Source organism: Peromyscus californicus, unplaced genomic scaffold, assembly GCF_007827085.1.
Source record: "Peromyscus californicus insignis strain IS unplaced genomic scaffold, ASM782708v3 Scaffold_19__1_contigs__length_69161282, whole genome shotgun sequence".
Classification (NCBI taxonomy): domain Eukaryota; kingdom Metazoa; phylum Chordata; class Mammalia; order Rodentia; family Cricetidae; genus Peromyscus; species Peromyscus californicus.
In genome coordinates this window covers 63,136,975-63,209,063 of record NW_026294491.1, presented here as the reverse complement: position 1 = coordinate 63,209,063, position 72,089 = coordinate 63,136,975, and the positions used below count along the sequence as shown (strand labels likewise).

The 72,089-nt window shown below is 45.7% G+C and overlaps 1 protein-coding gene and 1 pseudogene across 1 annotated transcript; both read left to right on the top strand.

Annotated features, from left to right (window-relative positions):
* The first annotated feature begins 28,635 nt into the window (after positions 1–28,635).
* Positions 28,636–44,437, top strand: LOC128113951 (triggering receptor expressed on myeloid cells 1-like). Its single transcript, XM_052743800.1, has 5 exons — positions 28,636–28,693; positions 28,921–29,018; positions 29,109–29,247; positions 43,448–43,631; positions 44,335–44,437. Exons 1-5 carry the CDS (start codon positions 28,636–28,638, stop codon positions 44,435–44,437), a joined length of 582 nt encoding a protein of 193 aa, XP_052599760.1.
* A 10,019-nt stretch (positions 44,438–54,456) lies between these two features.
* Positions 54,457–60,515, top strand: LOC128113950 (natural cytotoxicity triggering receptor 2-like; annotated as a pseudogene).
* Positions 60,516–72,089: the final 11,574 nt, after the last annotated feature.

The following is a 72,089-nucleotide window of genomic DNA, read 5'->3' as shown; positions in this document are numbered from 1 at the left end:
GGATTTTTCCATAACCTGGCAACAAGCCAAAGAAATAGTAAAGAAATGTCCTTCTTGTTCCTTCTACAATCAAACGCCATTACCAGCAGGATGTAACCCAAAGGGTACTCAGAGGAATGAAATCTGGCAGATGGACGTGTTTCACTTTGCAGAATTTGGAAAATTGAAATATGTACACCATACCATCGATACTTATTCAGGATTTCAATGGGCAACTGCTTTGAGTTCTGAAAAAGCTGATTCTGTAATCAATCATTTACTAGAAGTTATGGCCATCATGCATATACCAGCAGGTATACCTGCACAAATCAAAACTGACAATGCTCCATCATATGTCTCTGTTAAAATGAAACAGTTTTTTGCTTATTACAATATAAAGCATATTATAGGTATACCACATAATCCTACAGGTCAAGCAGCTATAGAAAGATCAAACAGAACTGTAAAGGATATGCTAAATAAACAGAAAGGGGTAACAAAAACCCCCAGAAATAGACTGCACAATGCTCTGTTAACTTTGAATTTTCTCAATGCCAATGAGAAAGGAAAAACAGCTGCAGATATCCCAAACCCATAAAGACAAATATATGTGTTTACCTATATGTGGCTGTTAGTCAATGATAACCAAGCTACCGTGCATAGGACCACAGAGGGTAGGTACAGAGTAAAGGACTAGAGGAAGCACATAGATGTCCTTAAGAAAGAGAATGGAATAGATAGGTAGAGGTGGAAGGAGACGCTGTAACGAGACCAAGTGGCAAGTGGGGGGAGAGGGCTGTGGAAGGAAAATGGGGAGAGAGCTAAAATTAAGGGGCATTTGAGGGGTCATATGGAAACCTAATATAGTAGAAATTTCCTAAAATACATACATATGTGAAGACAATCTAAATGAAATTGCCAAATAATGGGGGAGACTGAGTCCTCACTGGACATCTCATCACCCAACAAAGCTTCCAGTACCAGTACTGGGTTACATCTAATTGCTTTGTTGGCCAAAGAGGCCCAATGAGAATACACAAACAACCCAGGCTGTAGCCAAGACTATAGGTTGCTCTTGACAAACTTCCAGCAGAGCCCCCTTGCTGAAGACAACATCTACACAACTCATTGAACACGGAGCTGTTGAGCTGGTGCCTACACAGAGCCGTTACCACTGTGTTTCAGCATCTTTGGTACAGGAAGGTACTCTGCATGCTATCAAAAAAAATGTAAACATCAAACCAGCCATAAACCCTTTATCTACAAGATAGGGCAATGGTGGCAAAAAGGTTGTGGGAGTAACCAATTGATAACTGGTTTGACTTAAGGCCCACTCCATGAGTTGGAACCCATACCAGACACTGCTTAGGTGACCCAGAACCTGAAACTAGATAGGCCAGGGACCGAGGGCAAAACAAAATAATACTGGTCTAAAAAAAGAGAAAAAAAATGTAGTGATAAAATGACTCATAAGGATATTCTGCTATAGTCATAGATCAGTGCCTTATTCAGCCATCATCAGAGAAGCTTTCTCCTGCTGCAAATGGGAACAAATAGAGAGACCCACAGGCAGACACTATACAAAGAATGAGACCTTGGAACACAACGCTCTAAATGGGATGCCCATCAAACCCTCATCTCAGAGCTCAGGGTACCCTACAGAAGAGGAGGAAGAAAGAGTGTAAGAGCCAGAGGGGATGGAGGACACCAAGAAAACAAAGCTGTCTAAATCAACATGAGCAAAGATCACATGAACTTACAGAGACTAAAGCAGCATGCACAGGTCTGCACAGGTCTGCACAGATCCTCTGCATATATGTTATAGCTTCTAGCTTAGTATTTATACAGGACTCCTAAGTGTGTGGACAAGTGGGTCTCTAATTCCTGTGCCTTCTCTTGGGCTCTTTTCCTTCTATTGGGTTGTCTTGTCCAACTTCCATGTCATAGTTTTTGTTTTATCTTATCCTATTTTATTTTGTTGTATTATTTTAAAAACAAATGATTTAATGAATTAACTAATTAATTAATCAATGAAAACCTAGCCATTAGGGTAACAAAAGTTAGCAACTAAACTGTCATTTATACCTGCTGGGAGAGGGTCCAACATATAATGGACTCCACAGTTTTTTGTGTGAGCTTTTATTTAGTTACAGTTTTTTGTTTGTTTGGTGGGTTGGTTGATGGATTGGTTGGTTGTCTTTTTGTTTTGTTTTTGTTGTTATTTATTTTTTGCTGGAGTTTTATTTTGTTTTCTTGGTTTTGGAGGATTTTGTTGTTGTACTTGGTTTCTGTTTGCTTTTTAAGAAAGAACATAAAGTTGGGTGGATATGGAGGGAGACAGGATCTGGAAGGATTTGGAGGAGGGGAAGAACATAATCAAAATATATTTAAATTTTAAAATTGTTTTAATAAGAAATAAAAATAATTGTCCTTAGATCTGATTTTCAAAAAGTACTGTTTGCTGTTATTCTTATTTAAATTAAATATGGGTACTATCTCTCCTTTGGATAATGTTGAGCTGACAGCTTTGGTGAAACTCAAGATAAGGAATTGATTTTTCCCTGGGCTGTTGAATTCAAAGTTCTCTCTCCAGGAACTTGACCCATTATGCAGAGTAACCTCAGGAACTTGACCCATAATGCAGAGTGACCTATATTGCTGTGAGCTGCAGCAGATCTAAGTACCTCACATCAAAGTTTGGTAGCCTGCTTCAAAGTTCCATATAGGCATGGAAGTATGGTGGTGAACTTCTGAGCCCACAGCAAAACATACACCAGGGTCACAGACTAAGGAGACAGAGACCGAGAGAAAGCAGAGCTGTCTAGACTCTTGGGTGTGGCTGTCCTGCGTGAATAAACAGAACAAAAAGGAAAGGGCCCCACCAAACCACGGTAACTTCCATTTCCCTCATTCGAGTAGAGTGGCTTGTATTTATACTTCCCTGGAGTTCTTCCCTTCCCTCTCTTTTTGATGCTCCCATGGACAAAGAAGTAGTATTCGGGAACTTCTCTCTTTTGACCTTAAATGATTATAACCAGGAAAAAAATGGGGCTGACCTTTGTGTTTGCTGCCCAATTGAGCAGACACTTCTGTAGCTAGAGTTTTCCTGCCTGCCCACAGTCAGGACAAATCTCTCTCACCTGCCAGTCCCACAGCTGCTCAGACCCAACCAAGTTAACAAAGAGACTTATATTGCTTACAAACTGTATGGCCGTGGCAGGCTTCTTGCTAACTGTTCTTACAGCCTAAATTAATCCATTTATATAAATCTATACCTTGCCATGTGGCTCGTGGCTTACTGGCATCTTCACATGCTGCTTGTCACCGTGGCGGCTGGCAGTGTCTCTGACTCAGCCTTCCACTTCCCAGCTTTATTCTCCTCCTTGTCCCGCCTATACTTCCTGCCTGACTACTGACCAATCAGTGTTTTATTTACCAACCAATCAGAGCAACACATTTGCCATACAGAACATCCCACAGCACTTCCCCTTTTCTTTTTTTTTCAAAAAGGAAGGTTTTAACCTTAACAAAGCAAAATTACATATAATTTGGGAATTTGGGCGTAGCTTCTCTTTCTACTTCCTGCTGGAGGGGGTGCTGTATCTTATGGGGACACAAAGAAAATTTTAGGATTATGGAATAGTCCATGAGGGTGTGTATCATCTGAGCCAGATGCCTTCAAACCATTCTGGATGTTGGATCATCTGGGCCTTGGTGTCATTGGAGACCTTTCAGGGGGTCTTGGCTGGTCAAACCTGATGTATCTTAATCTGGAACAAATCCATAGCCTCTGGCTTTCTGTGGGAACAAAAGCAGAGTCTCCTTTCCAAAGCAACACATCCTTATATCCAAATTTTGAAGTCAAGGTATCTTTAAAACATACATATTGATTTAACTCAACATCTTTTACGATCAAATGTTTTTCTGCAGTTAAAAATCCTAAAGACAACACAATCCAGATTCTCTGTGTAATATTCATCTTTACGTGGCTTATTTTTTATATTAATTTTACTGTCTCTTTAAAGACTTTATTTTTTAAAACTATGTATTTGTTTATATAACTGTATATATCACCTTTTTGTCTCTTTCAAGCCTACATATATTTTACACACATTGTAAACTATTATATCTGAATCTGTCTTATTGTGAAACTATTGCTTTAAACTGCAGCATTTGTAAGACTGAGCCAGTGCTATGGCTGCTGGCTCCACCCACCTCAGCTTCCCAACATGGCGGTGGTACCTTTACCACCAGCTCTGGGAGCTATCGTGGGTCTATGCTTTTATCCAAGCAGTGTGTAGCCCAGAAACCTCTTTTTTGTTTTGTACTAGCAAAGGCTAAATCCACCACGCAGCTTAATGTGCCACTTGAAGAGGCCTCATTCCCGCCATACTGCAGGTCAAGCGCAAACGCCAGGAACCCACCAGTAGCTCAAACTGACAAGCTGCCACTCATTTGAGAGAGACAATTAGGAAGCTGTTTTTAACTCCATTTTAGAATCTTTTCTCAGGTTTTAGGTGGAAACGCTTGCCAACACATTGGGCGCCATTTGTAGCTAGAGTTTTCCTGCCTGGCCCACAGGAAATTAATCAATTTCAATAAATCTATACCTTGCCACATGGCTCGTGGCTTACTGGCATCTTCACATGCTGCTTGTCATCGTGGCAGCTGGCAGTGTCTCTTTCTGCCTTCCTGTTCTTTCTTTTCTCCTCTCTGTTAGTCCCGCCTATACTTCCTGCCTAGCCACTGGCCAATCAGTGTTTTATTTATTGACCAATCAGAGCAACACATTTGCCATACAGAACATCCCACAGCACACTTCCCTTTCCAGGGAGTCTTCATCTTTGTGTGTGTGTGTGTGTGTGTGTGTGTGTGTGTGTGTGTGTGTGTGTGTATTTTGTTTCTGAGATAGCATTTCTCTGTTTAACAGCTCTGACTGTCTTGGAACTCGCTCTGTAGAACAGGCTAGATACAAAAATTTGTCTCTCGTGTACAGAAAGAAGAGAGAAGAGTCTGAGCAGAGATGTGGGGTTTCCACGTTTATAGGACAGGAAAAGGTAAGGATCCAGCAAGTGTCAGGGAAAAGCCACCAGATATTATAAATTCACCATCCACATGCCGGGTCCTTCTCCCCTGACCTGAGTGCATCTCCATCCTCCCTGGTGTGAACCAGGAAGAGTTTTCCCTCTCAGCTGTGAGGCTGGGTCTCATTTCTTTGCTCTGGTCCATGTCAACCCTAGAAGAAGGGAAAACTGACTCTGGGGTCTTCATTTGGAGGAATGCCATCACGAAATGGACTTACTTTTCTGTCATCATTTCTCTTATCATTGTGTGTGTGTGTGTGTGTGTGTGTGTGTGTGTGTGTGTGTGTGTGTGTGTAAGCCACTAAACAACCTCAGGTATCATTCAAAGGTGCCATCCATCACTCTTTTGTTTTCTTTGAGACAGGGTCTGCCACTAACCTGAAACTTGCCCGGTAGGTTAGACTCTCTAGCCAGTGACCCTAGGGATTCTCCTTTCTCTGCCTCACCTGCACTGGGGTTGTAAGCATGTACACCATGCTTGGGTTCTGGGGGTTGAACTCATGTTTGTATGGTAAGCATGTACTGACTGAGCTGCCCCTCCAGATCTTTGGTGTCTTTGGAAGACCATCAGTGGTTGTGCCCTGTTCTTGTATAGTATGGATGGCTGGTGACCACTCAGAATAATGCCTTCTAATATTTCTCTCAGAAACATGTGCTGGTTTATGATTTGTTTCTGAGGTTGGAGGGATGTTAATCTGAGTATTCCATTGTTGCAACAGGTCTCAACCCCACAGGTTCATAGCTATGTTAGCCACATATGGTTTTAATTTCCTCTCTATCCTTCTGGACCTATACATTCAAGCCATCTTGCACTCTGTTTCACTTGAGATAATGTCCCAATTCCTAACAGTTGAACATTTACCTCCTCAAGAGGCCAAGTTGGTTGCCAAAATTCTGGTGCAATTATGGTAATGTCCACTCCTGTGTCTACCAGACCAGACAACAAAACACCATTTATTTTTATTGTTAATTTTGGTCTTTGTTCATTAATAGAAGTTTGCCAAAAATTTTTCTTTATGTTTTCTCCTGAATTTTCTATTCTCTCTGTTTCATTATCCCGACCAGCATGATTTATTCCAATAGGCATTTGGTTATTTAATTGCTCTGAGTAGGGGTTTCCTCTACAACTGCAGGAAAGGTTTGAACTTGATTTGCTGGGGGTCCTGCCTGAGGCCCCTCTGGGAGTTTCTCAAAGACCGAGGCAAAGGATTACCTTGCCTGTCCCTGGTTGATCTACATTTGTTGGTCCAGTGTTTTCCCTTACCACACCTTCTGCATACTCCAAAAGGAAGGGGCATTCTGTTGCCATTGTTCCTTGAAGAAACATTGCTTCTAGGAGTGACCTGTTTACAGTCCCTTTTCAAATGTCCTTGCTTTCCACATCCAAAACATCTAACATTCCTCAAACCTTTTGAAATTGCTTCTCCTGCCCACATATCATCTTGGTCATGAGACTCAACATTAACCGTGTCTGTAATCCAAGCTTCCAAAGGTGCAGATCTTATGTTTAACGGCCTGATTATTCTTTTGCATGCTGCATTCGCATTCTCAAATGCCAAAGATTCAATTATTATCTGACTAGCTTCTGAATTCGGGACCATTCTCTTTACTGCTGAAGCCAGTCTTTGTAAGAAATCTGTGAAAGATTCTTTTGGGCCTTGTATAACTTTGTAAATGACTCAGATTTGTTTCCTGGTTCCTCAACTCTGTCCCATGCATTCAAGGCTGCCATTTGACATAGAATTAGGGTTTGGACATCATATAAACATTGTGTTTGTACTGAAGCGTATTGGCCTTCTCCAATAAGCTGATCCTGGAAGACTTGTATTCCTTTATCCCTCCATTGTTTTTCTATGTTTTTAGCCTCCTCCTTGTACCACATTTGCCACTGGAGCCTCTGTCCGGGTTCCAGAACAACATGTGCCAGCTCCCGCCAGTCCTGTGGTATAATTCTATTATAAGTTGTCCAGGTGTTTAACATTTGCTTTACATATGGGGAATGCATGCCATAAGATACTATTGCTTCCTTAAACCTTCATAAATCTAACATTTCAATTGGAGCCCAAATATTTTGTGTATTCACTTGATCAGGTACCTGCTGTATGATTGCTGGATATATTAAGGGTGATTGTGTGAAAGCAGACTTTCTTTCTGTAACCTTATGATCCAATCTTGAAACAACATTATTGTTAATTTCTTCTGTCTGAATTTGAATTTCTCTATAATTCATTTTAACAGATTTAACAGGTTTTTCTAAAACTTTTATCCTGGCACTTAAATTGACTATCTTTGGGGCTGGAGAGATGGCTCAGAGGTTAAGAGCACTGACTGCTCTTCCAGAGGTCCTGAGTTCAATTGCCAGCACCCACATGGTGGCTCACAACCATCTGTAATGAGATCTGGCACCCTTTTCTGTATACATAATAAAAAACATTTTAAAAAATGACTATCTTTTTAAATAGTAAAATGAGGATAAGAAAAGTAATAAAGTGCATAATTCGATCAATATTAATCTTCTCATATAGTTGTTCCATTGTCAGACTGCCTAAAACTTCAAACAAAGCCCAATTTTCTCCCAATGTACACATAAAACCCATTTTTTTAATGTGGAAAAAAATTCTCTTTTAAATAGTTTCCTTTAAAATATTTGATATCTTAATTGACTTAACAAGTCTGAGTAGAACAGTAGAAATCTGAGGGAATTTCAAAACAGCCAACTAGTGTCCAACGTGTGAATCCAGAGAGAGAGAGAGAGAGAGAGAGAGAGAGAAGTCACAAGTTCTGGCTAAAAGCTTAAATCCAGCCACATGTTCCCGCTTGAGCCGAGTCAAGCATGGGCTCCGGCTTTCTTAAGCTCCGACCACGTGCATTGGCTTTACAGGCAGAGGCCCTGTTAGGCAGAGCAGGCCTGAGTTGTTTGCAGCACCGACTTTAAGCAAGTAGCTCCAGCTGCATGTAACAGCTTGGGGCTACGGTCAGTCCGGCCTGAGACCAAGCCGACTTGGGCCCGAGCTAGGGAGCCAGGCCACTCAGGTGGGAAACCAGACCTGCCGCCAAGCCAAGCCAAGCGGTTTTTAATGGATTCTTGTCACGTTGGGTGCCAAATGTAGATGTAACCAACCGTCTTATTAAATAAGAAACACAGAGCCAATACAGAGATGAAAGCCAAGAGGTCAGAGCAATAGCTAAGAGCTAAAAACCTTACCCTTCACTGTCGCTGTACCTCTCCAAAAGAGAGCTACTTCCTGTGTCTGTCTTCTTTTATGGAGTTTCTGTTTTGCCTTCTCATTGGTTGTAAACCCAACTACATGACCTAGTCACTGCCTGTCTGTACAGGCCTCCAGGTCTTCTATGGTTGGTATTGAGATTAAAGGCATGTGTCTCCAATGCTGGCTGTATCCTTGAACACACAGAGATCTACCTAGCTCTGCCTCCCAAGTGCTGGGATTTAAGGCGTGCACCACCACCGCCCAGCTTTCACTATGGCTTCCTAATAACTCTGACCCCCGGGCAACTTTATTTATTAACATACAAATCACATTTCAGTACAAATAAAATATCACTATACAAAGGCATTGGTAGCAGGAGGTCTCAGAGCTGACCAAGGCCACATGTCTTCTGATGTGCCCTGACTGTGGCTGCTGGCCCTTCTGTCCCAGAAGCCTGCAGATCCCACATGTCACTTGGTTCCTGCCTGCCAGCCCCTCTCAGGCCAGTGAGAGCCTTCAGCTACAGCATCAGCCTTTTCCAAGATGGTTGCAAAGGCTGAATGTGGACTCCTCCACTCCAGTTCTGGCTCCCATGCTACAGTGATGAACTCATGGAGGAGACTGAGGGCACAGACTATGCCTTGGGGTGTCTGTAGCCCCATTAAGAGGGCCCCTCCTCCAGACAGTGGGGTTGGCCATGGAGCATTCAAGATCACTTCTGAGAAAAGGTCACATGGAGCTGCCCTGCTGAAAACAGCAGTAGATGGAGGGTTGGTCTGGAGAATTGATACCAGATTCTAGGATGGAAAGATGGGGAGACACATGGACATGCAGATATGGGGAGATACACACACACACACACACACACACACACACACACACACACACACACGGAGAGAGAGAGACATACAGGCAGAGGAACAGACAGACAGAGAGAAAAGGAGAGAGAAATCTGCCTCTGGGCAGCAAAGAACCTGCTATGAGCCACCTTCCTAGTTGAGCAACAGGACCACTTCTCCAGGCAGGGGTGGAGACAACAGAGCCCGGGGTCCAATGGCCTACTGACTCTGTCTCCTTCCTATACACAGCTCAGACTTGATCACTCCTATCTAGATCATTGGTCCAGAGTGGAACAGGGATGACTGTGGGCTAAGGGCTGTGAGCCATGGGCTATGGGCTGTGGACTGTGAGCTACAGGCTGTGGACTATGGGTTGTGGACTGTGGACTGTGGGCTGTGGGCTGTGGACTGTGGACTGTGGACTGTGGGCTACAGGTTATGGGCTATGGGCTGTGGACTGTGAGCTACAGGCTGTGGACTGTGGGCTGTGGACTGTGGACTGTGGACTGTGGACTGTGGGCTGTGGACTGTGGGCTGTAGGCTATGGGCTGTGGACTGTGGGCTGTGGACTGTGGGCTGTGGACTGTGGACTGTGGACTGTGGGCTGTGGACTGTGGGCTGTAGGCTATGGGCTGTGGACTGTGGGCTGTGGACTGTGGGCTGTGGACTGTGGACTGTGGGCTGTGGACTGTGGGCTGTGGGCTGTGGACTGTGGACTGTGGACTATGGACTGTGGGCTGTGGGCTGTGGACTGTGGGCTGTGGGCTGTGGACTGTGGGCTGTGGGCTGTGGGCTGTGGACTGTGGGCTGTGGACTGTGGGCTGTGGACTGTGGGCTGTGGACTATGGCCTGAACTGTCTCACTAGTAGGGATGCACACTAGCCCATGGAGGCTTGAAAGGTCCCTGAGCCAAACGCAGCATCTACACCCTCAGCCCTGAGTCAGGGGCCCTAATGGGACAGCAAACGTCACAGTCAGGAGGGTAACACAGCTGGGGCCTTGGTCACACTCCAGGATGGCTTTGAGGAGAAAGGAAGAGCCAAGGTGTAGCTTGGGGACAGAAGGGAGGAACTTCCAGTAGAGCGTGACAGCTCAGGCTGAGAAAGAAGGACAGACAGACAGATCCACACATACACACAGATCTCTGGCTAGCAAGCAATCAGTGCAGAGTCACCTCCCTAGTGGTTATCTGAGGCGATAAAGTCACACCACCTCCAGCGTCATTCCTGGCCCTGACAACTCTGCTTCATGGACGGCAGATGGACAGACAGTCAGGCATAAGAACCAGTGGTCCCTGTGTGACCCTGATCAAGCCACCAACCATATCAGGGCCTCAGTTTTCCCTCTCTTGTGAAAGGGGACAATGGTTCCTCCCTCTAAAGGGTGTTTGTGGGATGCAGTGAAATGACATAAAGACTCTGCAACTCTGTGAGCATCTCTTGATTACTTTCCTGAAATTCCTTCCTGTTCTGCTGTTCATTAGGAACTGAGGGGGGCTCAGTGTTTGTCCAGCTGCTGTGACAGAAACACTCTGATGAGGAGCTGCAAAGATGGCCCCATGGTTAACATGCTTTCTCCTCCTGTGAGAACCCAGGTTCAGTTTCCAGCACCAGAGCTGGGTAGCACATAGCTGCCTGTAACTCCACTTCTAGATATGTGATGCCCCTTTCTGGCCTCCTCAGGCAACTTGTGCACATGGTGCGTATAAACTATTACAGATACATACAAATACACTCAATCAAAAAAATCATTAAAAAAAAAAAAAACAGCCACTCTGACCAAAAGCAACCTGGGGAGGAAAGGGTTTATTTGGCTTATGCTTCCAGGTCACAGTCCATCTTTGAAAGAAGTCAGGACAGGAAATCAAGCAGGGCCTGAAGAAAAAGTCATGAAGGAACGCATTCTGCTGTCTTGTCCGCTCACAGGCTTGTCCTTCCTTAGCTTTCTTGTATAGAGCAGGACCTCTTGCTAAGGGAATGGTGTCTCCCACAGTGGACTGGACCCTCCTATATCAGCTAACAACCAAGACAATCCCCCAGAGACATGTCCACAGGCCAATCTGATCAGGGTAACCCCTCAATTGAGGCTCCCTTCTCAGGAGACTCTAGGCTGTGTCAAGTTGACAGTAAGTGTCAACTTTTCTGATCTCCCCTTGTCTCCTCCCCTTCTGGGCTCACACACGGATGTAGCTGTAGTGGGTAGCCATTCCAGCTTTGATCTGGAAGTTCCAACCCCCATTGAGACTTCGGCAACTGTCACGCCTACAAGGCGGGGCCAAGGGAGGCGCCTGGAGACCTGAGATCTGGATGGGCGGTGCACACACTCGGTTCTGGGACCTTGGATGGTGAAGGTGAGCCAAGCAGAGCTCCAGAGAACACCGCTGGACTGCGATACACCTTCCCCAGACCCCGCGACCTACCTATCCCTTAACTTGTAAGTTACGCCATTAAATAAATCTCCTTTTAACTACGTGGAGTGTGGCCTTAATAATTTCACCAATATCTGGCGCCCAACGTTTGTGCTACGAACTCTCGAAAAAGCTACTTGGCTAGGGCCTTGCGGGCCCCAGCTCAGACCCGAGCTATACGTTGCCGGTTGTGGTGGCGCACGCCGGTAGGATTTACTGAAGGAAGCAGAGGCAGTAGGATACTGCATTTGAGGCCGGCCTAGGAGTTTTGCTAAGGAAAAGCTTCAGCCTGGGACCCAGTGACAAACGGTAGTGGGACCATGGAGGCAGTGACTGCTGCTCCACGTTGCTGGCTACTTCTCATCTGTTGGTGACTGCGGTGATGCTGCTACCTGGAACAAAAGGTTTACCGCTGCTGGTTCAGAGAAGAATTGCCAGGACCATCGTGTTACAAGAAAGCATTGGCAAAGGTCAGTTTGGAAAAGTTTGGCAAGACAAATGGTGGGGAGAAATTGCTGTGAAGATTTTCTGTTCTAGGGAAAAATGTACATGGTTCTGAGAGACAGACATTTATCAGACTGTGATTGCTCCAAACCACAGAGGAGGCACAAAAAAAAAAAAAGTTAGCAGGGAACCATGACCACGCCTAACAGCAACTTTGAAATCTTCAAAAAGAAGACAGGACTCCAGAAGATGATTCCATATGGACTATGATAAAGCCATTAAGCTGGTTAACACCAAGGAAAGACCTACGTTGGACTACAAACTGGTCAGGACAATTTCGAGATGCCTAGCTGAGATGACCCAGTCTGACAGACTACTCGAGCAAGGACTTATGACAAGCCCTGAACTTTCTTTTTATGCAGAGACTGGACAAATAATACAGGACTTGACAATTAACCCAAAAACTTTCTCTTCAAGATTCCCTAAAGATATCTTCACCCCTAGAAAGCAAAAAGGGAAAAGAGAATATAGATATGAGGTAGATCACTGAATCTACTCTGAGAAAAAAGATAAAGAATAACAGGATAAATGGGTAGGTCACTGAATCTACACTAAAAAGAAAAGGAGGAAGATATAAAAATGACAAAAGGTAGATTACTGAATCTATTATGAAAAGAAAAAATATGTTTAAAAAGGAATTACTTGTTTTCAATAAGATAAATTTTGGTCTGAGTTTATCAGATGTTACTGGACTGGACATTGTTAATATTTATAATGGAGTTTTTATCTGAACCTGTCAAATGTTAATGGACTAGACATCATTAATGTAATTTTTGGCTGTATATATTGTATATACTTATTGGATAGTTTTTCTTGTATTAGTTATAAGCCTTTTTTAATTTTAGACAAAAAGAGAGGAAATGTGGTGGTATTGTGTTCCCCAAAATATTTTGTACCTTAATAAACTTATCTGGGGTCAGAGAACAGAAAAGCCACAAGATACTTAGGCTAGAAAATGTTAGCATACGCCTTTAATCCTAGCATTCCAGAGACAGAAATCCCTCTGGATCTCTGTGAGTTCAAGGCCACATTGGAAACAGCCAGGCATGGTGACTCACGCTTTTAATCCCAGAAAGCAGCCTTTAATCCCAGGGAGTGCTGGTAGAAAGCAGAAAGGTTTATAAGGCATGAGGACCAGAAACTAGAAGCATTGGCCTGGTTAAGCATTTGGCTGGTTAAGCTTTCAGGCTTTGGAGCAACACAGTTCAGCTGAGATTCATTCTGGATGAGGACTCAGAGGCTTCCAGTCTGAGGAAACAGGACCAGCTGAGGAATTGGCAAGGTGAGATAGCTGTGGCTTATTCTGGTAGTCTGACCTTCCAGCATTTACCCCAATGACTGGCCTCGGGTTTGATTTTATTAATAAGAACTTTTAAGATTCCTGCTACATGTAGCAGCTCTGTGATGGTGGCTATATTAGTACTTTTCAGTTGCTGTGATTAAACACTATTATGGGGAACTGACTGGTCCTAGGCTTTCCCTGGGGCTCTGAAGTATGGAAAAGGAATATAGTTCCTTGTCTAACATCAGGAATATGCTGGGTAAAGTTAGTAATAGCCTGGGTCCAGGGCCTTGAGGAAGCTGTGATTTCAGACCCTGTAAACCCAACTCTTTCCACCAAGGGGCTGTGGTTTTCAGCCCCAAGGTGTCTATGTGCTCTGTATATGACACACTTGAGGTCTGTGTCACTTTTGTGCAACATTACTTGATTAGCTTCCTGATGATGTCATCCCATCATATGGTAGCTTTCCTCTGACTCTCTCCCATTTACCCTCTAAAAACCATATACAAAATGCTGTACTTCTTAATGAATTTGCAGGGCATACGTTATCAGCTTATACAAGACCTCCTGGTCCTAGCTTTCCTATCATCTCTATTTTTCTCATTCCTGGTCCACTCTCTCAGGAACCTGCATTGAAGTCTGCTGGTCCAGGTCACACCATGACCAGGGCAACTTATGAAAGGAAGGGTTCATTTGGGGTTACTGTCCCAGAGGTTTAGAGTCCACCAACAGAGAAGCATGGCGGCATGCAGCAGGATGGAACAGGATGCTGCAAGCTCACAGTTTGGTTCACAAGCAGGAAGCAGAGAGGGGGAACTCAGAGGAAGGTAGGGTCTTAGGCTCTCAAACCCACCCCCTGTAACGTACTTCCTCCAGTAAGGCCACATATCCTAGAGTCCCTCCTAGACACTCTGCCTTGCCGCTGGCTGACACCAGTGTCTAAAGGCTTGGCGCCTCTTTGCCAACTTGGTCAAAGGCTTACCCTGCCTCTCAGACCTCCTCGCAGGGTGGCCTGGCCTTCCTCGGAGCCTGTAGTACTGCCCACTCCTCTGTCCCTCTCTTCCCCAGAGCCTTTCACGAGTCCTGTGCAGTCTGGGTCAGCCCTTGCCCCCTGGCATCCTAGCTGCCACACGACATTGTCATTACTCGGGGCTTCCCCTTTCCTATAGTTTTTAAAATCTCTTTATTTATTTGTTTATTTTGAGACAGGATCTCAGGTGGCCCTAGCTGAACCTGCTAGGTAGCCAAGGATAAACTTGGCCTCACATCCTCCTGCCTCCACCTCCTGATGCTAGGATCACAGTCACGCACCGTCACGCCTGGTTTCTCCTTGCTTATCAGTTTAATGAACAGCCTGTAGCTATTGATTTTTGTAGCTCATGTAATGACAGTTAAATTTATTTACTTTAAACTTTCACATATGTGGGAGTCAGAGACAACCTTTGGGGAACTGGTTCTCTCCTTCCACCGTGTGGTCACGGAGCTCAGGTTACCAGTCCTGGTAGCAAGTGTCCTTGCCTGCTGAGTCATCTTGCTGCCCTGTGACAGTTATTTCTGAAAAGTGTTTGGTGAGTACAGTCTTTCAAATGATGCTTAGCAGTGACTGATAGATTCACAACATGCCCCCACGGTTGGGCATGGTTGCACATGTCCGGCAGACCTAGACACTTCCGCCTAGCCAGTTCTGGGTCAAAATAGCCAGTTCCGGGTCAAAACGTCTCATGTGACCAGGACTCCCTGGATTTGTATGGTTGCCTAAAGTGTGCAAGGCAACCATGTGATCTACGAGCATGCGTGGAGTAGCCACATGAACCTGTGTACGCATGTGCGACCCAGCCTTTATAAGCCAGCGCCATATTCCCAGCTTCCTTCTCTATGCATGTGTCCTTTCAACAGGCCTGAGCACACCTGTCTCTCTCTCTTATCTTAATAAAACTCTTGTTAGTGGATTCTGTCATGTTTTGTGACATTTCCTTGCAGGGTAAGAGCACCACCAAATAACTAACATCTGGTGTCGTGACTAAGCGGGCACTTCCGGTGGAAACCCGTAAACCGGGGACTGCTCCACACAAACTGGGGACTCTGTTCCACATGCGACAGACCACTGTCCATTCACCTAGCCGCACAAAAATTCCATGGAACACCGCTTCTCTGATTGGTGAGTCCCCCACTTTTCAGCCAGTGTAAACAGTTTCCTGAATCTGTGAGAACGACTGTTGAGCATCAGGTGCCTCACTGAGTATTCTTGAAACTGGGGGAACCCCCAGCCATGGTCTTTATTGGCTACGTTCGGCCTAAATTTCTAGCCATCTCCCACGTCTGCAGCCTGAGATATTCCTCACAATTGGACCACCGCCGTTGGGTGCGTCCTGGGGGCTGTGTGAGGGCGACACGTTTTTCCGGCTTGACAAAGCGGTAGACGCTGTCCGGATTCACAGGGAATCCTTGCCTCATGCAGTGGGGGCCCCTGCTTTTCAGCTGACGAGCCATCTAGCAGCCTGTGACCAGTATCCGTCCTTGGCCTTGGGGATGCCTGGGGTCTTGGCTCTGGATCACGTTTGTTTTTTTATTTTTTTTTTATTTTTCTGCCTCTCTGCTGCAGACATGGGAAATAAGGCTTCCAACCCTATTAGTCCTTCCTCTCCCTTAGGCTGTCTTCTTGAAGCTTTAAAACCTCTCAGCTTATGCCTTACTTAAAGATACCTAAGCTGATCTGTCTCTGTACTAAGAGATGGCCCAAATATGCTTTAGAAAATAACAAAAAATGGCTGCCTAGTGGCTCCTAAGATCCCGATATTTTACGGGAGTTATCTAATTTCTGCCAGCGAACAGGCAAATGGAAAGAGTTGCCCTATATCATAGCGTTCTTCTTTCTCGGTGCTAAACCATTTCTTCTGGACTTCTTCTCTCCTGCTCATATGCTCCTGGCTATGCCTAAACTGGAGGATTCTCTGACTCTGGAATCTCTGACTCTAGATCCTGCTAACGAACCTCCACCTACCTGACCTCCGGCTCCCACCCCTACTCCTAGGGCAACTGTTCCTTCAGCTCCTCTTCCGGATTTTTCTTCCTCTAAAGCCAATCCTTCCTCAGCAGCAGCTGTTTCTCCCTCGGCAGCGGCCGTTTCCAAAGGCCCTGCCCTGGCTCCAACCTTCGCTCCTCCGACTACCCATTCTTGAACTGCTAAACTGCCTGATTCCAGCCATCCAAACCTTCCACTGTTCTCCCTTTTCGAGAGGTGGCTGGTGTGGATGGACTGATTAAGGTTCATGTTCCATTCTCTCTCACAGAACTCTCTCAGATAGAAACTAAGCTGGGTTCTTATACTTCTAATTCTGCTGCCTTTATTAAACAGTTTCAATATATAACTCAATCTTATAGTCTCGCCTTTCATGATATACACATGATACTTTCTAATAATTTACTTCCTGAGGAGCATAGGCTAGGACCCATGCAGACGAGGTTACCAGACTAACCCCTCACATCCTCCAGGAGCCGAGGCAGTTCCTGACCGAGAGCCACACTGGGACTATAACACCCAGGGTGGCTGTCTAGCCAGAGATAGGTTTATTACCTGTCTCCTGACAGGCCTCCATAAGGCTGCCCTAAAACCAGTAAACTATGAAAAACTAAAAATGATAATTCAGGATAAGGATGAAAATCCATCTCACTTCTTAGAGCAGCTCACCAAGGCTCTACTTCAGTTCACTAGCTTAGACCTGGAGAGCCCTGAGGGCAGGGAGCTCCTAATGACCCACTTTGTCTCACAGAGCTTCCCCTACATTAGGGATAAACTTAAACATTTAGAGAACGGCCCTCTGACCCCACAGGCAGATGTGCTGGCGATAGCATTTAAGGTGTACCATGGAAGAGATGAGAAGGCCCAAAAAAGGAACTGCCAGATGCTGGCAAACACCATCTGACTGGCTCCCCAAAAGCTGTCTTGTCCCTGTTTCAAGTGCGGGAAAGAAGGCCATTGGGCCTGGGCTTGCACCACCACCCCACGAAGGGCACCGACAAGGCCTTGTCCAAAATCTTGCCAAAAGGGTCACTGGTCAGCTGACTGTCCTAATGTCCCAAGCGACATAGGAACGCCAGACGAAGACCACCCTCTGGCTGACTTTCTAGGCTTGGCCTACAGCGAGGACTGATACTGCCCAGTTCCAGTCCTGGCCCCTCCCATCTCACACAGGAAACCAAGGGTAATAATAAAAGTAAATGGGCGCCCCATCTCGTTCCTTTTGGACACCGGAGCTACCTACTCTGTCCTGAGAGAGTTTTGGGGGCCCACCTCTCCTTCTCATCTCTCTATTATTGGGGTTGGGGGACAGCCTTACCTACCTCATCAGACACCACCACTTAACTGCATTTTCAGAGGCATCCTTCTCACACACACATTCTTAGGGGTGCCAAGCTGCCCTGTACCTCTAATGGGGAGGGATCTTCTAGCTAAGGTAGGAGCATCCATTTCTTTCGCTCCACACATTCGCCTCATCCCAGACACGCCAGCAGCTCCCCTCCTCCTTCTCCTAACCACTCACTCTACTGACTCTAACAGTTCTTTTCCCTTGCCAGCCTCTCAGGTAGACCCAAAAGTCTGGGATACCCAAAACCCTTCTATCACTAGACACCATCAGTCTATTATTATCCAGCTACAAAACCCTACTAAATATATCACCCAAGCTCAGTATCCTCTCTCACTCCAGAGCCTAAGAAGACTTAAGCCTATCATTTCTGACCTTCTCAGGAAAAAGCTGCTCCGCCTAACCTCTTCACCTTTTAACACCCCCATACTTGCAGTTAAAAAGTCTAATGGAACCTACCGCCTGGTTCAAGACCTCTGGCTCATTAACTCTGCAGTGATCACCCTCAATCCTGTAGTACCTAACCCTTATACTCTCCTGTCCACTATCCCTTTGGGAACCTCTCACTTCTCAGTTCTAGATCTCAAAGACGCCTTCTTTTCTATTCCTCTCAGCCCTCAGTCTCAAAATATCTTTGCTTTTACCTGGACTGACCCTGACACCCACCGGTCCACACAGCTGACCTGGACTGTTCTGCCACAGGGATTCAGAGACAGTCCACACCTATTTGGTCAGGCTCTGGCCTCTGACCTGCTTTCTCTGTCTCTCCCTGGCTCTAAACTAATACAGTATGTAGATGATATTTTACTCTATAGCCCATCCTTACAGGTTAGCCAAACTAACACCTCTGCTCTCCTAAATTTCTTATCCAGCCGAGGTTACAGGCTATCTCCTTCTAAAGTTCAGCTGTCAACTCCCCAGGTCACCTATTTGGGTCTATCCAATACTCCAACCCACAAGGCTATTACTGTAGACAGAAAGCATCTAATCCAGTCTCTTACAGTCCCTTTTACTAAACAGGAGATTCTGTCTTTCCTAGGAATAGCTGGCTTTGTACGGTCCTGGGTTCCATCTTTTTCTCTCTTTGCTCACCCCTTATACGAGTCAGCTCAGGGCTCGCCACATGAGCCCCTCCTCCATCCTGTCACTAAACCTTTCCAACAGGCTCTTCTCCAGGCCCCAGCACTTCATCTTCCAGACTTAACCCGTCCCTTCTCCCTCTATGTAGCAGAGAAAGAGGGATTTGCCCTGGAAACTCTAGGGCATCAGCTGGGACCCTCCTTTGCACCTGTAGCCTATCTGTCAAAGAAGCTAGACCTTACCAGTCAGGGATGGGCACCTTGCATCTGTGCCTTAGCAGCTGCAGAGCTCCTTATTCGGGAATCAAAGAAGCTAAGCTTTGGGTCACCCATTATTGTGTTTTCTCATCATAATCTGTCCCATCTCTTAGCTTATAAAGGCTTACAAACTTTACCTCCTTCCCAGGTTCTTTCTCTCCAGGTGGCATTACTAGAGGATGCCACACTTACTTTCCAGACTTGTCCACCTCTTAATATTTTAAGCCTCCTTCCTCAACCTAATGCTGACTATTCTCCTTCTCATTCCTGCACTGAAACCTTAGAGGAACTGTTACCTCACCCTTCACACATACAGGAGGGCACATTGTCTCAGGCCACTTATACCTGGTACACAGATGACAGCTCCTTTTTATATGAAGGGACCCGTAAAGCGGGTTATGCCATAGTGTCAGATACTGAGATAATAGAGGCACAGGCATTACCCACACACACCACTAACCAACAGGCTGAGCTGATAGCTCTCACCCATGCCTTCCAATTGGCACAGGGACAATCTCTAAATGTTTACACAGACTCCAAATATGCTTTTCATATCCTCCTGTCCCACGCTGCTATTTGGAGGGAGCGTGGTCTTCTCACGCAAAAGGGGGATCCATATCTAACTCAGGCCAAATAATGGCCTGCTGGAGGCTTCCCACCTCCCCAAGGCTATAGGAATTGTCCACTGCTGGTCTCATCAGACCAATAGCTCTATCATCTCTAAGGGAAACAACTGGGCTGACCAGGCAGCCAGGACAGCGGCCCTCCAGGGCCGAGTCTCACCTCACCCACCACAGGGAATCCATACAGTGCAGCTCACACCCTCAAAGGGAACTCCAGATACTAGACAAATTCTTTCCTATCTACACCAGCTCTTTCATCCTAATAATCTTGCTCTGTCTTAATTCGTAAAAGCTCACCTGCAGCCCACCTCCGAGGACTTACAGTTCTTAAGAACTATTACTGCCTCTTGTGAGATCTGCCGAAAAACAGATCCCAATACCAAGTACAGGAGTCAGCCTTTTCCCACACACCAGGCTAGAGGTTCCCTTCCAGGGACTGACTGGCAGCTTGATTTTACCCATATGCCCACCATCAGGAAAGTTAAGTATCTCCTCGTGATGGTGGACTCATTTTCAAATTGGGTGGAGGCATACCCGGTTTCTTATAATCGGGCCCAGACAATTGCAGACCTCCTTCTCCGAGAAATTATTCCTCGGTTTGGGGTTCCTGCTTCTCTTCAGTCTGACAATGGCCCGGAGTTCACCTCTCAGATTTCTCAGACACTAGCTAAGGCTCTTAACATTCCTTGGCATTTTCATATCCCATACCATTCTCAATCCTCAGGAAAGGTGGAGCGTACCAACCAGTCTTTAAAAACTATTCTTACTAAGATGTCACAGGAACTTCATCTCACTGGGTAAGATTATTGCCTCTAGCTCTCCTCAGGCTCAGGGTTCTTCCTAAAAAGCCTCTTTCAATCTCTCCATTTGAACTAATGTATGGAAGGCCGGTTCTAACACCAGGTCTTTTATCCAACCCTCCAGCTGTTCCAGATAGCCTGTTAACTCCTCTTTTATGTCACCTAAGGTCTATCCTATGGAGCTATGCAGACTGTTTATTACCTCAGCCGTGTGACAATCATTGTCCACCTCCAATCCACATCGGGGATCAGGTTCTTCTCTTTCCTCCAGGCCAGCGCCCCTCACCCCTTTCCCCTAAGTGGCAGGGACCCTTCAAGGTAATTCTTGTGACTCCTACAGCTGCTAAACTCAAGGGCTTTCCTCACTGGGTCCATCTGTCTCATCTAAAATCTTTTATCTCACCTCCATCCCAGAGAAATCTCTCTTCATATCCAGTAAAACAAACAGGGCCTTGTACTCTCAAGCTCCAGAGGACATCAGGATCCACTGCCTTGTCACCAATTCCAGAGGAATAAGGTATCACCCCTTCCTTTCCCAACTAGGGCCACACAGAGCTGGAGGCAAAAAGGACCATCAGAAATATCCAGGTGGTAAGGAAAAATGTAATACAACAGTCTATTATTGTTCAATACTCAGTAACTGATCACCTGCATTTCCTAAATGCTAAACTAATGAAGGAAACAGGTGCCTTAAATAAACTACTTCTAATAAGGCTTGTCTCAGATAAAAATTAAGCAGAGTACTAAGGCCAGATCTACCTCAGATAAATGTCACATGTCTCCATCTGGGCAGGCCAGCTCTACCTCAGATAAATGCCAACTCCAAAAATAAAATAATAATGATTCTTTTTTCTCTAAGCTTTTTCTGTGCCACCAGTATCTTGTCAGACAAAAGGTTCCCAGCCATACCACGAAGGATGGACAGCTGCAGAACAAGGGGACCACAGAACTTCATTCCAGGACCCCCACCATCATCCCAGGAATTCACAAGCTACCCTCCCCACTTCCTCCAAGAGCCAACCGACACCCACTGTTCAGCACTATATAAATATAATAAATTATATTTATTACTATCTTCTAGGTTATATCTAGATCTAACCAATTGGAAGTCAGTTGTACTAATTATACTAAGAAAGTATGATCCTCATCAATAGATAGATACATACAGGAAAAGTCAGACTACATCTACAAAGTGTCAATATCATGCTGCTGCTTCAAAGCCAAAGTGATGTTTTGATGTAAAGTGGAATTTAAGTTGTCGTAAGAGACACACTATTAGGAATGTAGAGCCAATAATTACGTGTAGTCCATGGAATCCTGTTGCTATAAAGAATGTAGATCCATAGATGCCATCTGAGATGGAAAATGGGGTTTCGAAATATTATGAGGCTTGAAGGGTAGTGAAGTAAATTCCAAGTAAGATTGTAATAAGTAGGGCTTGATTTATATTATTGCGTTTTTCTTCTATTAAGCTGTGATGAGCTCATGTAATAGAGACTCCAGATGCTAGTAGTACTGGTGTATTTAATAGAGGGACTTCAAGTGCGTTTAAAGGGGTAATTCCTGTAGGTGGTCAGCAGCCCCCTAGGTCATGGGTTGGTGCTAGACTAGAGTGATAAAAGGCTCAGAAAAACCCTGCAAAGAAGAATACTTCTGATACAATAAATAAAATTATTCCGTAGCGTAATCCTTTTTGTACAATTGGTGTATGATGTCCTTGGTATGTTCCTTCTCGTACAATATCTCGTCATCATTGGTACATGGTAAGGGTGTTTGCTAGTAGGCCTAAAGTTAATAGGGTATATGAGTTGTAATGGAATCATATTACTAGACCTGATGTGAGTAGAAGGGCGGAGAATGCTCCTGTTAGTGGTCATGGGCTTGGGTTTACTATGTGGTAAGCATGGGTTTGGTGGGTCATTATGTATTATCATGTAAATATAGACTAACTAGTAGTGTAAAAACATAGGCTTGAATTAAAGCTACAGCGAATTCTAGGATAGTTAGGAGGGCTAGGATAATGAAGGTAATGGATGCAGTGGGTGGGCTGATGCTTGTAAGTACTATAATGTTGCTCCGCCAATTAAATGAATTAGAAGGTGTCCGGCTGTAATATTAGCTGTGAGTCGAACTGCTAGGGCTATAGGTTGAATGAATAGACTGATTGTTTCGATAATAATAAGTATGGGGATTAAAGAAATTGGAGTCCCTTGTGGTAAAAAATGGGCTAGTGAGGATTTTAATTTATGACAGAATCCTAGTATTACAGCTCCTGCTCAGAGAGGAATAGCTATTCCAAGATTTATTGGTAGTTGTGTTGTAGGGGTAAATGTGTGTGGTAGGAGACCTAGAAGGTTTGTAGATCCAATGAATATTGTAAGAGATACTAATATTAGTGATCATGTACGTCCTTTTGGAGTATGAATAAGTATCATTTGTTTGGCAATAAGTTTTGTTCGTCAGTGTAGGAATGAAAAGTAACGGTTTGTAACTAGACGTTTAGAGGAAGAAAGTAAGATTGATGGTAGGTAGTATAATGATAAAAACAACGATTGGAAGTCTTATTATTGTGGGGATAATAAAAGAGGTGAATAGATTTTCGTCCATTTTGATTCTCATGGGTTGTCTGTTTTTGTTAATTTTGGGGTTTTAATTGAAAGGTTTAGTGTAAAGTTAATTATTGAAATTTTTAATTGTGTAAGTACAAATAAGGTGATTGTGGAGGATAGAATAGTAATAAATCATGTAGATGTATCTAATTGTGGCATTTCACTATGGAAAATATTATTTTCTGACTTTAACTTAAAAGGTTAACGCTTTAAGCTTCATAGTGTAATTAAATTATTGATGCAGATCAGTTTTCAAAGTGTTTTATTGATACTATTTCAAGAACAATAGGGATAAAGCTATGATTTGAACCACAGATTTTAGAACATTGGCCGTAGAATAATCCTGGTCGGTTAGATGAGATTGTAGCTTGATTAAGACGGCCTGGAATAGCATCCGTTTTTAATCCTAGAGATGGTACAGCTCATGAGTGAAGTACATCTTCTGATGAAATTAATATATGAATTGGTAGTTTTATTGGTAGAACAACTCGATTATCTACTTCTAGTAATTGAAGTTCACCTGGTTTCAAATCATTTGTTGGAATTATATATGAGTCGAAACATAGGTCCTCATAATCTGTATATTCATAGCTTCAATATCATTGGTGGCCCATAGTTTTTACTGTTAGAACAGGGTTATTAATTTCATCCATTATATAAAGGATTCGAAGAGATGGAAGTGCAATGAGAATTAAAATTACAGCTGGAAGAGTAGTTCAAATTGTTTCTACTTCTTGAGCATCTATTGTGCTTGTGTGAGTTAATTTTGTAGTTAATATTAGTGTAATAATATATAATACTAAAGAGCTAATTAAGAATACAATTATTAGAGTATGGTCATGAAAATTTGTTAATTCTTCTATAATAGGTGATGTGGCATCTTGTAAACCTAGTTGGAATGAATAAGCCATATAAGATATATAGGTATTATTCTATAATTTAACTTTGACAAAGTTATGTAATTATTTTACTAATATCTCATTGAGAAAGACATAGAGGTTATGGGATTGGCTTGAAACCAGTTTAAGGGGGTTCGAATCCTTCCTTTCTTATTTTACTTTTACGTAGGTAGGTTCTTCAAATGTATGATATGGTGGTGGGCAGCCATGTAATCATTCTAAATTTGTTTATGAATATTCTACTGATAAGACTTCGCGTTTTGAAGCAAAAGCTTCTCAGATTATAAAAATTATTACTAATATGGCAGTTAGTGAAATAAATGATCCTATTGAAGATACTGTATTTCATGTGGTATAAGCATCTGGGTAATCAGAGTATCGTCGTGGTATACCTGATAATCCTAGGAAATGTTGTGGAAAAAAGTTAAGTTTACTTCTACAAATATGATGGTGAAGTGGGCTTTAGCTCATGTATCATTAATGGTAAAGCCTGTAAATAGTGGGAATCAATGAACGAATCCTGCTATGATGGCAAATACAGCTCCTATGGACAGTACATAGTGGAAGTGGGCTACTACATAGTATGTGTCGTGGAGAACAATATCTAGAGAAGAATTTGATAGTACAATTCCTGTTAGTCCTCCTACTGTGAATAAGAAAATAAAGCCTAAGGCTCATAGTATTGCTGGTGATCATTTAATATTTCCTCCATGAAGAGTAGCTAGTCAGCTGAATACTTTTACTCCTGTTGGGATAGCGATAATTATGGTAGCAGATGTAAAATAGGCTCGTGTGTCTACATCTAATCCTACTGTAAATATATGGTGGGCTCATACAATAAATCCTAAAAATCCGATAGATATTATAGCTCATACTATTCCTATGTAATCAAATGGTTCTTTTTTGCCTGAATAGTAAGTTACAATATGGGAAATAATTCCAAATCCTGGTAAAATAAGAATATAAACTTCAGGGTGTCCAAAAAATCAGAATAGATCTTGGTATAGAACTGGGTCTCCTCCTCCAGCAGGGCCAAAGAAGGTTGTGTTTAAATTTCGGTCGGTTAATAATATAGTAATTCCTGTGGCTAAAACTGGAAGGGAGAGTAATAATAGAACAGCTGTAATAAGGACAGATCATACAAATAGTGGTGTTTGGTATTGTGTTATAGCTGGTGGTTTTATATTAATAATAGTTGTAATAAATTTAATAGCCCCTAGAATTGAGGAAACCCCTGCTAAATGTAGAGAAAAAATGGTAAGGTCTACTGATGCTCCGGCATGTGCTAGGTTACCGGCTAAAGGAGGACACACAGTTCAGCCTGTGCCAGCCCCAGCTTCTACTATAGATGATGCCAGTAGGAAGAGGAACGATGGTGGTAATAGTCAGAAGCTTATGTTATTTATACGTGGGAATGCTGTCGGGCTCCAATTATTAAAGGGACTAGTCAATTACCAAAACCCCCAATTATTATTGGTATTACTATAAAGAAAATTATAACAAATGCATGGGCAGTGACGATTACATTATAAATTTGATCATCACCTAATAAGGCCCCCGGCTGCCCTAGTTCTGCTCGAATTAGGATGCTTAGAGCTGTTCCTACTATACCTGCTCAAGCCCCGAATAGAAGACATAGTGTTCCGGTGTCTTTATGATTGGTAGAGAATAATCAACGATTAACGAACACAGGTAAAATGGCTGAGTAAGCATTAGACTGTAAATCTAAAGACAGAGGTTTAATCCCTCTTTTTACCAAGCCTTAAGGTGATATTCATGTCGAATTGCAAATTCGAAGGTGTAGAAAACTACTCTACTAAGGCTTCTCCCGCCCCTTTTCTGATAGGCGGGAGAAGTAGATTGAAGCCAGTTTAGGGTGTTTAGCTGTTAACTAAAAGTTCATAGGTTTAATTCCTATCAATCTAGATGAGGATTTAGCTTAATTAAAGTGATTGATTTGCATTCATTAGATATAAGATGTAGTCTTACAGTCCTTATGCAGAAGTTAAACTTTTAGTTTACTTAGAACTTTGAAGGCTCTTGGACTTTTTATCCTAAACTTCTTTATATAATTAGTAGTGGTGAGAGTGGTAATGTTATGGTACTTAGGATTGTTAAGGAGGGGAGAATAATGTTATTTTTGTAGTTGGAGTGGTGGAGTGTTATTATTTGTTGGGAATGTAGTTAGTGTGGTGGAATAAATTAGACGTGTATAAAAGAATAAGTTGATTAAGGATGTTATTGCTATTAGTGTGGCTGTGATAGTATTATTATTTTTTAATAATTTGGTAATGATAATTCATTTTGGTAAAAACCCTGTTAATGGTGGTAGGCCTCCTGTGGATAGTAAAATAATAGAAATTGTTGGGAGTATTATTGGTGTTTTGTTTCATATAAGTGATATAGAATTGATGTTGGTGGATGAGTTATATTTTATGATTATAAATATTGGTACTGTTAGGCTAATATAAATTATTAAGTTTAGTATGGTAAGGGATGGGTTGAATGGTAGTACAGCGATTATCCATCCTATGTGGCTAATAGATGAGTAGGCTATAATTTTGCGTGTTTGTGTTTGATTCAGTCCGCTTCACGCTCCGATTAGGACTGATATAATGGCTGATGTTATTAGGATAATAGGGTTTGTTATTTGATATGTTTGAAATAGAATTGATATTGGGGCAATTTTTTGTCATGTAAGCAGGATTATGCCTGTTTGGGTTGAAATTCCTTGAGTTTCTTCTGGTAGTCATGAATGGAATGGTGCAAGTCCTATTTTTATTGCTAGGGAGATGAATATTAATGTTATGATGTAATTATTTGTTTGTGGTTGTAATGTTCATATCCCTATTTGTTTATATTTAAGAACAATTGATAGTAGAAAAATTATTGAAGCTGTGGCTTGGGTTAGGAAGTATTTTGTTGCTGCTTCTGTTGATCGTGGGATTGTGTTTTTTATTATTAGTGGAATTAGAGCTAGTAAGTTTATTTCAAGGCCAACTCATATAAGAAATATTTTTGTGCTTAGTATGGTGATTATGGGGCCTAGGAAAATTGTAAAGTAAATAATGAAAAGTGTAATTGGGTTAATTAGTACGGGATTTAAACCGTTTTCGGGGTATGGGCCCGATAGCTTAATTAGCTGACCTTACTATTTAGGATAAGGTGTTTAGGTAGCACGTAGAATTTTGAATTCTTAGGTATAGGTTCAATTCCTATTATCCTAGAAATAAGAGGATTTAAACCTCTATTATTTACTCTATCAGAGTAACACTTTTATCAGACATATTTCTAGGTGTAAGGAGGAATGCTTGCTATGAAAATTGGGATTGAGATATGTCATATACATAGGGCTAGTGTTAGTGGTAGGAAATTTTTTCATAGTAGATGTATTAGTTGGTCATATCGAAATCATGGATATGATGCTCATACTCATAGAAATAGAGTGGTGAGTGCTAGTGCAGTCTTTGACAGAAACGACGCCCCATACCCACTCAACCACAATTTTTTCTTTTTTAAAAAACAAGAGTCAGGGATGATAGATTCACAACATGCCCCCATGGTTGGGCATGGTTGCACATGTCCGGCAGACCTAGACACTTCCGCCTAGCCAGCTCTGGGTCAAAATAGCCAGTTCTGGGTCAAAATAGCCAGTTCTGGGTCAAAATAGCCAGTTCCGGGTCAAAATGTCTCTTGTGACCAGGACCCCGTGGATTTGCATGGTTGCGTAAAGCACACAAGGCAACTGTGTAATCTATGTGCATGCGTGGAGTAGCCACATGACCCTGTGTATGCATGTGCGACCCAGCCTTTATAAGCCGGCACCATATTCCCGATTCCTTCTTTATGCACATGTCCTTTCAACAGGCCTGAGCACACCTGTCTCTCTCTCTCTCTTATCTTAATAAAACTCTTGTTAGTGGATTCTGTCATGTTTCGTGACATTTCCTTGCAGGGTAAGAGCGCCGCCAAATAACTAACAGTGATTATGTCATTTTGGGAAGCTGGGCATATGAGGATAACATGGGGGGCCTAGGGCTCCCCTTTCTCTTGCCTCCATCTAAGCTCTCTTCCTTCATACCCAGCTTTGTTGTCTCCCAAACTTATCAGAACCCCCTTGCTCTTCCATTCCTCAGAATGAATGTCCATCCCCTTCTTCTGATTCCCTTTAGTCCACTTGGAACTTTCCGGTTCCCAGGTGAGCCAGTCAGCAAGGCTCTGACCCCTGAGGGCAAGCTGGCCTTAGAGTTCTACCCAGGTCTCCAAAGGGCCTCTGGTTCTGACACCTGCATTTAGTGAAGCCAGACTTGGGTGGAGAACAGAAACTTGAGGCTAAAGAGGAAGTAGGGAATTGTGGGTGTTGCTGGGGAGAAACAAGCACACTCTTACTTCACTGTGGTTTCCTGGGCTTTCTCAGCTTTCCTCACCCCGTCTTATGAGGCAGGAGACTACAGTTTCTCTGTAAGCCTTTATCTAGTACAGTTCAGGAGCCTAGCTACAAAGCCTGTGGCTGGAGGATCCACAGGGCCACACGGGCCTTGCTCAGCTTCCCTCTTGTCCACGGAGGTCTCTGCTTCCTCGGCAATTCATCCCACACTGGCTGTGGTGGCTGCCTGGATCCTGCCCTGCCCTGGTCTCTTCTTCTCAGAGCATTCCTAGTCCTTCCCTTCCTGCCCCATCCCAGCTGAGAAGAGGACCTATGGCCTGGGAGGCCACATGCCTGCTATCCTCCATCCTGCTGGTGCTCCTGGCCTCAGGTGAGAACAGGGGACAAGGACAGAGGGAAGGAACCAGGGAGAGGGAAGGGCAGGGGTTGGGAGGTGTGCACAGATGGGCTCTGTGGTTGGGAATGCAGAATACATGGAGTGTTGTGGCCAGCGGCTGGCTCTAAGCTCCGTCCCGAGTAAAGACACAAAGAAATGAACCCATCTCCTTGCCCTGCTGTGGAGGCTGGGGGCTCTCTGACTGAAGGATGTTTTCTCAGGTTCCCAGGTACGTGACACGGTGTTACATCATACAGTGGAGGGCAAGACCGTTGTGGTGAGATGCCAGTATGATTCCAGCCAGCGCTTCAAGAAGAAGGTGTGGTGTCAGGAAACACCAGGAAAAACTTGTGAAATCTTAGTGTCCAGTCTCAGCACAAGTACTCAGAGGCCAAAATTCTCCCTCCAGGACTATCCTGATTATCAATTCTTCACTGTCACCATGACTGCGCTCACAGTGAGAGACTCGGGTCCTTATTTCTGTGGGATTGCTGAAAATCTCACAACGATCTCTGTTCTCAGAAACATCCACCTGAAGGTGTCGAAAGGTGAGCTCCCCCATTCTATATGGCTCTCTCAGCCTTCCTGAATCACAAGGCTCCAGAGCTGGAGAGGACTCTAGAAACTGCTTCCCCAATTGCCTGGAAACTGGAGTACAGGGAAGAAAGGCCCCTCCCCCAAGGCCACCTTCTGGTTCAGGGCAGAGTCAACCCTAGAACCAGGCTTGCTGGCCTCTAGGCAGTTCTAACCAGTTACTCTTAACACTTCTGCTACTGCTGCTGCTGCTGCTGCTGCTACTGCTGCTGTTGCTGCTGCTGCTGCTGCTGCTATTGCTGCTGCTGCTGCTGCTGCTGATAGAAATCAGTTTGTAGAAGGATCTTATGGCTCCCCTGAGCTGTCACAGCCATCCTTTCCTGAACATCCCTTGACTGTAATCCCATCAGAAACGTTCTCTGTAGGCTTGGTGGGCTCCATCACATGAGAGAGACCTCAGAGCAGATGGACAGGGCACTGAGAGATGTGGACTGAGAGGAGACAGCTAGACCGAGAGGCACACAGGAGGCTTCGTGGGTAAGGTTAGCAGATGGAGGTCCTCATTCAGGATCTGCCCTTGACAACTGAGAACCTCAGAGCTCTGGGAAGGTGGCCCAGTAACAGGATTTTCCTAAGGGCCTGCCCCGAGAAAGTTCCTCCCAGAGTCTTGGAGAAGATGCTACATCCAGTGTGAGGTTATCTCGGGGAAAAGAATCTATGTAAACTATAGCCTATATCTGTTTATTTCTCTAGGACAAAATTCTATCTATACAAGTTCCGTCCTGACTCCCAGCTCCTCTCTGTACCTACTTTTTCTGTACCCTCATAGCCCTAGTAATAACTGAGCCCTTACACTTTTGACCTCTCTTTGTCCTCTGTTCCTTCATCCTCCATCTTTCTTTCCTTGCTCCTTACTCCTGGCTCTGAGAAAACTCTACAAGACATCTGCCTTACCATCTACAGAATATCTGCCTTTCTCTCTTCTCTCTGGTATGCAGCTCTGTCCACCATCTACAGAAAAACTGCCTTGTTCTTCCTCTCCTCACCATGTGACTCTCTGCTGCCAGGAATTCTGCCTCACCCTTCACTCCACCTGAATATGCAAAAGCCCCCTTTGTCCTGAGTCAGTTGCTCTAGAATGCCATTTTCCTGTCTGGGGAAGGGAGGCCTGAACTTCATTTGCACAAGAAGCAAAGCTATGCATCTACAGCCTGCCAGTCTCCTAGGCCCAGCAGGGATGTTAGTTACCTAGTAGATCAGCAGTAGGTCTGAGAAACTTAGCTGTTTGCCAAAATGGCCTAATAGTATATGGGCCACAAGAATTTCATAGCAGCAGACAGCCGAAATATTAAAAACTGAATAACACCAAATATTCCTTGGTAAATGGCTTCCTCTAGAAAGATGCCTTGAAATTTCTAGGTGTAGCTTTAATATACAGCTGAATCTCTGTAACATATTCTTGTGGCCCACAAGAGCCCAGCAGCCTCTCCTGATGACTTGGTTCTCCTGTGTGTCTCATGCTGAAGACTGCAGTGGTGGAGGGCTTTCTGAGTTAGTCTTTCATGTTCATAAGTTCACAAGTTGAACAACCTCTCCTAGCTCTCCCTGCTCCAGAGTATGTCCAGCCCTTCGGTTCCATGGGTGCCTGGAGGTTATTTTTATGAAAGTTTTGCCCCAGGCACACTCCATGTTGGGAGGCATTAGTTGTGACCTTCATATGTTCCAACATAGGGGAACCAGGATGGGGAGACACTCAGCCAATAAAGTGCTTGCCAAGTGTGATGGTTTTAGTTGTCAATGTGACAGAACCTAGAATCACCAGGGAGACAAGCCCCTGGCTACACCTGTGAGGGATTATCTTAACTTGAGGTGGGAAGACCTATTCTAAAAGTGGGCGGCTCCATTCCCTGAGCTTGGAGTATAAAAGTATAAAAGGGAAAGTGGCCTGAGAACATTCATTGTTCTCTACTTCCTGACTGGATGCACTGCAACCAGCTGCTTCCTGTTCCTGTTGTCTTGACTTCCTGCTGTGATGGATAGTACTCTGAACTGTTCCTGTTGTCTTGAGTTCCTGCTGTGATGGACTGTACTGTCAACTGTTCCTGTTGTCTTGAGTTCCTGCTGTGATGGACTGTACTCTGAACTGTTCCTGTTGTCTTGAGTTCCTGCTGTGATGGACTGTACTGTGAACTGTTCTTGAGTTCCTGCTGTGATGGACTGTACTGTGAACTGTTCCTGTTGTCTTGAGTTCCTGCTGTGATGGACTGTACTCTGAACTGTTCCTGTTGTCTTGAGTTCCTGCTGTGATGGACTGTACTCCGAACTATATGCTACAACAGACTCTTTGGATTAGGAAAGCAGCTGAACACTTTAAGCCAGACTTAATGAGCCATACTATTAGGAATGTTGAAGACAGTGGTGCTGAAGGTGATTTGAACTGTGTGTGGGCCTGGATCAGGAGGTTTAAGAGGAGAATATTAATATGTGACCTAGAGATCATTTTTTGTAATATTTTGGTGAAGAATGTGGCTATTTTCTTTCCTTGTTTGAAAATCTGCCTGAGGCTAAAATGAAGAGTTATGGATTAATGGCTTTGACAGAGGGGATTTCCAGACAGCCTAGTATTGACTGTGTTGCTTGGTTATCAGTGGCCAATGCTTATACAGATCAATAATGAAAAAGAGCAAGGAAAAATACAAAATATACAGTTTGAGGAGAAAAGGAGACACCAGGAAATGTAAACAGATTAAAGAAAAGCCTGCTACTAAGTGGAATAAAAGGAGTGGTGACCTCATAGAAAGACTCTACCCAGCTAAGTGAAAAGGAATTAAAGAAAAATGAAAAGGGGCAAGGTGGCACATGCCAGGAGGCAGAGGCAGGCAAGCCTCTGAGTTCAAGGCCAGCCTGGTCTAAGAGTAAGTTTCCAGACAGCTAGACTTAAGCAATGAAGTAAATCATAAAGCTGGTAAAAATATATACATATTTGAACAATAGGGCCATATTCCAGCCCTTGAAAACAGCAGAAGTTAGCATCTTTAGCCATGTGGTTCTGGCTTTAGAGTCAAGGATACAAAAAAGTGATTATGGAATCTCCCTCTGCAATTAAGGAAAGCCACTGAGGCCAGATGTGTGTCAGGGGTGTCCCTGCATGGAGGCCTGGTGAGGCCATTACATAAAGCTGTCAAAGTAAAGCCTAGATTTTGTTGAATACTCCAAGATATTTGAGATACCAGAGTCATGGGATACCTGCCAAGGAAAGCTTATTAACAGGGAGTGGAACCAGCCCAAGAGAAAGAAGTGTGTTGCAGTCAACGAAGCTGAAAGGAGTTGGAGATCTGAAGGGAGCTTTGACATAGTGATGCAGAATTTGGAGTTTGCCCAGACCGTTTTTGGTGTATCTTTGGTCCAGTATTTTCTCACTATGCTCCCTTTTCTCCTTTTTGGAATGGTAATGTATGTTCTATATCATTGTATGTTAGAAGTATATAATATGCTTTTTATTTTTATTTTACAAGGGTTACAGTTAAGAGATTGTCATAAGTCTCTAAAGAAATTTTGGGCTTTGGACTTTTAAACAGACAAAAGATCAGTTGAGACTGATAGGCTATGGGACTTTTGAAATTGGACTGAATACATTTCTGTATCATGATATGGCTACAAGCCACTGGGGGCCAGGAAGTGGAATGTGGTGGTTTGAAAGAAAATGCCCCCCATAGGATCATAGAGAGTGGCACTATTAGGGAGTGTGGCCTTGTTGGAGTAGGTGTGGCCTTGTTGGAGTAAGTGTGTCACTGAAGGTGGGAATTGAGGTTTTAAATGCTTAAGCAAGGCTTGTACGACTCCCTCTCCCCACCATCTCTTTCTTTCTTCCTACTGTGTAGATGTAACCAACGGACTTATAAAATAAGAAACACAGAGCCAATTCAGAGAAGAAAGCCAAGAGGTCAGAGCTAAGAGCCTCACCCTTTCTGATTCAGGGATCCTCTCCAGCCAAGAGAGCTCTCCGAAAAGGCCTACTTCCTGTGTGTCTGTCTTTAAAGTCTTCCTGTTCTGCCTTCTCATTGGTTGTAAACCCAAACATGTGACTGCCTCGTCACTGCCTGAATGTACCGCCCTCCAGGTCCTTAAAGGTGTGCGCCACTGCCGCCACGCACTTGCTATGGCTCCAATAGCTCTGACCCCCAGACAACTTTATTTATTAACATACAATTAAAATCACATTTCAGTACAAGTAAAATACCACCACATTTCCCCTTTTCTATTTTAATAAAAAGGAAAAAAAAGAAAAAGGTTATAACTAACAAAAGAAAAACTATATACAAAAGTACAATGACTATATACAATATATACAAGTAATAAATGTCTAAACAATGTCTAGTCCATTTGTATTTGACAAATTCAGAGAACATAATTTCATTATCTATCCTATTTTGTTAAGTCCAAAATGTATCTAATTCACTTTCTATCCTAATTAATCTTCAACTATAACTAACTAACCTTCAACTATAACTACCTAATCTTCAACTCCCTCAGAGACCCAAGAAGGAAATATTAGCTAACAAAAATAAAAACAGAAAGTGCATGCAAGCAACTTCCAAAAAATTTGTGAGTTGACAGAAACAGCCAGCTGCCTGGACAGTCACCTGAGGTTTCTCCACAGTGTTGGGGCATCATCTTCAGCCTATAGGCTTAGCGTATCTGACAGACTCATTTGTGAAGTAGGATGTACACAAGGTCATCAGTTCAACCTCACATTGGGTGAGAGCAGTCCATGTACCAGAAACACCTGAATTCCACTAGTGTCATGTCATGATTCAGGATTTTAAATTCTGGAAATTGTTGTTGGTTTTTTAATTCAGTTGTCCATTCTTCTTGGCTGTGTGTATATGGCTTCATCTCAGCATCCCGTTCTTCTCCACATCCCTCTGTCAAATGCCAGTTTACTATTGCGAGGCGTGAGCTTAGTTACTCTTCAAGAATAACTGTTTCAGCTGCTGTTCCATTGCACATCAGAAGCCATCGGCCCACTGCCTATTCAGCTGCCTTCGAAGAAAAGGGCACTGTACCTTTTCCGAATTGTGAAGGCCATTTCAGGGATGGTGCCATATTGTCCTGGCCTCAGAAGATGCCTTTTGATAAAGCCATAACCACACTTGTTTTGGCAAGAATCAGTAGTTTTTTGTTTCATGTCCTGTCTGTCCATTTTGTCAGCAGTTGATTCGAGGATACTTTGTTGTCCAGTGGCTAACTTTTGCCACAATGAAAGTTAACTCCATATGCAGTTTCTTCAATGCCCATATTTTCTCTGAAGTAGATTGGTACTGCCAGGAGCCGACATGCCTCATAATCATAACAAAAAAGAAAAATTTTCTAAGTTATTAAAACATTTTAAATGCCATATTCTGTAGATCTCTGAAGGGTTTGAAGATGACCTGTCTAAAATATATCTGCTCAATTTTTAAAACATATCTAATATGACTACAAGTTCTATTGTAATGTCTAACTACTAACTTTCATTTCTTTATATCCTAATAGTTGGTAATAATAACATTCAAGGATCAGAAAATTGCATTGTTAAATGAACGGTATAAGTACAATTAGAAATATACATATAGCATTTTCTAACAATATTAATTTCAATATATATAATTTGTATACAATATAAAACAATCCAATCCAATGTAAAGTATTTAAAACTAGTAATTGTCTTTTTCTTCTTCTTTTTTTTTCTTTTTTCTTTTTTTTTTTTAAAACAAGAACCTTAAATCTAATCTCCTTTGCTTAGCCTTTTTCCTAACCCTTGACAACAACTTGTAACCAACTCCCCTAAACAATGAAAATTATCCCAGACCCAAAACCCATTAAAAAGACCAAAAAACCACCCGCCCCACACCACCTCTTTGGGAATGTGGGCGTCGTATTCTTAAAATTGCTTCCTGCTGGGTATGGGCGAAGTTATCTTTATCCTGAAAGAAAAATTTTAGGTTAATTGTCAAATTCTAGGAAAGGTAACCACATCCTTCATTATCCAGTCTGTGTATAATGCCAAAGTTCAGGGTTTATCTCAAGTCTTTATTCAAGTAGTCTTTGAGACTGGATCATCTCAGCTAGTCATCTCAAAATTGCTCTGAGCACCTTGTAGTTCAAAGCTGATCTGTAGATGATGTTTGTCAGCTTAGTGATATTATTATTGTCCACGTGGAATTGTTGTTGTTGTGGGGCCCCAACTTCTTCCTGGAGACTTCAGTTGATGTTAGGCCTGGCCGTGATTTCCTGCAGAAAACTGATAAGAGACTCGAACACAAAGACATATATATGCAGCTAATTGAAGCCTTTTTTCTAGAATTAATTAATACTCTATATGACCATTCATATCTTAACAAAGGTTAAAATGTATATATATCTATATATCTATATATTAATCTTGGAAATTTTGATATAAAATTTATACTTTAGGAAAAGTTTTAAAGAATCAGAATAGAATCAAAGAGTTGAGATTAGTAATAGAATAGTCCCTTAGTTAATTTGGCTTTTCTCCTGTCCCATAGCAGAAGATGGCTCTTTTACTCTGGCGTGATACAGGGGGTTTGCATTTTCCTTTTAACAACATGCTTGAGTTTAAAGAAGGAGAGAGCCATTCTCCAACTCTAAAGTCAGCTTTAAATTTTAATTGAACTGGGACTATTAGAAGACCAATAGTGTTAAATTTTTAGAGAAAAGCAGAAACAAACATTTAGGAAGACATAAAATTTTTTAGATAATATATACCCATACGCCGTTTCACTCTGTTTCCTGGGATAGATGATTTGTCCCTTTTCTTCAGTTGTCTCATTTGTCCAGTGTCCTTCAGATTCCTTAACCTTCATTCTCCTAAAAGACAAAAACAAAAACCTTTCCCCAAGACTAATTTTGGGGATGTCCCTTTTTGGCAAGTTATTATCTGATTAAATGAAAAGACATGTGTTACTGGTATAAGTTAGTTTAAATTGGATGTTCATGCTGGTTGAAGAACTATCACCTCCTCTAATTAAGAGGTTTCTCTTGTTCAAATCGAACCTTTATCAATTTTGATGGTACCCACAACTTATCTTCTCCTGTAGAAACAAAAGCAAAACCTCGTCCCCAATGTAACACATACCCTGGTTTCCATTCTGAGGTCAGCACATCCTTAAAGTATATAGGCTGATTTAATTCTGTAGTTTTTTCTATTATCCAATGTCTCTCTGCAGCTGTTGTTACTTTCTCATTGGCATTAAGAAAATTCAAAGTTAATAGAGCATTATGCAGTCTGTTTCTGGGGGTTTTTGTTACCCCTTTCTGTTTATTTAGCATATCCTTTAGAGTTCTGTTTGATCTTTCTACAATTGCTTGACCTGTAGGATTATGTGGTATGCCTGTAATATGCTTTATATTGTAATAAGCAAAAAACTGTTTCATTTTAACAGAGACATATGATGGAGCATTATCAGTTTTGATTTGTGCAGGTATACCCATGATGGCCATAACTTCTAGCAAATGAGTGATTACAGAATCAGCTTTTTCAGAACTCAAAGCAGTTGCCCACTGAAATCCTGAATAAGTATCGATAGTGTGGTATACATATTTCAGTTTTCCAAATTCTGCAAAGTGAAACACGTCCATCTGCCAGATTTCATTCCTTTGAGTACCTTTTGGGTTACATCCAGCTGGTAATGGCGTTTGATTGTAGAAGGAACAAGTAGGACATTTCTTTACTATTTCTTTGGCTTGTTGCCAGGTTATGGAAAAATCCTTTTTTAAACCTTTACTATTGACATGATGTTTTTTATGAAATTCTGAGGCCTCCAGCACATTTCCTATCAATAATTTATCAATCTCATCATTGCCTTGTGCTAGAGGGCCTGGCAGAACAGTATGGGATCGGATGTGAGTTATATATAAAGGATGACTCCTTTTCCTGATTGTATCTTGTAATTGAATAAATAGTGAAGTTAATTCTGAAGCATCAGGGATAAATTCTGCAGTTTCAATATGTAATACTACTCTTTCAGCATACTGAGAGTCGGTTACTATGTTGAGAGGTTCTGAAAAATCCATTAATACCAACAGAATAGCATACAATTCTGATTTTTGAACTGAATTATAAGGACTTTGAACCACTTTACTTAAATTTTCTGATTTGTAACCTGCCTTTCCTTGTTTGTTGGCATCTGTATAAAATGTACGAACTCCAGATATGGGTTTTTCCCGTAAAATTCGAGGCAAGATCCAATCAGCTCTCTTTATAAGATCAATTCTATCGCTTTTGGGATATTTACTGTTAATTTCTCACAAAAAATTACTGCAAGCTCTTTGCCAAGGTTCACTTTCTGTCCATAATTTTTCAATATCCTCCTTAGTTAAAGGTATGACAATTTCTGCTGGGTCTATTCCTGCTAATTGACGAAGTCTCAATTTTCCTTTCCAAATCAAGTCAGAGATTTTTTCCACATAAGCTTTTAATTTTTTATTTGGTTTATTTGGTAAAAATATCCATTCTAATATAATATCTTCCCTCTGCATTAATATTCCTGTAGGAGAATGTCTAGAAGGTAAAATAACCAAAATGCAATCCAGCTTTGGATCAATACGATCCACGTGTCCTTCATGTACTTTCTTTTCTACCAAGGCCAATTCTTTCTCAGCTTCAGGTGATAATTCTCTTGGACTATTTAAGTCCTTGTCACCTTCTAAGGTTTTGAACAAATTATGCAGTTCATCATTTTTTACCCCAACAATAGTTCTTAGATGAGAAATGTCTCCAAATAATCTTTGAAAGTCATTAAGAGTCTGTAGTCTATCTCTCCTAATTTGCACCTTTTGGGGTCTAATTTTTTGTAGCTCTATTTTATATCCTAAATAATTAATAGAATCTCCTCTTTGTATCTTTTCAGGAGCAATTTGTAATCCCCAGCAAGGCAAAATTTTCTTTACTTCTTCAAACATTCTTTCTAAAGTATCTGCATTTGAGTCAGCTAGTAAAATATCATCCATATAATGACAAATTATAGATTTAGGAAATTTTTTACGTATCACTTCCAATGGCTGTTGTACAAAATATTGGCACAGAGTTGGGCTATTCAACATTCCCTGTGGGAGGACCCTCCATTGAAATCTTTTAACTGGTTGAGAATTATTGTAAGTAGGCACTGTGAAAGCAAATCTTTCTCTGTCTTTTTCTTGTAAGGGTATTGAAAAGAAACAGTCTTTTAAATCAATAACTATGAGAGGCCATCCTTTTGGTAACAGAGTAGGCAAAGGAATTCCAGATTGTAGAGAGCCCATTGGCTGAATTACTTTGTTAATTGCTCTAAGGTCTGTTACCATTCTCCATTTACCAGATTTCTTCTTAATAACAAATACAGGAGAATTCCAAGGGCTGGTTGATTCTTCAATATGCTGAGCATTTAACTGTTCTTCTACCAGCTCTTCTAAAGCCTGGAGTTTCTCTGTTGTTAAAGGCCATTGCTGGACCCATACAGGCTTGTCTGTTAACCATTTTAAAGGTAGAGATGTCTTTGGAAGATCATCAGTTGTTGTGCCCTGTTCTTGTATAATATGGATGGCTGGTGACCACTCAGAATAATGCCTTCTAATATTTCTCTCAGAAACATGTGCTAGTTTATGATTTGTTTCTGAGATTGGAGGGATGTTAATCTGAGTATTCCATTGTTGTAACAAGTCACGACCCCACAGGTTCATAGCTATGTTAGCCACATATGGTTTTAATTTTGCTCTCTGTCCTTCTGGACCTATACATTCGAGCCATCTTGCACTCTGTTTCACCTGAGATAATGTCCCAATTCCTAACAGTTGAATGTTTACCTCCTGAAGAGGCCAAGTTGGATGCCAAAATTCTGGTGCAATTATGGTAACGTCCGCACCTGTGTCTACCAGACCAGACAACAAAACACCATTTATTTTTATCGATAATTTTGGTCTTTGTTCATTAATAGAAGTTTGCCAAAAAATTTTCTTTATGTTTTCTCCTGAATTTTCTATTCTCTCTGTTTCATCATCCTGACCAGCATGACTTATTCCAATAGGCATTTGGTTATTTAATTGTTCTGAGTTGGGGTTTCCTCTACGACTGCAGGAAAGGTTTGAACTGGATTTGCTATTGGGGCCTGTATGAGGCCCCTCTGGGAGTTTCCCAAAGACTGAGGCAAAGTATTACCCTGTCTGTCCCTTGTTGATCTACACTAGTTGGTCCAGTGTTTTCCCTTACCACACCTTCTGCATACTCCAGAAGGAAGGGGCAGTCTGTTGCCATTGTTCCTTGAAGAAACATTGTTTCTAGGAATGACCTGTTTACAGTCCCTTTTCAAATGTCCTTGCTTTCCACATCCAAAACATCTAACATTCCTCAAACCTCTTGAAATTGCTTCTCCTACCCACGTATCATCATGCTCATGAGCTTCAACATTAACCGTGTCTCTAATCCAATCTTCCAAAGGTGCAGATCTTGCCTTTAACGGCCTGATTATTGTTTTGCATGCTGCATTCACATTCTCAAAGGCCAAAGACTCAATTATTATCTTACTAGCTTCTGAATCCGGGACCATTCTCTTTACTGCTGAAGCCAGTCTTTGTAAAAAATCTGTGAAAGATTCTTTTGGGCCTTGTACAACCTTTGTAAATGACTCAGTTTTTTTTCCTGGTTCCTCAACTCTATCCCATGCATTCAAGGCTGCTGTTCGACATAAAATTAGGGTTTGGACATCATATAAACATTGTGCTTGTGCTGAAGCATATTGACCTTCTCCAATAAGCTGATCCTGGCAGACTTGTATTCCTTTATCCCTCCACTGTTTTTCTATGTTTTTAGCTTCATCCTTGAACCAAGTTAGCCACTGAAGCCTTTGACTGGGTTCAAGAACAGCTTGTGCCAGCTCCCGCCAATCCTGTGGTACAATCCTATTATATGTTGACCAAGAGTTTAACATTTGCTTTACATACGGGGAATGCATGCCATAAGATACTATTGCCTCCTTAAACCTTCGTAAATCTAACATTTCAATTGGAGCCCAAATATTTTGTGTAGTCATTTGATCAGGCAACTGCTGTACGGTTACTGGACAAACTGGGTGACTGTGTGAAAACAGGCTTTCTTTCTGTAACCCTAAGATCCAATCTTGAAGCAACTTCACTGTTAGTTTCTTCTGTCTGAGTTTTTACAGGTTTATCAAGTTTTTCTAAAGCTGTCATCCTGGCACTTAAATTGACTATCTTTTTAAATAGTAAAATGAGAATAAGCATAGTAATAAAAAGCATAATTCGGTCAACATTAATCTTCTCATATAGCTGTTCCATTGTCAGACTGTCTAAAATTGCAAACAAAGCCCAATTTTCTTCCAATGAACACAGAAAACCCATTTTTTTTAAATGTGGAAAAATTTCTCTTTTAAATAGTTTCCTTTAAAATATTCAATATGGCCGGGCGGTGGTGGCGCACGCCTTTAATCCCAGCACTCGGGAGGCAGAGCCAGGCGGATCTCTGTGAGTTCGAGGCCAGCCTGGTCTCCAAAGCGAGTTCCAGGAAAGGCGCAAAGCTACACAGAGAAACCCTGTCTCGAAAAACCAAAAAAAAAAAAAAAAAAAAAAAAAAAAAAAAAAAATATTCAATATGTTAAGTGACTTACCAAGTCCTCGTAGAACAGTACCAATCCAAGGGAATTTCAAAACAGCCTCCTAGTGTCCAAGGTGTGAATCCAGAGAGAGAGAGAGAGAGAGAGAGAGAGAGAGAGAGAGAGAGAGAGAGAACACGCAAGAACCGTAGCCACAAGTTCTGCCTAAGAACTTGAATCCAGCCACGTGTTCCCGCTTGAGCCTAGTCAAGCCTTGGCTCTGGCTACCTTAAGCTCCAACCACGTGTGTTGGCTTTACAGGCAGGGGCCCTGTTCGGCAGGGCAGGCCTGAATTGTCTGTAGCACCGGCTTTAAGCAAGTAGCTCAAAGTTAGTCCGGCCTGAGGCCAAGCCGACCTGGGCCCGGGCTAGGGAGCCGGCTGCCCTGGCGGGAAACGTGACCTGCCAGCCGCCCGGGCGGGAGACCGGACCTGCCGCCAAGCCAAGTTAAGCGGTTTTTAATGGATTCTTGTCACGTTGGGCACCAAATGTAGATGTAACCAACGGTCTTATAAAATAAGAAACACAGAGCCAATTCAGAGAAGAAAGCCAAGAGGTCAGAGCTAAGAGCCTCACCCTTTCTGATTCAGGGATCCTCTCCAGCCAAGAGAGCTCTCCGAAAAGGCCTACTTCCTGTGTGTCTGTCTTTAAAGTCTTCCTGTTCTGCTTCTCATTGGTTGTAAACCCAAACATGTGACTGCCTCGTCACTGCCTGAATGTACCGCCCTCCAGGTCCTTAAAGGTGTGCGCCACCGCCGCCACGCACTTATATGGCTCCAATAGCTCTGACCCCTAGACAACTTTATTTATTAACATACAATTAAAATCACATTTCAGTACAAGTAAAATACCACCACACTACTGCCTGTGGATCCAGATGTAGAAGTCTCAGCTACCTCTCCAGCACCATGTCTGGCTGCATACCCCCATGCTTCCCCAATAACAATACTAGACTAAACCTCTGAACTGTAAGCCAGCCCCAATTAAATGTTTTCCTTTATAAGAGTTGTTGGGGTCATGGTGTCTCTTCACAGCAATGGAAATCCTAAGACAGATGTCAAAAGTGTGTGACACATTCAAGTGCAGGACATGTAGGGCTGGGGAGACGGCCCAGTGGTACAGTGCTTGACATGCATGCATGAGTTCTATCCTGAGTTCTGTTCTCAGTAACAACATTAGAAAAAAAAAGCCTATCATGGTGGGCTACGCTAATAATGGAAGTGGAGACTGGTGGATGCCTGGGGTTCACTGGCCAGCCAGCCTAGCCAAAGCAGTGCATTTCAAGTAAAAAGTGAGAAACTCGGCCTCAAAAAAGTAAGGTATCCTGAAGAATGACACATGAGGCTGACCTCTAGTCTCCACATGCATGTAAACTCTTGCACACGTGTGCATCCATATTCACATGGCAATGTCTACACACAAACACAGGATCATTCACAAAGTTTGACTTCCATGGACCACATGTCATGTGGCTCTTGCAGTTAAAAAACAAGACACAACTCAGCTAAGTTTTAGGGAAACCATTTCTTACAGAGCTCAGCCATCCTTTCAGGCTTACAGAGCTCCAGCTCTAAGAGGGTAGAGAGAGCTAGGTCAGGTGAGGATGCATTGGAGCCCAGGGTTTCTAGTAGCCTGACATTCTCTCAGAATCTTCATCTGAGGGCCACTGCAGGCCAATGGCAAGCAGGCACTCCTATACATGAATTCCCCTTGGGTAGCAGGGTTCAGTGAAAGATGAGCAGTAGGCTTGGAATATAAATGGGTTCCATTTCCCAAATCTCTACTTAGAAGTCATGTCCTTAGGAAGCTCTTGTAATGTACTCTCCTCCTTCCAAGATGCCATTGGTGGCCGCCATGGCCTTCTAAACTGTGTATCTCAGACTTGCTGTGGGCATGAACCACCTGAAGTCCCTATTTCACATCAGACCCTGGCTCAGGAGACCTGAAGTGACACTTGCTTAGGAGGAACAAGTGTCTAGGCTCACTTCAGTGGTGACCAGTGTACTTACAAGTCCCTCCTATGAATCTCTGAACTCACTGAGGAAGAGCTGGTGCCTTGCTGGGCTCTACATCCCTAGCGAGTGACAGTGGATGATCAAGGATGGCAGAGAAAAGAGAAACAGGCCTCCCTTCCTAGAACTAGGGAGTCCGTACCAAGTCCAAGAGGAAGCTCAGATGTAATACACCAGTAAAGACAACTTTTAGAGGACGTGACTTTTGGAGGTAGAGAGAACGGTGTAAGCAGGAGAATGGGAGATGGAGAGGTGAACAACAGCAGATGAGAACATTTCCATAACTCAGACAACCTGAGAAGTCTTCTTCACACCTCTTTCCAGCCTCCCTCCTTTCTTTTTCCATTCATTTTTTTTCTCTCTCTGATTCAGGTTGACTTTACACTATTTCTTTCAATTTTAGTAAAAGAAAACCTTGCTTTTTGAATGGCCATGTTCATTCTCCTCAGCTCCATTTCTCTTCACCTCCTCATCCATCCATCCATCTATCCCTCCATCCATGCACCTGTCCATTCTACGTCCATTCATTCATTTATCTAACGCTTGTGTATTTTGCAGATTCTTCAGGTCTGCCCACCCTAAGCGTCACTCCTACTACAAGTCCAACTAAAGCTCCCATCCTTATTACCACAAAACACCTGCCGAGAGACAGGACTGTGACCCAACCCTTCCCCAAGTCCACAGCTGGTGTCTCTTCTCCTGACCCTGGAGTCACCTTCCCAGATGTGACAACTGTTACCAGGTATGTTTTCTGGGCTCCTGGTTTGGACAGCCTTTATTTCCTAGTACTCTATGTGGCCTCTGTGTGATTCCTTGTCACCTAGTCCTTTTGTCCCTGTGTCCTATCATGTAGAGCACCGTGTCCTCACCCCCTTCCCCGTCGGCCCAGTGTCCTCTCTCTCTCTCTCTCTCTCCTCTCTCTCTCTCTCTCTCTCTCTCTCTCTCTCTCTCTCTCTCTCTCACTCACTCACTCACTCCTGTGTGGGTCTCTTTTATGTCTATTGCTGTCTACCTGGAACTTGGAGAATCATTTTGCTAAAATCATGACAACTCTGCAGTGGAGTTTTCAGTAAGGTTGGATTCTTCTTGGTTTCTGGAGAGGGAAAATGGGGTTAAAGGTATGTCAACTGTCCCCAGAAGCAGGTCAGAATGCTGACAACGAGGATCAGGTTCCCTAGATATGGGCCTCACTCCATTCCACAGAGGAGGCCAAGATGCCTGGGTTAACACTTCCTCCTTTATGCATCTCCTGGACCTGAACTCTAGACTTTCTACCAAACATATTTCTGACTGCTTATTTTAGGAAGTGATCATCTAAACTGTTCCCAAAGGCTGTGGGAAAGCTGCAGGAAGGACCTGAGTTGAAAAGATTGGATGGGAAGAATTTCCCAGACTCTGCAGTGTGGGCGGTCATTGAATCAACCCTCCATCTCCTCTCTCCGCAGGGTCTCCATATCCAGCATCATTGTTCCCGTGGCCTGTGGACTCTTCATTAAGACCCTGGTCTTCACAGTGTTGTTTGCTGTCACACAGAGGTCATTTGGGTGACAGACCATGAAACTACACGACAGTGACCTCTGACTTTCAGCCATGTCTGTCTCACAGGACGAGCTGGGGGTGGGGGCTAAGGAGGGACTGTGACATGAATTGAGCCTGTAATCATGGGTGACATCTAAGGCTCAGGATGTCTCCTGCTGGCCATGCCCACCCTCCTCATTCCCTCCATCATCTTGGGTATGTGCTCTGCACCCTCAGAAGAGGGGAAACACTGCCCAGCACCCTCCAGCCATTCCGCCTGAGTAGATGAGTTGGCCTGAAATAAAGCCAGAGCCCAGTGCTTCTCCCTGTCACCTTTGTGGGAGGTGTGAGGTTTGGGGTCACCTCTGCTATTCCTGGCCCGTGTCCTTCCCTTGGTTGGTGCATTTCCAGCCGCCTGGGCAGGGCCCTTGCTGATGAAGAGCCTGCTCTCCTGGCCTCTGGGGCCTTCCTCTCTGGGAATCAGGCACTCAGATTTGTCTTCATCTGTGGTCCTCTGAACACTCCCGACCATGGACCAAGAAGACAAGATCCCAGGCCGGGCAGTGGTGGCGCATGCCTTTAATCCCAGCACTCGGGAGGCAGAGCCAGGCGGATCTCTGTGAGTTCGAGGCCAGCCTGGTCTCCAAAGCAAGTTCCAGGAAAGGCGCAAAGCTACACAGAGAAACCCTGTCTCGAAAAACAAAAAAAAAAAAAAGAAGAAGACAAGATCCCACCTTGAGAATTATGCAGCTGGAAGAGAGAAATCAAGTTCAGCTGGATGCTGTTGTCTGGGAAACTCTTGGAGGAGGAGATGGCATCTGTAGGATTGCACCAGTACCATGCTTCAACATGCTGTGTGCATTTATCATTGACTCCTCAGTGCAACCCATGAAGGCCAAGGTGTGTGTGACCAGCGTGAGGCTGCAGGAGCAGTGGGCCCCCACCTCCTGGCAGGAATGAAGTCTAGGGAGTTCCCTTGCTAAAGGGCTCCAAAGGCTGAGAGATGGAGAGCAGGGCTCTGCTGCCAGCTGAATGGCCTCTTCCTGGACTGAGGGGGTGGGGGTAGGGGGAGTAGCCCATCCTGGACTGGGGAGGCTGTCCCCAGTGTGCCTCTACCTCCCTCTCACCTTCTTCCACCTCTCGGGTTCCTCCCAGGTGCCCTGTGTCCCCAATGCTGTTTCTGAGACACACAGGCATTTTCTTGTTTTCCATCTCTTTGGGCTCTAAAGACAAAGGGACCCTGTGTGTGAGGAAAAGATGGTACATTAGCTCATTCCACATCAGCAATGGTGAGGGCCAACTTCATCCTAAGGTTCCCAAGAGCAAACATGTCTCACCACATAGCATCCAGCTCACTTAATCTCAGGCAGAAGGCTGAGAAGTAGCTATTCCACCCATCTTAGGTCAGGAAAGTGTATTGTTGGCAGGGAGACTTTCCCCTACTCCCCTGAAGAGATCCCCAGTCTTAAGGCATGCTTCCCTGACAGAAGGACGTTTCCTGTGAACAGGGCTCTCTGTATAATCCTGCCCTGGGGTGGCATTGATGAGGCACAGGGTATTTCCAACCCCACAGTCTCTTCTGTTGGGAGAGGCCTCAGTGGAACTCACTTTATCTTGGTGCTCTGGCATGAGTCTCTGGAGGATTGATCCAGAAGCTAATCTTCTCAGTGTGTTTGTTTTCTACCTAAAGAACCAAGCGGGAGGCCATGGTCCAGTCAAGGCCCAGTTGGTGTAGTGCTTGCCATGGAAGCTTGAGGACCTGAGTGCTATCCAGAGAAACCATGTGAAAAAGCTGGTTAGGGTGCAGCAGGCTTTAATCCCTCCTCTGGAGAGGCAGAGTTGGAAGCTTCCTTGGTTTTACTAGCCAGAAATCTAGTGTACTTGGCAAGTTTCAGGCTTAGGAGAGACTCTATGACAGGACACCAAGTGGGTGGCCTGAGGAGAAACATCCAAAGTTGACCTCTGAACTCCACATGCACTTTCACAGAAATCCTTCACATGCATTCTTTAAAACACTGAGAGAAACTGAAGAAGACACCAGAGACACCTCATAAGCACGTGGGTTGGTAAAATTTATGTGGTGAGCGTAGCCATTTACCAAAAGCATTCCACATATTGAATGCAGTCTCTGTCAAAAGTGTAATGCAATTCTTCACATAAATTTGATAAACAATCTGAAAACTCATATGGAAGCACAAATGACCCTGTGTAGCCAAAACAATCCTGAACAATAAAAATGCTGCCAGAGGCATCGCCATTGCCGATAGCAAGTTATACTACAGAGCCATCATAGTAAAAACAGCGTGGTGCTGGCACAAAAATAGATTCACCAATCAATAGAATAGACTCAAGGACCTAGATGTAAGTCCATACACCTATCACAAAGATGCCAAAAACATACATTCAAGAAAAGACAGCATCTCTAACAAATGATGTTGGGGAAACTACATATCTAGGTGTAGAAGAATAAACCTTGACTCTTCTCTCACTCTGCATATATGCAAATCAGTTCCAAACAGACCGAAGATCTTGATATTAAACCTAAAACTCCAAAACTTCTGTAGGAAAGCATAGGGTGAACACTACAGCACATAGGCTCAGGTAAGAACTTTCTGGATAGGACCCTAGTCATGCAGGAAACTGTTGGGATAATCTTTTTGTATACTGTGTAAATGTCTCTCTTTTGCCTCACCTGCCTAAGGTACCTTCTGATTGGTTCAATAGAGAACTGAACATCCAAGAGCTAGGCAAGAGAGGGTAGGCAGGACTTCCAGGCAGAGATAGAAACTCTGGGAATAATCTGAGGTGTGTGGAATTTGCCAGTCAGACACAGAGGAAGCCAGACATAAGGTACTGAGGAGAGGTTAAGAGCCACACGGCAGAACGTAGATTAATATCAATGGGTTAATTTAAGTTTTAAGAGCTAGTGGGACAGGCCTAAGCTAAGGCCAAGGTTTCATAACTAATAAAAGGTCTCCGTGTTGTTATTTGGGAGCTGGCTGTCCAAAGAAAGACTCACTACAGGAAACAGGACCAATAACAGCATGTGGGATTTTGTGAAATTCAAGAGTTCCCTGACTGAAAAGGAAACTTAATCAACTGAAGAGACAGCCTACAGAATGGGAGCAATCGTTGCCACACAGAAACAGCATAGATGTCCATCAACTGATGGATGGATAATAAAAATGTGATGCATATAGACAACGAAATTTCATTCAGTTATAGAGAAAAATTAAACTATTAAATTTTCCGGTGGATTGGTGGAACTGGAAAAAACAATACCAGGTGAGGTAAGCCAGGCCCAGAGAGACAAACACTGCATGTTCTCTCTCGTATGTGGATTCCACTGTCAAATCTTTCAAATTGAACGTTTAACTTGGAATATCTGTAGAAACCAGGAAGTTAGAAAGCAGCCTGAAAGGGAAGATGTTATGGGGGAGGGGATGGTAGGACACAGCTTATAAAGGGAGAGGGGGAACGGAGGTTAAGTGAGGAAGGGTGGGGTAAGCATAACTAACACTAAGGATATTTGAAAAAGCCATATTGAAACCTACTATTTTATAAAACTATACACATGTACACACACACACACACACACACACACACACACACACACACACAACAACAACAAAAAAAAAAGTTTAAATGGAGTTACCCAACATGGGGGTTAATTCCAGAAGCCATAAGATGCAAAAGAAAAATCTCAGTGTTTGGAATACCCCCCTTAAGTTGTGGGTTAAGGGGGTCCCAGAACAATGAGAGGACCTCAAAAACAACACAAGCTATTGTCATTGCTCTCAAGTGCCCACCAGAACATGATGGTAAGGCCCTGTAGCTAAAGATATCACATACTTGGTCACAGGACTGGGAGAAATCAAACTAGTACTTGCCTGGAAGCTTCCTCCCTGCTGGCTAGCTGCCATAGTCCTGGAAAGTGCTATCAGGTGCTGGGGGAGGGGAAGGGGGCACTCATCAACAGTCTTACTCCTCTGTGAACCCTGCAAGCTACAATACCAGCCGGCCTGGTGAGGTAGGTCCGTTGGTTCAATCATGGCATGAATGCTGTGGAGGTAGCAACCACTTTCTTACTGGATTTAAGGCCCACTCCACCTAAGGAAATTCATGCCTGGTGCTGTAAATGGGCTGGGGAGCTCATAAGCTCTAAGGGTGAATCTACTCCTATTACTTTGTCAAAGGGCCGTAGTATCAAACTGCCTTTGAATATGCATCCTGTGCCCACAGGCCAGACTAGTTCTCCATCCTCATCAGAGAACCTTTGCGGAGAACAAATGTCCGTGGAGCCCTCAGCCATAAACGGCGAGTCTATGTTACACTCCCTTCCCCAAGGCTCAGGAAACACCATGAAAGAGAGAGTGAAAAGATTGCAAGAACCGTGAGTCAGAAGCAAAGCAGTGTCTTCTGGGTAGGACCTTTGCATGCACGAACTCAGCAGCTGTGGCTGCCTGCACAAAACCTGAACCGGATCAAGCCGGTCAACACCCTAGCATGGAGCCACTCTTCTTAGACTATGTGAGTCTCTGGGATTGAACTCAGGTCCTCACACTTGGTAAGAAGGGCCTTTACCCAAAGAGACATCTCACGGGTCCCGTTTCCGGTTTTGTTTTTAGACAGAGTCTTCTGTATCGAGGCCAGGCCACAAACTTCCTGTACAGCTAGGGGTGGCCTTGAACTTTTTTATGTTTATTTATCTCTTTAGTGTGTATATGTATGAGAGCTCTTGAGCATGCCTTAGCATGTGTATGGAGACCAGAGGACAACTTTCAGGAGTCAGTTCTCTCCACCATGTTGGGTCCTGGGGATTGAACTAAGGTCATCAGACCTGATGGCAAGTAGCTATACTGGCTGATTCACCTTGTTCGCCTGACCTTGAACTTCTAACCTCCTGATTCCACCTCCTGAGTGCTGGGATCATGAGGGTGGACCACCACAGCCAGGTTAAAGAGTGCGGTCAGTCAAACCGAGGACTGTGTGCATGCCAGGCAGGCCACCTTTGGTAGCAGGCTTTCTCTTGGGCCACCAACCAGCTCCCAAATCATGACACGGAGACGTCTTATTAGTTATGAATGCTTGGCCTTATCTTATACTTGTTTCTTATAACTTAATTTAACCTGTCTCTCTTCATTTATGTTTTGCCTCAGGGCTTTTTACCATTCTTTCATTCTGGCCCCAGGCGTCTCCCTCTATTTCTCCCTCATCCTCTCCTCTCCTCTCTTTGCCCCCCCAGCCTAGATTCCTCCTCCTACTTATTCTCTCTGCCCACCAGCCCCTCCTATCCCTCTACTGCCCAGCTATTGGCCAGTCCACTTTTTATTAGACCAATCAGGTGCCTTAGGTAGGCAAGGTAAAGCAAATGTAACACATTTTTACATAGTTAAACAAATCCAGCATAAACAATTGCAACACACCTTTACATAATTAAAGTAATATTCCAAAACAACCTTCCCTACGTCCTCAAAGTGGACTCTGCAGCTAGAGTTTTCCTGCCTGGCCCACAGTCAGGATAAATCTCTGCCACCCGCCAGTCCCACAACCGCTCAGACCCGACCAAGTAAACACAGAGACTTATATTGGTTTCAAACTGTATGGCCGTGGCAGGCTTCTTGCTAACTGTTCTTACAGCTTAAATTAATCCATTTCTACTAATCTATACCTTGCCAGGTGGCTTGTGGCTTACCGGTACTTTACATCTTCCTTGTCCTGATGGCGGCTGGCAGTGTCTCTCTCACCCAGCTTCCTGTTCTCTCAATTCACCTCTCTGTTAGTCCCACCTATACTTCCTGCCTGGCCACTGCCAATCAGTGATTTATTCATTGACCAATCAGCAACACATTTGACATACAGACCATCCCACAGCAGACTCTGATTCATCTTGCCACACTACCTCTCTGGAAGGATGGAATCAATTCTTTTTACTCTGCAGGACATGCAATTACATTAAAACCTCCACTGCCTCCATTATCATTATTCTGTTTTCATCTCGCTGAGAAGAATGATTCTGCATTTATTTTAATAATTTCCATCTTGAATATATCTTATTAACATTGCTAAGCTGTATTTCTTCTGGGGGAAATTCCCTTTTCCTAGCCATATCTCCTATTTCTACTGATATGTTTATTTTATTGTATTGCCTAAAAGACTTGTTTTTACATGAAGCCTAATAACCTTTAATCTTCCAAATAGGAAAGAAAAGTTTAATCATAACTGTGATGCTTTTAAAATGGATGCATCCTATTTTTGGGAATGGTCAACTTGTAATCTGTATACAGCCTGAGTTGTCACTTCTACCTGTATGGTTGTCGGCCCTAATAATTAGAAAGTTGTGGAGCACAGTTATAGCTGTCTAGTAGACCACCAGCTTGGCCTCCTGTCCAGGAGTCACAGCACCCACAACGGGCCATCCCACATCAACTATTAATCAAGAAAACGCCCCCACAGACTTGTCCACGGGCCACTCTAATAGAGACAACTCCTCAGGTGAGATTCCTACTCCCAGATATGCCGAGGTGTATGTCTCCATCATGATTTTACATTTAATATTAACATCTCATATTTATTGAGCACCGAACTTTTACGTACAGTGTCTCTCAAACCCTCATGGTGACTTTGCAAGGGAGGTGCTGTCGCTACACACGGTTATGCAGCTGACGGAGTGAGGCTCCGCAGGCCTGATCGCTCACAGGTGGGCTCCTCGTGGCTCTCACCATATCAGCCTATGTGAACTGGCTGGAAACGACTTGAGCCAAACTGGCATGGCGGCTGGGGTTCGGCGTTCTGTTTTTGTCTTGGTTTGCTTCCCTGTTGCTATGGTAAAAGACGCTAACAAAAGCGATTTAAGGAAGAAAGGGTTTCTTTTGGCTTATAGTTCTGGAAGGGTACAATCCTCTTAGCGGGGAAGACACGCTGGCAGGAGCAGGAGGCTGGCTGGTCACATTGCATCTGCACTCAGGAAGCAGAGAAGGAACACGAAGTGCGACCCAACTACAAAACCTCTAAGCCTGACCCTCATGACCCCATTTCTCTGAAGAAACTCCAACTCATAAAGGTTCCACGTTCCCAAATGTGGGTCCCCCACCATTGGCCCTTGTGCACCCGCTGTCCCAGGATGCGGAGGAGCTGGGGAGCAGGGTCTCAGGCTGCAGTGTGAGTCCAGCGGGGATAAACGACCCGGGAGACTGTTTCTGAGGACAGGTCTGAAATGGCAGGGCTAGCTTATGTAGCTGTAGTCACCGTGGAGGGGGGGTGGGGGACAAGGTCACGGAGGAAGGGCTGCTGTGGAGACGGGGGCTCTCCAGGTGCACCAGTCAGATTAGCAGACTGCCGGTCACGTGGTTTCTGAAAAGCCGGGTCGGGGGTGCGGGGAGAGCAGACGCAGACCTCGACTGACTTTATCGTGATGTGGCCTTTGTCTCTATGGAGTTGGGTAGGCCCAAGCCTGGTTTAGGTGGGGAGCGGCCCCACTCCTGCCGTGCTCTGTGAGTGATGTTCAGGGTAGGGGCAACACTCTACCATCCTCATCCGGCTTGGGAACCCACACCCAAACAGCACCGCCGGCAAGCATGCTGGAAAAGGAATATGTCACATAAAAACCACAATGCATGCTTGCCCTGGGGTCCTCAAGATGGATGGCTGGAGGGTCCTAGAAACAACATTAACGGGGTGTCGCTATTTGAAAACGAGAGACTCCGCTGAAGCCTGCAAGGCCGGCTCAGGCTGACGTCAGGGGCCCTCGGTGTCTTGGCTGAACCTGGCTGGGCTCTTTCTGCTCCCCTGCTGAATGAAGCCTGTCAGTTGACTGTCTGCAGCCCCAGTGACCCCTCAACAGTCCCTTTTCCAGATTCCCTACAGGGTGCCCACAGCTCCGGTCCCAACCTCATGGCCTGGGTCGAGTGTGTTCAAGTCTCCCCTGCAGCCATCGCTCCCGGGCGGCTGCTCTCAACGCTTCCTCAGCCTTTGCCCTCACCATCTTTCAGAGAAGTCTCTCACCTCTTCAGAGCGCAGGAAGGCCACACTCTACATCCTGCCCTGTGGCTGCCACACCCACACATCCTCCAGGCCTCAAAGGTCCACTTTTGGACCAATTTTTTTTCTCCCTCTACCTCCATGACCGTTTAAAGCGTTGTTTAATATATTCTAATACTATATTTACCACACCAGTAATTCCTAGGTATCTGCACATCAATACTTCAAACAAACATGTCAGAAGTTGTTTCTTTTAGACAGATGGATATAGTCAGGTGGCTCTCAATACTACTGCAACCCGAGCTCTGGCCATCTGACGCCCTCTTCTGGCCTCTACGGGCACCTACAGTCACATGCACATACCCACACACATACATACATATAAATGAGTAGTAAAAATAAATCTTAAAAAGATATCCCTAACCAATCCAGAAATAATTGACATTAATTCTAAATCCAAGTGCTCCAATTGCCCCTGGCTCTAAAAGCCTAGTCCTGCTTTCCCACAGGGCTCCCTGAACACCGCACCCGATGTCCTTGTTATGACCTCCTTTTGTCCATCCCTGTGCCCTTTCTCGGTCCCCCCTGCTGCAAGGAGGGGGCACTGCAGTGAACTTAGAGGCCAGTGCCTCTCACCCCGTCCAGTTACCAACTCAGGCTCCCAAACAGATAGACTGGTAGTGCCCCTTGTGGCTTAACCAGGACTTACACACAGCCTCGCCACCCATTTTTTTTTTTTTTTCGGTTTTTCGAGACAGGGTTTCTCTGTGTAGCTTTGCGCCTTTCCTGGGACTCACTTGGTAGCCCAGGCTGGCCTCGAACTCACAGAGATCCTCCTGGCTCTGCCTCCCGAGTGCTGGGATTAAAGGCGTGCGCCACCACCGCCCGGCTCGCCACCCATTTTAATGCTTTGGTTTTTGTCATAGCTGTTTTTTGGTTTGTGTTGTGTGTTGATGTTGCTCTGATACAGATTCTCATGTAGCCCATGCTGGTCTCAAACTAGTTGTGTATCCAAGGCTGCTCTTTCTGCCTCCACCACCCCAGTGCTGAGATTATAAACCTGCACCGACCGCCTTGCCGGATTAAACCCACAGCCTCACGCATGCTAGGCAGGCACTTCACGCCCCACACCTCCCCCACTTCTGTGAATCGATCCTTTTTAAAAATGAAATTGTTAATGGAAAAGACTCTTCCACTTAGGTTTATATCTCTAGTGTGCGCCTGTGGCAGAGTCGATCATTCAAGGATGAGCCCAACCCGGGTTCCTGGGTCCCCTCTGCCCCATCCTACCACTGTCTCATCTGAGAACCACCCCCCACCTCAGGGCTCTCCCCATATGCCCTCACCTTTTCCAGGAGCCCTGACTACACATCTCTGCTGGGATTGAATCTCGATGTTCCCTCTCCTCTCACTCCCCAACACTCACCAACTTCCCAGGATGGAAGCATGATGTTAACCCACCAGACAGCCTGGCCATGGCATCTCTGGCCACCCCTGGGATCACTGACCAACCAGACAGTCTGGCCTTGGAGCCTCTGATCACCCCCAAGAACCAATAAGCCTTGGGGTCTGTGATCAGACCTCAAAGTGCCTGGACATGTAGCTCAAATTTCAAATCTTATTTCCTTGGTTCAAGAGGCAGGCAGGCTGGGGCCTGCAAAAAAAAGGGGGGCAGCATGCAGAAGTGAGAGAGGACATGAGAAAGGCCAGGTGCTTGACCACAGTTTCCTCTGACTAGACACTCCTCCCCTAGGGGAATCCAAGCGCAGAGGGTATCTGGGCACAAGAGAGAGCAAGCCTGTTCTACAGAGGCCTGGGACCTGGGCTACAGTACAGGAGGAGTCCTCCTGGACAGATCCACACCCACAGCTGGAGGCTCCCATGGCCCTTGGCCCATTGAATCTGTCCTGCACGATCCCTCCCTTCCCCACCCCAGGCCAGGACCTTTCTCATTTATTCTTATTACTGAGGAGCTGGAAGAGGCACCCAGAAGCAAGCCTCTCCGCCTTCAATTCTGTCCTTCAATTCTGTCTCCCATGCCCCTCCCAGAAGCTGTAGGAAAGGGCCTTATGGCCAGGAGGTCCGCACTGTCACCTCTGCTGCTGTTACTGCTGCTGTTCCAAGGTAAGGAGGGGAAAGGGAACTGGTATGGGGGGCGGGTACTGCTGCCAGAGGCCTGGTGCGGGCAAATTCTATGCATACCCTTGACCTTGTTCTCCAGGTTCATGGACAGGTTCATGGACACACTCAAAGGTGCTGGTAGTTCACATGGTGGTAAGGCAGACATTCCCTGTGAACTACCAGTGCCCACCCATGAGCAGGGCCCATGGGAGGAAAAGCTGGTGCCAGCAGAGATCAGCTTTTACATGCATCCAGTTAATCAGCAGCTCCAGCCCCCAGATGCTGGCACCCCGATTCTCAATCTGGGATGACCCCTGTGCTGGCTTCTTTATTGTAACCAGGGATGGTGTCAAAGAGGACTCCATGCACTACCGGTGCCCATATAACATGATTCTGGCAGTTCTAGAATCCTGACCTCCAAATTTGACCTGGTGGTATCTCCAGGCGGGCCTCTTTCCCTACTCTCCAGGGAATGTCCTTCGCTTCCTTTTGGATGCTTTTTAGTCGTGGCCTCCTGGGAAGGCTGCTGGGAACAAGACTCTGGGGACTCACATAGTTGTGCACACTCAGCCACCTCAACTGTCCATGACTTACAAGCCTGCAGCCAGTGGCTTTTCATAGATGCTCAGACAGACCAGCTCACTGCACTGAGCAGTCCGAGCTCCATGGAGCCCAGGCCTACTCAGTGCATCCCACACAGAGCAGATCTTCCATAAATGTGTGTTCACAAGTTGCCGATAAATTCTCACCTAGAACATTCCATGGCAGTGTTGGCTTATTGGTAGGAGGGTCGGGTCTGTCCCCTCCTCCTGGTCCAGATGATGGTCGGCAAGCTAGAGTCCCCAAAGTCAGGAGGATCTTCTAATTGGAAAAAAGTCAAAGGGAAAGTAATAGTTTATCACATTTATTGGTGTGTGTGTATGCACACACACGCGTGTTTAGAAATACATGTCATGGCACATGTGTAGAGGTCAGAGGACAGTTTGCAAAAATCGGTTCTCGGGCTGCAGAGATGGCTCAGAGGTTAAGAGCACTGACTGCTCTTCCAGAGGTCCTGAGTTCAATTCCCAGCAACCACATGGTGGCTCACAACCATCTGTAATGAGATCTGGCGCCCTCTTCTGGCCTGCAGACATACATGCTGTATACATAATAAATAAATAAATCTTTAAAAAAAAAATCGGTTCCCCCCTTCCACCACGCAGAACTCGGGGATCAAACTCGGGTCATCAGGCTTGGCAACACCGCATATACCAGCTAAGACATCTCGTTGGCCTGGGGCGAGGGGGTAGATTTTGTTTTGTTTTGTTTTGTTGAGACAGGGTCTCACTCAGTGTGGCCCTGGTTGTCCTGGGACTCCCTTTGTAGACCATGCTGGTCTTGACTTCACAGAGACCTGCCTGCCTCTGCCTCTCACACTCTGGGATTAAAAGTATGTGCCGCCACACCTGGAGTGAAATAAGTCTTTGTGATGTGAAAATTGTAGGAAATTCACATTTCAATGCCTACTGGCTAAATTTTAGTGGCTCACAACTGTGCTTACTCATCCTCACATTGTGGTTCATTTCACACACACACAAACACACACACACACACACACACACACACACACACACACACACACACACTCATAGGGGGGAGAAATAGCAGAGACCAGGTGTAATAACACATGCCTGTAATCCTAGCACTCAGAAAGTGGAGGCAGAAGGATAAGGGTTCAAGGCCAACCTGGGCTACATGAAACCCTGTCTCAAAACAAACAAAAAAAATGAATTCACAAATGCATAATATATCAATATTTGAATGTCTTAGTCTTACATGTCAATTTACCTAATATAAGAGCTATTAATAACATCACAGCTCTTAAGAGATAATATACCAAGAAAATGTATTGATTTTTTTTAAAGTAGTGCTCACAGTAGAAAACTGGTCTCGGGACAAGTGGGATGGCTCAGTGCTGAAGGCGTTTACCACCAAGCCTGACAAACTAAGTTTAACCCCGGGATCTGTGTGGTAGAAGGACAGAACTGACTCCCACAATTGTCCTCTGACCTCCACAAATACTTTGTGGAGTAAGCACATGCACCACACACACACACACAATTAAAAATAAACACAATACAATACAATATAATATAATTTAAATTTTTTAAGGAAATTGGTTTCATATAAGTATGCTGATAGAAATGGGTACTTTTAAACAATTTCAAAAGCTTAACATTTTAAATTTTTACTAAAAAACAGAAATGTTTGGTATACCTTCAAAATGAACCTTTGTTAATCAGTAGCAACTTTTAAATTTTTTATCTTTTAGCCAGATATGGTGCTGTGGATCTATAATCTCAGTGCTCAGGAATGGAAGACAGCAGGATTTTGAATTCTACACCTGAATAGGCTCCATAGTGAATGCAGGGCTAGCCTGAGCTCTATGAGATCTTATTTCATAAAAACAGTGGCTGGAAATGCACCTCAGTGTTGGGTATCTGCCTAGAATGCACAAGGCCCTATGTTTCTCACCACCTTAAAAAATAAATTATGAACTTTTAAATTATGCATTTTTTTTCTCAGCTTGGCAGCCTCTCCCACTCTCTAGAGTGTCTTTCTCTTTCCTAATAAACTGCCTACTTCTCTCTCCTTAAGAAAAATGAAATTAAGCCAGGTGGCAGTGGCACACACCTTTAATCCCAGCACTCAAGAGGCAGAGCCAGGCAGATCTCTGAGTTCGAGGCTAGTCTTGTCTACAGAGCGAGTTCCAGGATAGGCACCAAAACTACACAGAGAAACCCTGTCTTGAAAAGAAAGAAAAAAGAAAATGAAGTTAGGGACTGAAGAGATGGCTCGGCAGTTAAGAGCACTGGCTGCACTGCAGAGGACCTGCTCTGCTCCCAGCACTCACACAGCGGCTTGCAACACTCTGTCACTTCAGTGCCGCAGCGCCTACCCCATTTTCAGCTTTTGTGGGCATGGCATACGTGGGTGCATTATAGAATAGAAATAAGTACCTCTTTAAAAAAGAAAAATTATAAAGTTGTAGCTAAACTTAAATTATTTTTCATAGAAAAAATACATTCTGGGTCCATGGATTTACAATTCTCATAGTTTGTCCTACCAAATTATGAATGATTGTGGTAGTAACTTCTGCACAAACACAGCATCCAGACTGGCATATACTCGGCTGAGAGTCATCAGTAATCGAGACCACGTCATGCCAGTTCTCTGAAACTGTTCTGAGCTTTTTGCATTTATGACTTGGATTTGTTTCAGCATGGAAAGCATGTCTCACCCTTCTGGGGTGGTGTCAAAGAAAATGGCTCCCAAAGACAGTGGCACCATTAGAAGGTGTGGCTTTGTTGGAGGAAGTGTGTCACTGTGGGGGCGGGCTTTGAGGCTTCCTGTGCTCAGAATGGCACCCAGTGTGACTGTCAGATGACATCCTGCTGTCTTCTGGTCAAGATGTAGCCAGCACCACATCTGCCTGCACGCTGCCATGCCCCCCTGTCATGATGATAGTGGACTGAACCTCGAAAACTGTAAGCCAGCCCCCTCAATTAAATGTTTTCCTTATAAGAGTTGTCAAGGTCATGGTGTCTCTTCACAGCAATAGTAAACCCTAACTAAGACACCTTTCTTGCATCAAAACATTAATGGAGCCCAGCCTGGCACTCAAGAGTCAGAGACAGGTGGATCTCTGTGAGTTTGAGGCCAGTCTAGTCTACAGAGTGAGTTCCAGGACAGCCAGGACTACACAGAGAAACCCTGTCTCAAACAAAACAAAACAAAACAAAAACAACAAAAAAACCCTCTGGCAAAGGTGCACTCCAAGCAGAGGAGGCTGGTGCAGCTCACATCTTCTCAGACAGTGGGGAACTGGCTCCCCGTTTGCAGACACATTGGCTGCCGAGCAGAGCAGACTTTTCCACTCAGACTTTGGCAAGAGCAGACATTGATGGCTCATTTCTCTGTGAACACACAAGAGAGTAGCTTCAACATTCATTTATTTTCTTATCTATGTGCAGGGGTGTGTGGGTGTTCACATGGGTGCACACGTATGCCCACGTTTGTGGAAGCCAGATCGCAATCTCAGGCGTCATTCCTCAAAAGGCAGCCACGTTGGTTTTGTTGAGATGAGGTCTGCCACTGGGACCTGAGGTTCAGCTGCTTAAGTTAAGCTGCCTGGCCTGTGCTATGAGCATCAGGGATCCTCCTGCCTCTGCCTCCCCAGCCCAGGAATTAGGGCATGCCACCACACCTAGTTTTTACATGGGTGCAGGGGATCTGATTCAGGTCTGTGTGTGTGTGTGTGTGTGTGTGTGTGTGTGTGTGTGTGTGTGTGTGTGTGTCTGTCTGTCTGTCTGTCTGTCTGTGTGTCTGTCTGCAGGTACACGGGCACATGTGTATATATACATGTGTGTGAAATGCAGAAGATAACTTTGGATGTGGTTCCTCGGGTGATAGACACTTTTTTTCCCAGCATGTCTCACTGGCTGGAACTTGCCAATCAGGCTAAGCTAGCTGGCCAGTGAGTCCCAGAGGTCCATCGCCTCTGCCTCTGCAGCACCAGGATTACAAGCACCTGCCAAGAAACTCGGCTGTTTCTTACGTGGTGTGGTGGTCTGAACGAAAATGGCCCCCATAGACTTCATAGGGAGTGGCCTTGTTGGAGTAGGTGTGGCCTCGCTGGAGGAAGTGAGTCACTAGAGGGGGCTTTGAGGTTTCAAATGCTCAGGCCAGGCCCAGTGACTCTCTCTTCCTGCTGTTTCCTGATCAAGCTGTAGAACTCTCAGCTACATCTGGTCCATAAGCAGGAGTCAGAGAGAGCTAACTGGAAACGGTGTGGACTACCTCAAGACCACCCCCAGGGACACACCTCCTCCAACAAGGCCACACCTCCTAATCCCTCCCAAACAGCTCCACCAAGTGGGGACCAGACAGTGAGCCTATGGGGGCCAGTCTCATTCACACCACCACACTGCCTTAGTTTCCCACCGGGGGCTGATTTCCCCACAGTCCAGGAGTATGAGGATGGGGCAGACATCAGAGGTGAGCATCTAGCAGCCTGGGGTAGAAAAGAATTCTGGTAAAAGACAAGAAGTCTTAACTTTGGTTAATGTTCCTGGCCCAGAGCCACATCAACTGGCCCACAAAAAAATGTTCTGTGTGACCTCATGGACACAGCAACTTCACAGGCCCAGTCCCAAGTTCCGACCCTGCTTTCCCCTCTGAACCAATGGGTCCTGCACTCAGTCTGTCTCCTTTCCTACTGCGGGGGCAGACGGCTATTCCACCCACTAATCCATGCCCCTTCTCTTCCCTGACAGCTTCTGCCTCCTCACAGGCAGCCTGGCTTCCCCACAACCTCGTCTTGTCACAGACACAAAGCCTTGTGTCCCAGAATGGAGGGGCCAGAGCAGTCCCTGTCGCTCTGGCTACTGCCACCATCGCTGCAGCGTAAGTTCCAAGCAGGACCTGATCCACGCAAGCCTGTCGTGGGGGCTGGCAGACAAGACCACCACTCAGGCCTGTCTTGTATTCCCCTTGTCTCTCCAGGCTGCCGAACTGCACCCTGGACTCCGATCCTGCAGCCATCAGCGCCCTGGGCCCTGTGTTCTATGGACTCCTGATGACCAAGACCCTGGTGCTGTTAGCTCTGCTCCTCAGGTGTGTGATGGGGGTTGGGCTGGGGGCAAACGGAGCAGAGAACAGGTTCTGTCGTGTGTGTGTGTGTGTGTGTGTGTGTGTGTGTGTGTGTGTGTGTATGTGTGTGTGTGTGTGTGTGTGTGTCAGAGCAGGACTCTGTAGAGAACAGAGCTGAGGAAAAATGTTGACGGCCTTTCAAGCCTGAGGCCATCCATCTTGCATCCTCCTCCTTAGTCTTTGAGGGCAGACTTGTAGGCGGGCATTTCCTCCACGCTTCTGTCCCCTGCTCCCACCCTTCACCACACCAGAAAGTCCCTCCACTGCCCATCTCCTCAGGAACGCCACAGCTGCCATCCTAGGTTCTGAGTGAGGGAGTAGTAGCCACAGTAGGAAATGAGTCACCAGCTTGGGGACAGGGGACATGTAGAGAAATGCACATAGGACTGGGGAAAGGGCATTGGGCCACTCCAGAAAACAGTGGAGAGAGTCATGGCAGGCCAGGAACAGCCTGGCTGAGGGCACACCTGTGGAGAGAAAGGACACACCTGTGGGAGAAAGGACACACCTGTGGGAGAAAGGGCACACCTGTGGGGAGACAGGGCACACCTGTGGGGAGAAAGGACACACCTGTGGGAGAAAGGGCACACCTGTGGGAGAAAGGGCACACCTGTGGGGAGAAAGGACACACCTGTGGGGAGAAAGGAAACACCTGTGGAGAAAAAGGACACACCTGTGTGAGAAAGGGCACACCTGTGGGGAGAAAGGGCACACCTGTGTGGAGACAGGGCACACCTGTGGGGAGAAAGGGCACACCTGTGGAGAAAGGGCACACCTGTGTGGAGACAGGGCACACCTGTGGGGAGAAAGGGCACACCTGTGGGGAGACAGGGCACACCTGTGGGGAGAAAGGACACACCTGTGGGAGAAAGGGCACACCTGTGGGAGAAAGGACACACCTGTGGGAGAAAGGACACACCTGTGGGAGAAAGGGCACACCTGTGGGGAGACAGGGCACACCTGTGGGGAGAAAGGACACACCTGTGGGAGAAAGGGCACACCTGTGGGAGAAAGGGCACACCTGTGGGGAGAAAGGACACACCTGTGGGAGAAAGGGCACACCTGTGGGGAGAAAGGAAACACCTGTGGAGAAAAAGGACACACCTGTGTGAGAAAGGGCACACCTGTGGGGAGAAAGGGCACACCTGTGTGGAGACAGGGCACACCTGTGGGGAGAAAGGGCACACCTGTGGAGAAAGGGCACACCTGTGTGGAGACAGGGCACACCTGTGGGGAGAAAGGGCACACCTGTGTGAGAAAGGGCACACCTGTGGAGAGAAAGGGCACACCTGTGGGGAGAAAGGACACACCTGTGGGGAGAAAGGAAACACCTGTGTGAGAAAGGGCACACCTGTGTGAGAAAGGGCACACCTGTGTGAGAAAGGGCACACCTGTGGGAGAAAGGGCACACCTGTGGGGAGAAAGGGCACACCTGTGGGGAGAAAGGACACACCTGTGGAGAAAGGGCACACCTGTGGGGAGAAAGGACACACCTGTGGGGAGAAAGGACACACCTGTGGGGACAAAGGGCACACCTGTGGAGAAAGGGCACACCTGTGTGAGAAAGGGCACACCTGTGTGAGAAAGGGCACACCTGTGGGAGAAAGGGCACACCTGTGTAGAGAAAGGGCACACCTGTGGGGAGAAAGGACACACCTGTGGAGAAAGGGCACACCTGTGGGGAGAAAGGACACACCTGTGGGGAGAAAGGACACACCTGTGGAGAAAGGGCACACCTGTGGGAGAAAGGGCACACCTGTGGGAGAAAGGACACACCTGTGGGGAGAAAGGGCACACCTGTGGGGACAAAGGGCACACCTGTGTGAGAAAGGGCACACCTGTGGGGAGAAAGGGCACACCTGTGGGGAGAAAGGACACACCTGTGGGGAGAAAGGACACACCTGTGGAGAAAGGGCACACCTGTGGGGAGAAAGGACACACCTGTGGAGAAAGGGCACACCTGTGGAGAAAGGGCACACCTGTGGGGAGAAAGGGCACACCTGTGGGGAGACAGGGCACACCTGTGGGCACCAAGAACAGGTATGACTGACCATTTATGTCTTCTTCATCTCAGGGTCTTAAGAAATCTATGTGGGCTACACAGGAGTTTCCTGGAGGCATCTAACCCAAGCCAGGCCACAAGTCCTAAGATGGGTGGCCTGTCCCCCTCAAGCCGGGCTCCCAGGAGCGCCTCCCAAACCTCTGAATAGCATAATTCTTCAAGAAAAGTTCAGAACTTGATCCAAAGTTCAGGACTACTCTGCTCAATACAGACCTGAGCCCTCCCTAGTATTATGTTATCAAGCTGAGGGGTACAGCCCATGCCCCCCCAAGTCAAGTTCAGCCACCCATCCTCAATAATCAAAAAAAGAAAGAAAGAAAAATGAGTAGTGAAGAGAAGAAACAGAAGATTTACTCCATGTGGGAAGAGGAACAAAGACCCCAAGTCCATCTCTGAGGTCCAAAGAAAGATTAAAGTTGAAGTCGAGCCGAAGATCTAAGCAGTCCCGGGCATGTACGGTCCTTCCCACCACTGACCCCTCACGGACTGAGCTGAGGTCTCACCCTGTAAGGATGACCGACAAGTTGTCAGGGCTTGTGAGGCCCCTCCCCAGCCACAACCAGCCTTTTCCATCTCCCAGTACGAAATTCCGGAGAAAATGCCCATTTCTTCAGAGTCCAGTGTTTCAGTAGTCTGACAGTAACGCTGAGCGACATACGTCTCTCTGTGGATTATCTTCACTCCTCTAACGGAGCCAGCGCCTTCTAACTGGGAGCAGATCCCAGGGCCGACATCTCTCCACATCCCGAGTCATCAGTGGCCGGTCCCGCGTCTCCTCATAAAAGAGAAGCTTTCGACAAAATCTGCGCACAGAGTTCCTGTGTCCGCTGGGCGACTTCCCTCCGTGTGCCTTGCTGTGCTGACACGGAGGCTCGATCCAAACCCTGGCCCTCCTGTCACTCAGCCCAGAGTCATGCTCAGCCGCACCGTCCTGCACTGTGCACCCTGTTCCCTCCCACCCCACCCCACCCCGGCTGTCCTTGTCACGCCAGCGTGGCTGCGGTCGCTGCAGCTGCCCAGCTCCCGGGGGTCCTGCCTCTCCCACAGCCTAGTCATCTTTTTCTCTCCGATACACAGTGCCTTCACCAGGCCTTCCAGACAGAGCGTCTGGTTTTGTCGTCTTTCTCTCCTGATTCCCATTCATGGGACAGCGGGGGGCTGTCCTTTGTTTGTGGGCCCTGGGTGCAGGTGCCTGCAGAGGCCAGCAGAGGGCATCAGATCCCCTGCGGCTGCCATTGCAGTCAGCTGTGAGCTGCCAAGCGGGTGCTGAGACCCAAACTCCAGTCCTCTGCAAGAACAGCACGTGCTCCTAACACCGAGCCATCTCTCCGGCCCCTTTGTGTTTATGAGGTGGGGTCTCAGGTAGCCCAGGCTAGCTTCCAACTTGCCGTGTAACTGAGGCTTATCTTGAATTCCTGCTCCTCCTGCCCCAGCTGGGGCTCAGGGCATGATCCATGCCAAGCTCTCAACAGTGCCTTAGGAAACAAGCCTTCAAACCCCACTCCAGCGGTTCTACACCAGTGTTTACAACATCGGTGGTCCACCTTTCATTTCTCCACATGTTCCATTTTACAGAATGCCTGTTTGGTTTGGGTGTGGCATATTTTCTTTGGCAGTAATAAAACGTTAACTCTCTTTGTTTTGTTTTTGAGGCAGGGTTTCATGTTGCTCAGGCTGGACCTGAACACCCTACAAAGGGAATACTGACCTTGAACTGATCTTCCCGCCTCCACTTCTGGCTGCTTCGGTGACGGCTTGTGCGGTGAACCTGGGTCTAAAGTGCTAAGCCTTGAACTGATTCTTAGGCTTTGTGGATGTTCCTTTTCCTCTCCCTGCCTGTGTGTCTTTTGTTTTCTCCTCTTGTCTGCCTCTGTCTTTCTTCAGAACTTTCTGGAAATTCCTGCAGAGTTTCAACAGTTCACAAAGGGAAAGCGGAAGGTGTGTGTTGAGGGCTCTGACCGTCCAGGCAGAAGATGGCTCCACTCTTTCTCCTCGACAGCTCAGTTTCCACAGAAAAGGCTCTGTGAGGGAGGGGTAACCCAGATTCAGGATTCTCGGGCGACTAGAAAGGGGTCTCTTGCCCTCACTGCCTCAGTGGTGTGTGGGGCACTGAGAGAGCTGCCTCTGAGGGGATTCTTCTCAGAGACTCACCTCAAATTTTCTGAAGGGAGGTAAGTGAGAAAAGAGACAGGGTGGGCCCTGGCCGGCCGTTATCCTCAGGAAGGTGGAATCCAGAAGTCCAGCTGATTCACGAAGCAGCCCGAAGCTTGTCCTCTGCCTCCAGCCCCATGTCTGCGCCGCCTTTCAAGGCACCTGGGGCCTTCACTCTCTCTCAGCCTTTGGGAGTTCTAATGTCAAAATGATCTGCTTTGTAGTCCTCCCACCCCACGAGCTTCTTCTGGTCTGTGGAGTCATCCGATTGTCAGCCAACTTCAAACCATGAGCTGAGCACTCCTCAGCCTTGGGAGAGAGGTCTTCACTTCATCCCCAGGTTCTGTGCCTCATTCTCCCCCCACCCCTGGGCCTCTGCCCCTTTTCAGCAGGAGTTACCTCAGAACACCCACCGGAAGCCCTCACTAAAGGCCAGAGGAGAGAATCCCATGTTAGCATTCGATTCTGAGGGGCACCTGTTTTCCTTCTGCCCCAAAGGGTGGGACTTAGGTCCCCAGAGCAGCCGACTGACTCCTTTTGCCGTGGTCTCTCTGCTCACCAACACGGTCACCCAGAATCGCATCTCAGGGAGACCTTAGACATTCCTGAGGCTAGCTCCATTTCTGTTTGTCATAGTTATGGTTATCACCACTGGGATGAAACACCATGACCAAAAACAACCTGGGGAGGGGAGGGTTTATGCGGCTTACACTGCCACATTGCTGTTCTTCACTGAAGGAAGTCAGGACAGGAACTCAAACAGGACTGGAAACTGGACACAAGGTTCATGAAGAGACCATGGATGGATGCTGCTTACTGGCTTGCTTCCCCTGGCTTGCTCAGCCTACTTTCTTATAGAACCCAGGACCACCAGCCCAGGGATGGCACCACCCAGTGGGCTGGGCCCTTTCACAGCCATCTCTAATTTAAAAAAATACCCTACGGGTTTCAATTCGGTCCAATCTTATGGAGGGGTTTTTCTCCTCTCTGATGACTATAGCTTCTGTCAAGTTGAGATAAAATTACGCAGCGCATTACTCTTCCCCTAATCTACGAACTTTGCCCTCTCAAACATGTGGCCCTCAGTAAGAGCCACTGCCCTCCCAGCTCCTCTGGATGCTACCTCCCGCTCTCCCAGAGACCCGCCTCTCTGTGAGGACGCTGCTGCTCTGCTGCCCTCTTGTGGCGCTTCGCTGTGGATGATTCATTTTGTTTTGCTTGGTTGTGTGTGTCTTGTATGTGCATGTGTGTGTTTGTGTGCGTGCAGGTACCCTTGGGAGCACAGATCTGCGTACTTGTGTGTGTGTGTGTGTGTGTGTGTGTGTGTGTGTGTGTGTGTAGGTACACTTGGAAGCACAGATCTGTGTACCTGTGTGTGTGTGTGTGTGTGTGTGTGTGTGTGTGTGTGTGTGTGTGTGTGTGAAGCCCAGGAGACAACCTTGCCTATCGCTCCCCAGCTGCCGTCCCGCTTGGTTTTTGAGACAGGGCCTCTTGCTGTCCTGGAGCTTGCTGGCGAGGCTAGGCTGGCTGTCCAGAATGCCCCAGTGGTCCTCCTGTCTCCATCTCCCCAGGGCTGGGATGGCAAACACACCACCACACACAGCTTTATTTTATGTGGGTTCCGGGGATCAAATTCAGGTCCCATGCTTGCAAGGCCAGCATTTTACCCACTGAGTCATCTCCTTCACCTCAGGCCACCTGGGAGTGACAGTACACGTCACTGCCTCCCGTCTGCCCTATGCACCTAAGGTGACCTCTATGTCGGTCTACGGCACAAGTGGCACCAGCGTCATGGTCACCCCTATGCTACCCAGGCCCTCCCCATTCATCCTTGGTCTTGAACCTGGCTCAATGCTCTTGCTGATCCTGCCGTAGTCCTTGGTGACCTTGGGCCCACGTAGGCTCATGCACCATCCTCCCAAGTCCCTGTCCTCTTTGTCCCTGATCCCCTTCCCCTGTCATCTCCCTGGCAATCTCCTATTCAGAAGGCCGACCTGAGTGACAGCACACCCCAACCCCACCCACCACTACCAGCCTTTCTGATTTGGTCCTTTTAACTCCAAATGTCTCCTGAGGCCCACTGGCCCAGCCAGCTCACTCACGCTTTCCTTTCTCTTGAACTGTGTGCTCCAACCCCAGAGACACTCTACAGGGTCTCTCAATTCCTGGGCCCCCTCCCCTTTCACTGAAGTTTCCGGTAAAGACTGGAAACATGGCTCCATGGTAGACTGCTTGCCTAACTTTCGTGAGGACCTGGGTTTGATCCCCAAGAAGGAAGAAAAATCAGCCCAGAAAAAGATGTAATGTTACAAATTTATTATGCAGGTAACAGGAAATAAAAGTAAATGACCCTTATGCCTACTTCCTGGGGCAAGGGTTCATTTGGTGGGAATTCTGGGAAAGACAGCCGGGCTTAGAGCAGGTGAGAGCCTGTAAGAGGGCACTTCTTGGCATGCCGTACACCTCTCGTGTCCTCTTCTGAGACACAGTCGGCCTCTTTAGGGATGGCACTCCCAGGCTGCTCCTGGAGCTGCTTCAGCAGAAGGTCAGAGAAGCCCCTCTCCGGACCACTGTCCCCAGGTGCCCTCTATTTGATGTCCCCAGCTTCCAGCCAGCATCTGGGGAGTAGCTTCTTCTCATCCTCGCTATCACATCAGCAACCCAAGTCATCTGAGGCTGGACAGTGACAGGTGACCACATCCAAGTGGTACAAGCCCATAGTGGCTCAGAGGCTGGAACTGGCCTGTTCCCTGCATGTGGCCCTCGAGCATGCATGTGGCATGAATGCAAGCTCAGACCAAGGAACAAGCCTTGAGAAATGTATATGCATATATATATATATATATATATATATATATGTGTGTGTGTATGTATGTATGTGTGTATGTGTATGTATGTATGTATGTATGTATGTATGTATGTATGTATGTATATATCAGCATCGACTTGGGTACACTTGTTTTCTATGTAGCAAGGAGTTCTTTCTTTAGAGATGTCTAATGAATTATTTAAGGACAAAATGTCAGAATATCTGCGATTTATTTTAAAATACTTCCACATTTAAAAAATGCAAGGAGTTAAAAATACAGAAGTGAGAGGAGCACCTGGTCCCTGAGCTCAGGTGACAATGTCCCAGCATTCTGCTCCTCTATGCTAATTAGACAGGTGACCTGCCCTAGTGGAGATTACAGAAAAGTGCCCTCGGAGTCTGCTGCAGATTAGACTAGCCCAGAACCCTCAAGGTAGACCAGGCTGACCTCTCGAATTCACAGACGGCTGTCTGCCTCTGCTTCCCCAGTGCTAAGATTAAAGGCGCGTGCAATCACGCCCAGGCCAGCCCCACTTCTGCCTCCTAGGTAGCCCTGACGCACAACATGCCTGAGGAGCTCCCTTCCAAAGCCTAACGGTGCAGCCATGTCTCAGTACAGCCCTGAACTTAGCAGACCTCTGAAATGACTACATCTCCCTCAAATGACTACATCTCCCTCAAAATTTCCTAGGGGGTTTAAATCTCTTCTTTTGGCAAATTATGCATGAATATTAATAAGGGAAAGATACATCTGATTTTCTCACCTTCTATTTTTTTTTCAGCAAGTATTTCTGGTGCTTTAGCAAGGGAAGCCAAGGGAGCTAGTGGTCCAGCCAGGCTTCCAGGGCGAGACTTCCCCCCTGAACCAACCCCATCGCCGCCTTCTGCCTCGTGCCCCTCCCCCAGCTCCATCTCTGCTCTTGGATTTCTTTCAGCCACCTGTGCCCAGTCCATGCCTGAACATGAGCCTGGATAGAGCTAGATTTCAGCTTCCTCTCTACCCTCTCCTTCCTTCCCCTCCCCACCTTCCATCCCCTGCCTGTCAGGTCTTACAAAGGCCATAGTGTGTGATGGAATGTGTGACACCAGCCAGTGTTCACACCCCGGTCTTCCCTGACAGTCTGTCTGTCTGTCTGGTGGATAAAATTAGGGCCCAGGGAATGGAGGGGAAGTTGAGTGGACCACAGCTCCCCTCCACCAGCTTCCGTGGGACTGAGAGGGGAAGCTAGGCAAGAAGTGACAGAGAACCTGGGAGTCTCCTGAGGCTGCTGAGGAGGAGCAGAGCTGAGACATCGGAGGGCCCAAGGATGCGCCAAACACGTGGAGGGAAAGGCCCCTGACCTCACCTTGCCTTCACTGTTTATTCAGAGAACATTCCCAAGTCTCCCACTTTCTCCAGCAAGGCCTTGAGCCTGTCTCAATCCCTCCTCCTCAGTTGTGCTCAGGGACCAATTCCCTCAGTCCCTCACTCCTCACTCAAGAACTCAAGGAGAGGGGCTGCCTGGTGGGAAGGAGCATGCTCCTATTGCTTCATCTGGCCTGTGTGGGCACTGGACAACAGGTGCAGGCGAGGGAGGGGACAGGCAGGACAGGGAGGGCCAGGCAGGAGGGGAGGGGGACAGGCAGGAGGGGAGGGACAGGCAGGAGGGGAGGGGGACAGGCAGGAGGGGAGGGGACAGGCAGGACAGGGAGGGCCAGGCAGGAGGGGAGGGGGACAGGCAGGAGGGGAGGGGGACAGGCAGGAGGGGAGGGGACAGGCAGGAGGGGAGGGGGACAGGCAGGAGGGGAGGGGGACAGGCAGGAGGGGAGGGGACAGGCAGGAGGGGAGGGGGACAGGCAGGAGGGGAGGGGACAGGCAGGACAGGGAGGGCCAGGAAGGAGGGGAGGGGGACAGGCAGGACAGCAGAAGGACAGGTGGGAGGGGAGGCTGTAGAGCAGGGAATGAGCAGGTTGTTCTGCTTTGGGTAGCCCAGCAGGCCTTTAACCTGAGGCCTGAGGAGACACAGCTAAGCCTAGGAACAAAGAATGAGTCGCTGTGCACAAGGAAAGATGGGCAAGCCCCCACAAAGGCGGTCACCAGTCCCAAGCACACAGCAGCAGTACATGACTCCCCCAGGGACTTCGGACTTGGGTCTGGCTCTGTGCTCTGCTGAGCTCCAAGGGGTAAGCTTGGGTACACCAGCAGGAAATTTAGTGCTCCTTACAGCCATCAGATGCTGAGAATTATCCCTAGGTGTCCCCTGAGACAAGGAGAGAAACATCACTCACTTGACCCTGGGGAAGGACTGCCCTTACATCCAGGCAGCTCCCTCCAGAGTGCCAATGGAGGACTCCACCTGAAAAGCAGTCTTTTTGTGTGTAATGGGAGTGTGATGGCTATTCTTGGTTGTCAACTTGGCTATATCTGGAATTAGCTAAGATTCCAAATGGAGGGCACACCTGTGAAGGATGTTTGCTTAATCTGAAGTAGGTAGATCCACTTCTAATCTGGACCTTGAGGTGGGATGTGGTGACGTATTGTGTTCCCCAATATACTGTGTCCCCCCAATAAAATTTACCTGAGGATCAGAGGGAAAAGCCAGCCACTGTATACGCTTTAAATTCCAACACTAGTTAACCATGGAGGTCTGGAGGTCTGTACAGACAGACAGGAAGTGACAGAGCTGGACAGGGAGAGGAAGTGATGTAGCTGGACAGGGAGAGCAAATCAGATGGCAGAACAGCAAGGCAGATAGGCGTGGGTAGACAGGAAGTAGCTCATCTTTGGAAGCTGCGGAGTTGGTGAGGTGAGGTTAGCTGTGGCTTTTCCTATTTCTCTGATCTCTCAGGTTTTCCCTCCCTATATCTGGCTCTGTGTTTTTTATTTAATAAGACCGTTTAGAAATTCATCTACAGTGGGAAGGAATGCCTCTATTGGGGGCCACACCTTCTGCTAGAAGCCTATCTAAGGATGGGGAAGAAGGAAGCTTTTGGTCTTCTCCTGCTTGCTCTCACCTTGCTAGAAAGTCCATTCCTTCACTGGCATTAGAGCCTACTTCTGCATTCCAGCATCTACTGAAGACCAGCCGAGACATCCAGCCTGTTCGCTGTTGGATTAGCTGGGCCACTGCCTGTAAATCATCCTAACAAATCCCCTCTTTATAGAGAGATTCCATCTATAAATTCCGTTACTCTAGAGAACCCTGACTAATACAGGAGGGTGTGTGTTTGTGTACATGCAGGTACACATATGGGAGTGTGTGAGGAAGCCAGAAGCTAACCCCAAGTGTCCTTCCTCAGGAGCCGTCACCTTGTTTCTCTTTTTCTTTTTGCATGTGTATGTGTGGGTATGCATGCATATATGTTTGAATGTATATGTGTGCATATGTGCATGCAAATATGCGTGCATACATGTGTACATGTGAAATGTGGAAACCCAGAATCAACACTGGAAACCTTCCTCAATCACTCTTCACTTTATTGAGGCATGGTCTTTGATGGAACCTAGACCTCACCAATTCCACCGTCTAGCTAGGCAGCTTGCCCTAGTGAGCCCCGGTCTCCCCCTCCTCAGAATGGTGTTATAAGTATACTCCACCATGCCTGACTTCTCACATGGGTGCTGGGCATTGGATTTAGGTCCTCATGCTTGCATAGTAATCCCTTTCCCTGAGCCATCTCCTCAGTCCCCTGAAAAACAGTTCATACATATGTCAAAAGATGCCATAGAAGATATTTTTTAAATAATATTAATTATGATGCACAAAGATAACTGTCCAAAATGCAAAAGAACTGTGGAGTTGATAAGTAAGACAGGACATCTGAATGGAAGAAACAGAACAATGGAAGCTGCCATCGAGAGAAACGCACACAGAGTTAATACATGAAAGACGAGACTAACTTCGTCAGTGAATGGGAGATGCAAATTAAAATCAACAGCGAGCGGATCATTTTGTACCCATCAAATTAATAACAATTTAAAAGGTAGGCTATTCCCAGTGGTGATGGTGGTTGTGAGAAAATTCAGTCTCAAACACTGTAGGTGAGAATAAATTCATGCATCCTTAGGAAATCAATTTAGCCAGATTTATCAAACTATTACATGTGCATCCACTACCTGATGACAATTCCACGTCTGGTGACTATGAAGGAGGATAAATGATGCGTGCACCAAAAGCTAGACATCAAAAGTTGTTTGTTGCTGCAGCCCAAAGCCATAGTGTTGGTTCGTCTGCACTGCTGACGTGGCTGGTTTGGAGTTACCTAGGACACTAGGGTCTACTGTGAGGTGTCTCCAGAGAGGCTTGGCTGAGATGGGAAGCCCCACCCACCATACACTGAGTGTGGGGGGGTCTCATTCCATAACTCAGATCCAGGGCTTCCTCTCTCTGTGCAGCTCTCTCTCTCTCTCTCTCTCTCTCTCTCTCTCTCTCTCTCTCTCTCTCTCACACACACACACACACACACACACACACACACACACACATCCCAGCTGTCTCAAGGTAACCAGGTCCCCCTTCCTCCACATTCTTCCTCCATGTTGTATTGTTGAATAGACAGGCCCAAAGCAACAGGACCAGCTGCAATCTCTGGAACCAAGAGTCAAAATTCCTGTCTCCTCCTTCCACGTTAGTCACCTCAGGTAACTTCTCATAGTACTGGAAAGCTAGCGGAAGTTACAAAGGAGAAAACAAGCAGGGCCATTACAGGTGCACACCTATAAGCCAAGGACGTGGCAGGCTAAGGCAGGAGGATGACAAATTTGAGGCCAACCTGAGTGGCATGATGTGTCATCTCCAAATACCAAAACAGACAAAGAGAAAGGCAGAGATGCCTTTAATGTCATTTAAGCAACGGAAAACTCGGATGTCAGAGGAGGCAGCGGC

What these genes read in the sequence shown, in the direction of transcription:
- LOC128113951 (XM_052743800.1), top strand. Translation starts at nt 28,636, where the DNA reads ATGGCCTGGGAGGCCACATGCCTGCTATCCTCCATCCTGCTGGTGCTC. An exon ending in GCTGGTGCTCCTGGCCTCAG is followed by an intron (nt 28,694 to 28,920) that starts GTGAGAACAGGG and finishes ATGTTTTCTCAG; the next exon opens with GTTCCCAGGTACGTGACACG. An exon ending in CCACCTGAAGGTGTCGAAAG is followed by an intron (nt 29,248 to 43,447) that starts GTGAGCTCCCCC and finishes TGTATTTTGCAG; the next exon opens with ATTCTTCAGGTCTGCCCACC.